This window comes from Vicugna pacos, chromosome 16 (assembly GCF_048564905.1).
Source record: "Vicugna pacos chromosome 16, VicPac4, whole genome shotgun sequence".
Taxonomy (NCBI): domain Eukaryota; kingdom Metazoa; phylum Chordata; class Mammalia; order Artiodactyla; family Camelidae; genus Vicugna; species Vicugna pacos.
Genome location: NC_133002.1, coordinates 35,578,603 through 35,647,947, shown reverse-complemented (window position 1 = coordinate 35,647,947; position 69,345 = coordinate 35,578,603). Strand labels below are relative to the sequence as shown.

General features: G+C 46.5%; 3 protein-coding genes and 1 long non-coding RNA gene across 11 annotated transcripts; 2 read left to right on the top strand and 2 right to left on the bottom strand.

Moving 5' to 3' along the window:
* Nucleotides 1-6,552: 6,552 nt before the first annotated feature.
* On the top strand, nucleotides 6,553-26,089 carry CBX1 (chromobox 1). Its single transcript, XM_006214198.3, has 5 exons — nucleotides 6,553-6,780; nucleotides 20,847-21,023; nucleotides 21,502-21,679; nucleotides 22,268-22,362; nucleotides 24,588-26,089. The coding sequence occupies exons 2-5, from the start codon at nucleotides 20,884-20,886 to the stop codon at nucleotides 24,730-24,732; spliced, it is 558 nt and encodes a 185-aa protein (XP_006214260.1). The 5' UTR covers nucleotides 6,553-6,780; nucleotides 20,847-20,883; the 3' UTR covers nucleotides 24,733-26,089.
* Nucleotides 26,090-31,251: 5,162 nt separating this feature from the next.
* NFE2L1 (NFE2 like bZIP transcription factor 1) lies at nucleotides 31,252-44,213 on the bottom strand. Of its 6 annotated transcripts, none has more exons than XM_072938866.1 (6): nucleotides 44,088-44,213; nucleotides 41,020-42,023; nucleotides 36,038-36,253; nucleotides 35,535-35,624; nucleotides 35,153-35,311; nucleotides 31,252-34,361 (listed from the first exon to the last, which is right to left on the bottom strand). In XM_072938866.1, exons 2-6 carry the CDS (start codon nucleotides 41,527-41,529, stop codon nucleotides 33,009-33,011), a joined length of 2,328 nt encoding a protein of 775 aa, XP_072794967.1. In that variant the 5' UTR covers nucleotides 41,530-42,023; nucleotides 44,088-44,213; the 3' UTR covers nucleotides 31,252-33,008. The 6 variants fall into 6 exon arrangements, with proteins under 6 accessions (XP_072794967.1, XP_015103378.1, XP_072794966.1 ...); XM_015247892.3 differs by lacking the exon at nucleotides 44,088-44,213 and adding an exon at nucleotides 43,514-43,667; XM_072938865.1 differs by lacking the exon at nucleotides 44,088-44,213 and adding an exon at nucleotides 43,507-43,626.
* A 6,211-nt stretch (nucleotides 44,214-50,424) lies between these two features.
* On the bottom strand, nucleotides 50,425-51,634 carry LOC140686111 (uncharacterized). The gene is made up of 2 exons (XR_012059626.1): nucleotides 51,435-51,634; nucleotides 50,425-50,824 (listed from the first exon to the last, which is right to left on the bottom strand). It is a non-coding gene; the product is annotated as an uncharacterized lncRNA (long non-coding RNA).
* On the top strand, nucleotides 51,574-61,280 carry COPZ2 (COPI coat complex subunit zeta 2). 3 transcript variants are annotated; one of them, XM_072938864.1, is made up of 9 exons: nucleotides 51,574-51,642; nucleotides 52,664-52,738; nucleotides 54,246-54,327; nucleotides 54,891-54,982; nucleotides 55,524-55,579; nucleotides 56,224-56,301; nucleotides 58,289-58,340; nucleotides 58,971-59,009; nucleotides 60,934-61,280. In XM_072938864.1, exons 1-9 carry the CDS (start codon nucleotides 51,574-51,576, stop codon nucleotides 60,979-60,981), a joined length of 591 nt encoding a protein of 196 aa, XP_072794965.1. In that variant the 3' UTR covers nucleotides 60,982-61,280. The 3 variants fall into 3 exon arrangements, with proteins under 3 accessions (XP_072794965.1, XP_072794963.1, XP_072794964.1); XM_072938862.1 differs by lacking the exon at nucleotides 51,574-51,642 and adding an exon at nucleotides 51,769-51,946 and having other exon boundaries at nucleotides 59,654-60,991; XM_072938863.1 differs by lacking the exon at nucleotides 51,574-51,642 and adding an exon at nucleotides 51,775-51,946.
* Nucleotides 61,281-69,345: the final 8,065 nt, after the last annotated feature.

Below are 69,345 nucleotides of genomic sequence, written 5' to 3'. Positions count from 1 at the left end.
CTGCAGGGTGCACGCAGGCGGAGGGAGGTGCCTAGAGCCTCTGACGTCCAATCCAGAGCCGCGTCCCGCCCATCGTTGTCAGGTCCAGCCAATCAGCGACCAGGGGCGTCCCTAAAGGTCCGGAAGAGGGCCCAGAGGTGCGAGGGAGAGGTACGAGATCTTGAGCACTGGGGGCTAGCTAAGTCCAGAGAGAGTTCCCATTTGAGCCTCGTAGGTTGCAGCTCCCCAGCGGAATTATCAAGCCGATGCCAAGTCAGATTCGAAAACTAGATGGTCCGAGCGAACTGGGACTGGCGAGCACACACCAGTTTCACTTGGGAAACAAGCCGAAGGAAGGATCGTGCAGCTAGTTAGTAAGAAAGAAAAATCTGTTGATGAAGGCTTTTTTTTTATTTAACGTTATTTAAGTATCTATTAATTACCTGCATAAAGATAATTTGAGTAAACGTAATATCAAGGAAAAAGTTAAGGTAACAGATGCAAGCTCTGGAGTTAGATGACCTGAGTACAATACCTACCCAGTACTACACTGACCATGTTGGCCTTAAACTGGTCTTAAATCTTTGTTTCCTCTTCTGTAAGGTAGAGATCCTCATAAGGTAAGGTGCCCGTACCTCAAAGCAGCTTTTCTCAAACTTGTTGCTCTCAGGATCCCTTCACATTCTTACAAATGATTAAGGAACCCAAAGAGCTTTGGTTTATGTGCTACAGTCACCAGATTAGATATTACAATTAAAATTTCTTAAAATTTTTATTCACCTGAAACAATAATAATAAACCATTACATGTTACTATATTTTATGAAATATAAATACACTTTCCAAAACAAAAATTGCTAAGTAGAGTAGCATTATATTACAATTTTGCAAATATCTTTCATGTTTGGCTTAATAGAAAACAGCTGGGATTCTGATATTTGCTTCCCCATTCTCTCTGTTGTGCTGTTGTTTTGGACTAGGAAATGAAGAAGGTACGTAGTCACACAGATACATAGGTGGAAAAGGGAGGAGTATTTTTATCCTTCTCAGATAGTTGTGGATAATCTTTGATACTAGTAAAACTCAACAAATTAGGTAGTTTCTTAAAGGTTAGTTGCAGTGGGAAATCTGAAACCATTTGGAAAATATTGGTTTCCTGAGTTACACAGATCTTCCAAATGTGGGTGCATTTTATTATTCAATATTTTTAAAATCATATATATTAAAATCATCACTGATATCATCAGTCTTGTGAAGCTGTCAAGCTTACTGGTGGATACATTTTCATGTAGGGGCAGAAAACTTCCCCTTCTTCCCTTCTGGTTCTTTGGCTGATCTACTAATTAAACTGAGACGTAAGACAAACTAACAGGAGAAAAACCAATTTTATACTTAGGGGAGCCCCCTAAAAATGAGACCCATATAAGGCAATTGAGACATACATGCCATCCTGAGCTGAAGAATGGGATAGGGGCCTGGGCTTCAAAGCTGCGAGGGCAGTTCACTGAACGAGAAGAGCAGATGTTTGGTTACTAGAAGTTTGCCCAGCCATGGTGACAGATAACTTTTCTTTCAGATAAAAAAGTTATCTCTGGCAATAGCTTTTTGGTACAGGCCCCCTAACTAAATTCTTTAAGGTAGTTTGGGAGAGGTGAAAATTTGTCCTGAGTCTGTTGGGTGTTATTACCTTTAGCTCAAATAATCCACATGCCAAATCAGCATATTTTGGGGTGGCACATTCTGCTCCCCTTCACAAATTTCAGATTTGTGAAATTTCCCCTTTCCAAAATTATAATTTTTGCCTGAAAGCTCAAATTTTATCATTGGCAGAAATACTTTCCTTCAGTGATTTTCCTTGAAGTGGCAGGCTCATTTCATTCAAATATCCAAGTCTGAATACCCAGTTTTTCTGTCAGTCATTCTTTCAAATAAAAATGGTATTCTATGAAAAAAAGCAGCTAGTTCAGCTCACACATCTCAAACAATTGCACAACCCTGTACTTCAGTAAGCAGCAGAAATGCTTTGTGTACATCTTCCATTTCATCAGATAGAACATTAAAAACACGTATACTCTAGGAGAGAGATTCATAAAATTAATCATTGGTACTGCTTTATCAAGGATAGTCTTAAGTGAATGTGGCTTCTTAATTCTTTTACTGCATAGGTGTGACAATGAAGAATACAAATCTGGTACAAGGTGGTGCCACACTGCCTTGATTCATGCTACGATGCCAGCAGTTTTATCCACTTTTGTACCATCAGTGAAAAGACCAACACAGTGAAAAAGAGCAAATAATGTCTTAGTATTATTATGAAAATAGTCTTGACCATGCAGACTCCCTGAAAGCATCCCAGGCACTCCCAGAGTCTGTGGACTACACTTGGAGAACCATAGGTTATATCTGTAGAATGTATCCTCTCATTCAACAAATATTTACTGAGCCCTGTCTATGGTTTAGGCACTGTTCAAAATGTTAAGAGTAAAGCAGTGAGAAAACCAATAAAATGCACCTAAGCCACCAAAAAAAAAAAAAAAAAGTAAAGCAGTGAGTTAAACAGAAAAATACCCTGAACTGTTGGAGCTTATATCCTAAGAAATATAAGGGCTTAGCCTCACTACCCAACATATTACTCAATAAGTGTTTTTATATAAGTTCATTAAGTAATTTTTAAAATATTTTTGAAGAGTGATTTATTTATATAGGGTTTTTTTTTGAGGGGGGAGGGAATGTAATTAGGTTTATTTATTTCTTTATTTTTAGAGGTACCGGGGATTGAACCCAGGAGCTCCTGCATGCTAAACATGCGCTCTATCACTTGAGCTATACCCTCCCCTCCATTAAATAATTTTAATGTAATACAGGCTTCACAAACAGGCAGTACCCCATCTCTAGCTTATTTTTTCAACAATAATTTCTAACATTTGGTGATGGGGCCAATCCGTACCGTACCTGAAATGCTAGCAAATCACAGCACTCCAAGCAGTGATCTCTTCACTTGAGAAAAAAAACCGATCAACGTCAGGGCTCTGGGTGCATGATTTGAGGGGTATAGGTTTTAATTAGAGTCCAGTTACTACCAGGAAGTCACATGAGAATCAGACTGACCTGGGGAGGTAAGAAAGACAGGTAGCTCTCAAGTATATTTGCCTTTTAAAAGAGAATACTTGTTAACCCCAAATGAATAAAAATCTTTAACAATAGAATTTCAAGTAGTAGTCAAAATGAAACAAAGAATCTCACACCCATTAGGACGACTACTATCAAAAAAAGAAAAAACCCAAAAAACAAAACAAAAACCCAGAAGACAACAAACGTGAAGGTGTGGAGAAACTGGAACCCTTGTGCACTGTTGGTGGGAATGTAAAATGATAGAGCCACTGGAAAACAGTGTGGATTTCCTAAAAAAAAAGAAAAACTAAAAATAGAATTACCATATGATCCAGCAATTCCACTGCTGGGTATATAACCAAAAGAATCGAAAGCAGGGTCTCGAAGAGATTATTTGTACATCCATGTTTTTAGCAGCATTATTCACAATAGCTAAAACGTGAAAGCAACCCAAGTGTCTAACAACAGATGAATGGATAAGCAAATTGTGATATATACAAAAAAAAAGGGATATTCTTCAGCCTTAAAAAGGAAGGAAATTTTGACATATGCTACACCATATGTCCCTATGAACCTTGAGAACATTATGCTAAATGAAATAGGCCACTCGCAAAAAGACAAATACTGTATGATTCCATTTATATGAGTATTTAGAATAGTCAAAATCGTAGAGACAGAAAGTAGAATGGTGATTGCCAGGGCCTGGGGAAAGGAAGGAATAGGGAGCTATTCTTTAACGGGTATAGTTTCAGTTTCACAAGATGAGAAAAGTTATGGAGATGGATGGTGGTGATGGACGTACAACTATGAATGTACACTTAAAATGGTTACAATGGTAAATTTTTTGTTTTATATATTTTACCACAACTTTTTAAATTGGGGGAAATGAAACAAAGAATTTCAGACAGTGCAGAGGAAAATATTTTAAAAGTCCTCTACTTCTGCTGCTTAAATCACGTCTCAGAAGCAGCTATCTACTGTACTTAACATAACTACTGTTTACTGAGTGTCAGCAAGGTGCCATCCCCTTTACACATTACTGTTAGTCCTGTAGAAATGCTGCAAGGTATGTCTTAAATAATATTTTCATCTTTTAGATTTTCATGGAAGCTGAGGCTCAGCAAAGTTAAGCAGCTTGTCCAAAGTTACACAGCAGGCAAATAATAGAGAATTGGATCCAGTTCAGCCTGATACCAAGTCCTTGTTCTTTTTTGCAACGTCACACTTCCTCCTTTCGCCATATTCCTTGTGATTTTGGAAGCTTCGTGTGACAGACACATTTCCTGTTGGGCATGAGGCAGTGTCACTTCAAATGTTGTCTTGAGTAAGATGATTATGATTGAGTTGCCATTACCCTTAGAAAGAAAAGAACCCCTGAAGGTATGAACTACATGAAATGTCATCATTCTTATGGGAAGAGACAAGAACGAAACCCATTTAATCCCAAAAGACTTTCAAAAAAGATGTTGTTAATGCAGCGATTTTAGGCTTGAGAGTTTGACAGCCATCCTGGCAGAATTCCAAAATAGATGATTAACAAGTGAGCTCCTAGTTGATTGCAGATTAGCATAAACCGGTGGTGCTCTGCTACCTAAAAAGAGGTGACTTTTGACTCCCTTAATTCAAGAATGGTGTAAAGCAACAGGGCCGTGTTGGCTCCCTCTGCCTTGAAATATGCACATTAGAGGCAGAATTTAACATGGATGGGCTAGATCTGAAACTTGTGCTCTGATGTACTGTTTAAGAAAATGGTGACATTTAGCTTAGAAAAGAGAGACCTTAGGGAACATGAAGGCTGAATTTCGATACTAGAAGGACGATATGAAAGAGGAATTAGGTTAACAGAAAGAGAACTGTGTGCTGCTGCAGAAGCCATAAGTAGGGGAATAGGTGGCATTTACATGGAGAAGCAGAATCCAGCTCAGTGTGAGGAATTGGGGTGGCAGCATTTTATGCAGGCAGGAATATGGTTCTGGAGTTAGAAATAACATCAGATCTTGATTCCACCACTTTCTTGCCGAATGCCTTTGGACAGGTTATGCAGCCTCTGAGCCTTTTCTGCAAAATGGAAATAGCAATTCTACCTCCCAGAGTTGTAAGGATTAAATAAGATTAATCAAGGACTCAAAATTCCTAGCACTGGGGCAAACAGTAGCTAACATTATGACAACTAATTTTCTCATCATTAAAGTTATAAAAAAACAGAATAGGACACTTCAGGAGGGAGTGAGTGGATAAATTTTTGCTTCTTCATAGACATTCAACCCAATAATGTCTCAGGAAGAACCACCCTCGTCTCTGCTCTCACAGCCTTTTTAGCAAAACTCTATTATGATATTGCTGGGATGGGTTTCTTACATGGCAATTCTCCAGAACCCCTGCACAGTACCTGGCTCAGCAAAACTGCTACGTAAATGCAGACTCCTGCATTCTGGGGTGGAGTGCGGTGGACTAGTTGCCTTTCTCTTTCTCCTCTGACTAGAATATCTGAATTCAAAGTAAGGGCAATAAAGACATCTTCTGGTAGAAATTCTATCTATTTTGTTCCTGGTTGGATAGGGAAAAGAGGAGTAAGGGAGAGATTAAAAAAAAAAAAACCACGAATCTGATGTGAATTAAAGTCACGAAGGAAAGCTTGATCACCCCCATTTTCTGTGAGATAGAACATATTAATTCACTTAATCGTTTATTCAACAAATATTGCTTGACTGTACTGAGCCAAGGTTTCTGCCCTTCCTGGAGTGGAGTTAAGAGTCGACGAGAGCAGACAGACATTAGCTAATGACAGTAAAGTGGGGTAAATATTATGCTGAGAGACCGAATTTCCATGTGAACATTTTTGGGGACAGTTGGAATCAGGAGAACTGGAACATTTATCTCAAAGAATAACAAACATGTGTTTTCCCTATTTCTCTGATTCTTTGGGGAGGCTAGGTGAAGGAGTGGTGCTCATGGAGACTAGAGGATTCGGCACTAAGCCACATATTGGCGCAGCCACGAGAAAGGGGAAGTTCAGGGTGCCAGGATAACACCTACCAGCGGGACCTAACCGAGTCTAAGGGGTCAGGGAAGGACTCGAAGGGGAAGTAACCAACGCTGAGAAGCAGGCGTCTTGTACAGAGATTTGAGGAGGCGTAAATTGAGGATTACACAGATTGGAGATTTGATAAAGCTCCGATGAGAAACCTGTTAGATTCAGATTTTTCGAGGATGTTAACTACTTACTGTCCAGGACTTGATTTGATTTTTCAGACTAGGCATCAAGGGATTCGCTTGTAAAACTACATGTTTTAACTTTCCAGGTTGCAGCCTTCTAAGCTACAGCTCCTTCGACACTAAGAGTTTAAGAACTAAAACTCCCTGAAACCCTCGCAAACTGTGCGTGACGGCGTGGAAGGCGCGCAGCACCTCGGGTCTTGTAGTCTCCAAAGGACTCCAAATCCCATAGTGCTGTGCGGCGGGTCGTCGCGCCTGCGCAGTGCGGTCGGCGGGCAGCGCAGAGTGCGAGGCTCTTTTGTTCGGCTGAGGGGAGGGCCGTTGGCTGGGGCCTGCGGTACGCCGCTTCAGTGAGGGGCTCCACCGCGGTCACCCGGCTTGTTGCTTTCCTGGTCGCCACTCCCCCGGCCGGCCCGACGCGACGCGCCAGTAGCGCGGCACCGATTCTTCTCGGACTCGTGGGCGCTGCTCTGAGGTAAAGAGCCCGCTAGAGGCGGGGAAGCGGTGGGGAAGGCGCGCAGTGGCGGCGGGAGCTTCGTGAGGGGCCGCGCGCTCGCGGCAGCGGTTGGGAGCGGGGAGCGCGCCCGCGTCCCGCGCCTTTCCCGCGCCGAGCCCTCCGCGGGGCGCTGGGGGGTCTGGCGACGCGCGCCAGAAGGATGGAGAGGGCGGGGCGGCGTCTACTGAGCTAGAGATTGAAGCGATTCGCGGTGGGCCAAGCACTTGCGGGTCGCTCTTCGGGCCTGGACAATGCTGCTTTTTTGGGTGGGCGGCTGCGGGATTGAGCTGAAGAGGAAACACTGAGTAAATTGGGAAGGAGACGGACGGGGCGGCCTGGGTGCTTGGACAAGTGTGGGGTGGGTTGACGACTGCGAGACCCGCGGTTTAAAAATTGTAACCTGAGAATATTGGGTCCTGCCGGGGCTGCCAGAGGAATTCCGCTAGCAGGACTAGGGAGCGTAACTTCGAGGAAATTTTTAGAGGGGGCTGGGCAGCCCAGAGTATGCTACCAGGGGAGGAGATCTGTTGAATAAATTGGGGCTAGAAGGAGGAGTAGTATTTGCCTCGCTGGGCTCTAGAAGGGAGGAGCTGCTACAGGGGCAAGTGGGACGGAGGTATCGAGGGTATTTCTGTGAGGTGTGAAGAGAAAAGGGGAAAACCGACCGCCCTTGCTTCCCGATGGGTAGGCTGTAGGAATAATGTGTGGAGAAAGGACGGAACACTTTCTTCCCTTTCCCAGGTGTCCTACTACCTTCACTCTGATTCCTTTAGGAAGTTAAGAAGTCCAAGTGTGGCTCTTGCTTTGACTCATAATTAGTTCAATAAGTTTTTATCTGTGATTTTTACTGATTACAAAGGGCAGCGAATTGTAGAAATGTTAATGAGTTAATATTTAAGGAATGAAGTAAGTTAGTGAGAGATTGTGAGATGATGTGGGAAATTGGGAGACAAAGAGGGAAAGTTTGTGAGATTTTTTCCCCCCTTGGGCTCTTAAAAGTTTTTTTAGCCAGCTTGTCCTTGCTGGAAAATTTGAATACAAAGGGAGCAATACTTTGCCCCTTCTTCAGAACTTCAGGTGAAGATTTTTCTTGGGTTGCTTTTATATTCAAACATGTATTGGTTGGTCTCAACTGAGGTGGTATTTACCAAAAAATCAGTATGCTAGAACCCCTGGCCGGGGTAAGATACCCTCCACAATTGTGTTAAGAATCAGGTCGGTATTTTGGAATAGTTCTGAAAGGCCCAAGGTTTTGGAATAGATACATTAATACAATTGGGAAATTACTGCCTGTGTTCCAAGGTGCTTTCAGACATTTATATGGAAAATGGTAAGATTGAAGAGTACATTGTTGGAACCGGTCACACCTTTAGGGCAGTTCAGGATGTTCAGTCATTTCCAGTTTTCCCTGTGGTACCATTTTTCTTTGGTTGCTGTGTTCTAAATTGTTTTTCACTAAACATGTAACTAGTGTGTAGCTTGGTGCTTCTAGGTTCTTGAGTAAAGGAGACCAAGTAAGGGTACCCTACCCTGCATTTTGACTGCAGGATGCTAATTTTCTAATCATACATCTCAAGAAAAGAAGCAACCATTTTAGAGACTAGGAAAATTTCTTTTTCAGTTCACACCGTTGAGAAAAAGAATTGATGCATTTTTGTCATTTTCTAGTAGTTTATCCCTCGAACTCTCCCTTTTTCATGTACTATCTCTGATGGTATAACAGATTTTGCATTAGATTTGATAAATTTGCATCATTGATTATTTCTCTGAAGAGTTTTTGGAATAAAATGCTAACGGCTAGTTTATGGACTTACATAACATGGGGTCGTGCTTCTTGTTCATTTAAGTGTCTGGCACATAGTTGACCATTCATATTGTTGAATAAATGGATAGGGCTTTTAGATCCTTTCTGAGAGTTCCATGTGTTAGTCAGCAGAATGACTTGATGTACATTTATGTAATCAGTTTACCTGTTTTTACTCTATGACGTTTGGCAGAGTAAAACTGTTGCCCTTGACATGCTTGTCTTAGCCTCCATTTTTAATATACTTACCCTCATATTAAACACAGAAAAGGTGTGCAGGTTGTGCAGGTCACAATTTTAAATACTTTAGACAAGGGACTAGGAGAGGACCGAGGTTCTGGGTTTCAACAGAAAGGTATATAGTACTTACAGCGATGTCTGTTGAGAAATTGAATAGCGTTTCCAAGGTTAACTAGAGAAGTTATTTGAATAAGGACAAAAATTCAGATCCTGTAAGTATTTGAGTTGAGTAACTTGAATAAATCTTTTTGCCTTTAAGCTTTCATGATTTGCTGACCAAAAGGGGGCAACCTAATTTGTCTGTGAAATTGTGTCTTTCTCTTTAATAATAGTTAACACATTGAGGGCTTAACAGAACTATGGTGTTTGAGAGATTAGTGTCAGTAGAATGTTTTTATTTCATTTGAAACTAAGATTTGCTTCAGGTATCACTGTGTCCTACTGATACTTGCAGATCCCTGTGGTCTCCCAACCCAAGCCATATCTATAGTTTCATTTACATCAGCACAGTGAAAAGAAGTTAGCCAAGTTTCTGGACACAGCTCAGACAAAATTTACACACCGGTATTCTAGTCCTAGATCCTGGAATTCAGGGGCAGGCATTCTTTTAAAAATGAAGCTCCTGCTCACTGGGTATGTGGCACAAGTTCTTGTTTTCTGCTCCGTAAAGTTTTCCGTCTGGAAAGCATTTGCCTCACAAACAGCTACAGCTAACAAACTAAAAGCAGTTTAGAAACATGAGTCAGGACTACAAAGTGAATATACTACACATGCCTTCACCTGCCTTTTGATGACTGATATGTAGTTGCTAATGCTCAGCAAAGATACTTCTTTCTTCTGATTTTCCATTTAGGTCTTGTAGATCCGATTTATTTGCTGATCATTTCCTAAAAAGCTGGAGCTTTTTCCCTGGTTATCTGAGTCTGAGCCATCCATCCTTATGACCCATATAAAGTTCAACACCTTACATCAGACCTAGACCTACTTTTAATTGAGTGAGTTGAAAATAGAAACAGAATGCTTTGGGAACCACAAGAAAAAGCGAAATATTTGGCTAAGTTGGATAGGCTTCATGGAAGAAGTAACATTTAAGCTGAGTCTTAAAGGATAGGTAGGATTTTGACTACTGGTCTTGGACAGGAACATACTTTTTAATAATGAGCAAATCCAGGCATGGAAGAAATGTGCAGGATGTGTTCAGGTTATAGTTCTCTGTTTTGACAGGACTGTAGGTTTTGGAGGGAAGTAGGAGTATGGAATGGTTGGAACCAAAGGGTGTTAGATTTTATACTGAGGAGTTTGGCCTTTTAAGGAAGGAGACTTTGTTGAAAAATTTTTAGCAGTTACCTCTCACTTTCCTATTCAGTCTACTCCCACCTAAATTGTTTACACAGTCTACCTCAGCAGTGCCTCATTGCTTTTGTTCACAGTTGTTCCTTGGGCCAAACTGCCTCCCTCTAGTTCACCTTTTCAAATGCTGTTGGAGCCCTGCTGCAATCCCAACTTTTCAGAACCTTTCCTAATCACCCTAGCCATTCCTCCAAATAGTGCTTTTATGGTTACTTGTTACTGCTTATATTTCTTTTACTTATTACCTACTCCTGTCATTTCTCCTGTTGAACTTCAGTTGCATTGTTTACCTTTTTTGTATGTTTTTGTCTTTCAGTCCTGGCTCTGTGTCTTACCCTTGGGAGACTTTGGGAAATTTTCTTTGCTTCAGAAAGCCTTAGTTTCCTCAGTTGTGAAATGGGCTTAAATAGAGTTGTTGTGATGATTCGATTAAGTGCTTTTCTATGCGTTAAGTGTTAAGTATTCAGTGAAAATTATTGTGTTTTTACTTACCCTTATGGGGTTTTCAAAAGCCTGTACTTCTTGTGTGTCAGCATATCCTGCTAGCCTGGCCAGGCAGGTCCATTTGCCTGGGTCTGAGGGGGTTCCTGAGATGTGGAACTTTCAGAAGCTTTCAGTGCTTTAGCTGGGGTGAATTGGTCGCCCTTTATTCCACACAGACTGTTAGCAAATGCTTATTGATTTGATTGTTTAATAGATGGTATTAAAAGCTAGTAGAGCTGTGGGTATAAACTTTTATAGCCGTTAACTGACTTGGTCTTAAACCTAAGCTAGAGGCAAAGGAGGGCTAAAGAAAACAAGGAATGGAAAAAGGAGCTAGAAGAAAGGAGCAAAGTGGGGAATGATATGCACAGTAATTATCATTATCTGCTGCTCCCTCAATTTAACTCTTTCTACTTCTTTTCCCAGATAAAGCAAGCTCTTCTCACCCTAGGATTTTGAACCCACTATTCCCTAAATTTGGTGTGTTTTTGTTATTTTTGCTGACTTATCCCTTTGTTATTTAGGTCTCTGTTACTTAATCTGGAGATATTTTCTTTATAGCATTTATCGCTAATGATTTGTCCTTGTCTGTGCTGTACTCTGCACATATGTACACGCATACACTCCCTCTCATGCTCACTCCTTTGTCCACATTAGAATATAAACTCTGAGGGGGTTGAGTATAGCTCAGTGATAGAGCACATGCTAAGCATGTATGAGGTCCTGGGTTCAATCCCCAGTATCTCCATTTAAAAAAATATATATATATATATATATATAAAAACTCTAAGAGACCAGAGGTTTTGTCTGTCTTGTTCACCCCATTTTTCTAGCACCTCACATAATAGGTGCTCAATAGATAACTGTTAAATGAATGATTACTGTAAGGGCATGTTCATAGGAAGAGTCAAACTTCTGATAGTGACATTTTAGCTAAGGGAATTGGTCAAATGAAGTACAAGGCAAAGGACAAGGTAACTGTGATTGATAGGTTAGGAACAGTGATCTTCAGCTCAAATGTCCACAGATAATGATATGAAGAGGTCTGCATTTTTACGTCAGTGGCTAGTATCGAGAATGAATTGGATTAGGAGTTATCCAGGCAAGAGATGGTGGTTGCTTGGAATAGGATGGTAATAGTGGAACCAGAAAAAAATGTATAAATTGAAAGATACTTAAGATATAAAATCAACAGGATATAGTAAGAGACTGGATATGGAGTATGGGTGGAGAGAAATCAAGGATTGTCATGATTTTGTCTTGAACTCAGTAAAAGCTATATGAATTCTTAGACCATTGTTCATTTAATTGGGGGACTGGCTTTTTTTAAAAGTATATCTGTAAAATCAGACCCTGAAATCACAACTTCTGAAGTTTGTTATAGAACTTCACCATATGAATCTTTAAAACTGGTTTTTGGTATTGATGCAGGTCTTCAGATATCTTAAAATTCTTTTTGTAAATAATTCTATTGAAATTTCCCATTGTTTATATGCAGAATTTGCTTCCTTTTTCTTACTTATCTTTTGCCATTTACTAAAGGGCTTGTTACTTTATTTTCCTGCCTGGGCAAAATAATAGGAAGAACATAAGAAATTCCTACGCTTTGGGTATGTGAAATGTGATTTCTCAGTTTCTGGCAGCTCTTCTGTCTCAGTCTTCCAGAAATGAGATCTTGGTTTCTCTGTTTTGTAGTTACTGGTTCATTCATACCAGCCAGACTTGGGTCCTCCTTGAGTGTATTCTGGAGCTGCTCTGCTGTTTAGAAAAACTGTGCCATGAATTTCAGCCAATATACATAGAACAAAAATGGTATTTTCTCTTTGAGTTCCTAATGCACTGGATTTCAGAGAGTTATCCTTATGCTTAAAGCAGTAAATAATCTAATAATTAGGACATATATGTGAATATATAAATAGATAATGAATGCCAGAAGATCATAAAAGCTTGCCTCAAAGGAGGGTTTTTACACCTATTTTACAGATGAGGGAACTGAATTATGCAGTAAATATTTAACCCCCTGTAGGCATAAAGTTGTTTTGAGAGGTCAGGGCAGGGAAGATATGCTTCTGGTGCTCATACTAGCTTCTGATGAAAGAAACTATGCGGATCTTTCAAGCAATGGTCTTCCAGTTTCATTGTTAATGCAGCAAAGGTCTAGAGTGAATGATGCTGAACATGATATAGAGAAGGTTTTGTTTTCAGGAACATCAGTTATTACTTTATTGTTCCAGCCTTATTCTAAATTTTTGGAGAAAGTAGAATGTTCACCTCCCTTTAACTGTGAGAATTGATTTATGTCTGAAATAGTGTGTGTGGTTTCACCTGAGGAATGTAGTTTCTGCCAGTCCTCTTATAGCAATGGCTTTTATCCAGGGATGTGCGTTAGATCGCCTAAGGAGCTTTTAAAGATGCAAATGCCATGGTCAAAGCAGCATTGTGTTGCAATAATAAAAAACTGGAAACAACCCAAATTTTCATCACTAGGTGAATGGTTGGAGTATGGTGTGTCCATACAATATGAAATACTATGCAGCTTAAGAATGGAGATCTTTATGGAACAATGTCAAAGGTACATTACATTACATAAAAAGGCAGACTGTAGAATTATAATATCTATTTTCACATATGTACATCTGGTCAGTTTATGTATAGAAAAACAAAAACAGGCCTTGACAAGTTTGGGGCTAGGGAACTTCCTACATAAAGTATGTTTGTAATTGAATTTGAATACATGTATTATATGACAATTAGAAAAAATTTTTTAAAAATAATACACATACACCCTGCTTTCTGATTCATTGAATCTGGGCATCTGTATTTATAAACTCCAGAGGTGATTCTGATTCTCATATATGAGAAAGTTCTCTACTCAAGGTCTGTTTTCCTGTGAATTCTTCTGTAGTACAGATGGTTACCTCATCACACCAACATTCTAAATGTTTCACCTTAGCATTTACCTAAAAAGCCCTACTGGTCTGGTTTCAGAGGTCTCTGGATCCTGTCTTGTCCTCACATCTGGAATTTGATCTTTCTTTTTCTTTTTCTTTTTCTTTTTTTTAATTTTATAGGGTATGAAACAATCCCTTTATTTTATTGTATTTTTTGTAGGGGAGAGGTACTTAGGTTTATTTTTATTTATTTTAATGGAAGTACTGGGGATTGAACCCAGGACATTGTGCATACTAAGCACACACTCTGCCACTGAGTTATACCCTCCGCCCTGGAGTTTGATCTTTCAAGCTGGCAGGAAATCATTATGGAAGTTGCTGGGATCTTTATAATTCATGTATATGATGGCAACCAGGAGCTACGCTCACATTGTTTCCTCAGATCTTCCTCATATCCTTTCACTGGAACTAACCACAGTCATACTTTGCTTTATTGCACTTAGCTTTATTGTGCTTCACAAATGTTGCATTTTTTAAAAATGAATTGAAGATTTGTTGACAACTCTGTATCAAGCATGTCCATCAGTGCCATTTTTTGCAGCAGCATTTGCTCATATCTGTCACGTTTTAGTAATACTCGCAATATTTCTAACTTTTTCATTATTACTATGTTTGCTATAGAGATCTGTGATCAGTGATCCTTCAATGTTACTATTGTAATTGTTTTCGGGCATCACAAACCATGCCCATGTAAGATGGCAGAGCTTAATCTGCGAGCTGTTCCCCCATTTCTCCCTCCTCAGACCTCCCTATTCCCTGAGATACAAGGAATATTGAAGTTAAGTCTTAATAACACTACAGTGATCTCTACAGTTCAAGTGAAAGGAAAAGCTGCACATCTCTCACTTTAAATCAGAAGGTAGAAACGATTAAATTTAATGAGAAAGGCACGTTGAAAGCCAAGATGGGCCAAAAGCTGGGCCTCTTGCGCCAGTTAGCCAAGTTTTGAATGCAAAGGAAAAGTTACTGAAGGAAATTAAAAGTGCTACTCCAGTGAGCCTCACATGGTAAGAAAACAAAACCGCCTTCTTGCTCCTATGTAGAAAGTTTGAGTGGTCTGGATAGAAGATCAAATCAGCCACAACATTCCCTTAAGCCAAGGTGTAATCCAGAAAAGGCCGAACTCTCTTGGATTCTGTGGAGGCCTAGAAAGGTGAGTTAGCTGCAGAAGAGTTTGAAGTCAGCAGAGGTTGGTTCATAAGGTTTAAGGAAAGAAACTGTCCCTATAACATAAAAGTGCACCTGAAGTAGCAAGTGCTGATGTAGAAGCTGTAGCAAGTTACCCAGAAGATCTAGCTGAGACAATTAATGGGTTTGGCTATAATATACTAAACAACAGATTTTCAATGTAGATGAAACAGCCTCCCACTGGGAAAAGATTCCAGCTAGGACTTTCATAGCTAGGGAGGAAAAGTCAGTGCCTGTCTTGAAAGGACAGGCTGATTCTCTTGTTAAGGGCTATTGCAACTGGTGGCTTTAAGTTGAAGCCACTGCTCATTTACCATTCTGGAAATCCTGGAGTCCTTACAAATTATGCTCAATCTACTCTTGTGCTCTGTAAATGTAACAACAAAGCCTGGATGACAGCACATGAAGTTTACAGCATGGTTCCCAAAACTGCTTTTTCGGTTTTAGCAACATGTGGTCCTTTCCTCTTATCTTTTTTTCCAGACTATTCTGTCTTCCAGTTTCAGACAAAAACTCTCTTCAGCCTTTTTTGTTGCTTAACAATAGAACAACAATCCTTAACTCTAACTTTATTATTTTAAATCTTAACTTATTTCACATGGAAAAACTAGTACTTGGTGTGAAAAAGGTTGCACACAATAAAGTTATATTGCTGTAAGCCCACTGTTGAGGCCTACTACTCAGAACAAAAGATTTCTTTCAAAATATTACTGTTCATTGGCAACACACTAGGTCACCCAGGAGCCCTGATGGAGATGTACAGCAAGATAAATGTGCTAAATCATGTGCCTGTGAACACATCATTCTGTAGCTCTTGGGTCAAGGAGTCATTTTGACTTTCAGGTCTTATTATTTAAGAAATACATTTTGTAACGCTATAGCTGCCATAGATAGTGATTCCTCTGTTGGATCCAGGCAAAGTAAATTGAAAACCTTCTGGAAAGGATTCACCATTCTAGATGCCATAACATTTGTGATTCATGGGAAGAGGTCAAAATAGCAACAGTAATAAGAGTTTGGAAAAAGTTAATTCCCAGCCTTCACGGATGACTTTGAGAGGTTCAAGACCTCAAGTGAAGGAAGTGCACAGGTGGTGGAAATAGCAAGAGAAGTAGAATTAGAAGTGGAGCCTGAAGAGGTGACTGAATTGCTGCAGCCTCATGATAAAACTTCAGCGGATGAGGAGTTGCTTCTTACTGTTGAGCAAAAAAAAAAAAAAAAAAAAAAAAAAGTGGTTTCTTAAGATGGAGTCTACTCCTGGCAAAGATGTAAAGATTGTTGAAATGACAACAAAGGATTTAGAATCTTACATAAACTAATTTGATAAAGCAGCAGCGGATTTGAGGACTGACTCCAATTTTGAAAGAAGTTCTGTGGGTAAAATGCTATCAAACAGCACTGAATGCTACAGAGAAATCATTCGTGAAAGGAAGAGTCAGTTGATACGGCAGAACTTCATTGTCTTATTTTTAAAAACTGCCACAGCCACCCCAAACTTTCAGAGACCATGACCCTAATCAATCAGCAGCCATCAATATCAATGCAAGACCAGTCATTAGCAAAAAGATGATGACTTGCTGAAGGTTCAGATGATGGTTAGCATTTTTAGCAGTATTTTTTTAAATGTTTTTTAACTTACTTTTTTGGGGGGTGGGGTGGGAATTAGGTTTACTTATTTGTTTTTTTAGTGGAGGTACTGGGGATTGAACCCAGGACCTCCTGCATGCTAGGCATGCAGTCTACCACTGAGCTATATCCTCCCTCTGGAAGTATTTTTTCATTAAGGTATGTATACTGTTTTTTTCAGACATAATGCTATTGCACACTTAATAGACTACAGTATAGTGTAAACTTTTATTTGCCCTGGGAAACCAAAAAATTGTGAGACTTGCTTTATCAAAGTGGTCTGGAAGTATGCCTGTATTTAGAAACGCAATGCCTAATCTTGTGTCTAATACTTCACTACCTTCTGCCTGCAAAGTAGCACTATTCCTCTTTTTCATTTTCAGGCTCCTAACTGCAGGAGTGGAGGTGTCCAGGAGAATCGCAACTGCTTTTTTTTTTTTTTTTCTCTTAAAAGAGCTATGAGTTCATGATTCTTGCTCTTCATGACACTGACACTGTAGAAGAATTTGAGGTTCTTAAAATTGGCATTTTCTCAGTAGTTTTTCTGGCCTACTTGCTAGGTGCTTAACTTAAAAAATTCCACAGTATCTAGCACTTGTCAATTTAAAAGACTCAGAAGACTGCTGGGACCCTAAAAACCAAAGCTTTGTTACTGCCTGCTGATTTAATTAGCAAAGAAAACCTTCACGTTCCAGTAACAAATGAAAAGTCAGTAGTTTTTTTTTTTAACCGGTAGTTTTTAAATATACTTTCCAAGGCCTTTTCTGAAAGAAATTATCAGTCACTTGTCATTTACTGATAACAAATTGTAGGGAGAAGCCAAGTTAAGAGACCCCTCTGTCCTTTCCTTGTACAGGCTGGAGGGAAATTTCCCTGTAAGTGTGTAGCTCGCTCCTAGTTCTGTGTATGCAGCAGGGCCATTAGCCCGGCCCTGCCAGGAGATGTCCATACTGAAGTGCTGTACTTTTTGTTGATTGTGTGACCTTAGAAGAGTTATTTCATCTACATCTGAGGTGTCAGTAACATCTGAATGGTTTGTTTTACAGGATGGTTTTGAGGATCAAATGAGATAACACGGTAGTAAACTGAAAATGCAATACAAATGTAAAGTATTATTTTTCTAGGCGTCTTAAAATGTGGCAGACTCAGTATTTAGATAAAAAGTGTAGTAGCTCAACTAACCAGGTTTTTTGTCTGCATCATCATGATGAGCCTTAAGAAGAAGGATGTAGGATGTCTGAGCTAATCTAGAACTGTTTGCCTTTTTGTACACCTTGTGATGTCCTAGCATATATCCCAACCCTTTATTCAATGATCATGGCACTTTTATGCCATAATTTGGCAAGGATGCTTAGGGGGAGTGGCAAATAGCATTGACTAAAGGCATTTCTCCATTATGCTAGTGTGCTGATCTGAGTTACTTTGAAATATCCATGCCAAACAATTCCAATTGAGAGCCCTCCTTCCAGATGTCCCTGCTGATATCTGGAGATTGTCATATTTGGGGAGAGGGAGTTTCTCTTGAAATAATCCATTTGGAAACTATATGCAAATAATTGGCCTGTCATAATATTTAAGGGGGCTCTTGGCTCATTTGAAGGTGCTAGATTCTATAGGAAGAATGGGGTTTGTATTTAATCCCATTCTCTACTGAGTTTGACAAATGGTTTATTTAGGACCCCAAAGAAGTACCTATGAATATGGAAAAAACTCACATTGATTTCGGAATATCCAATATAAAGAATCCAACCTCTGGAGACAGGTGCTTGACCAGTTAAGAAAACTCAGAGAAGTTGGAGTCTGTTTTCTGCATTCTTCACTTCTCATTTGAGTTTCCCTTAAGACAATAAGTTTAAGTGAGTAAAGATGAAAATCAAGAGGCCTTACTTTAGATTTCCCTTATTTGGGGGTTTTCTTTGCCTAAACTAGAGGATTAAGTCATATTCTTACTCTTTTCTGTGACTCTTCCTCCTTAATAAGGGGAGGAGAGGCCTGCAGTAGATAGAGATAAGCTGGGAGCTGTCCTGACCTTTTAGGTCCAACAGTAGCAGGATCCGATGGGCAGTATTCAATGTGGTTTCTTTTTGTAAGATAAATATAGCTATTAATGTAGACAACACAGAGCCTTAAATAGGTCTCAGTTCTGAAGCCAGAGTGATAGAATGCCTTTCCTTTACTTTCTTAAATATAATTACTTGGAAAAGGGGTTACTAGGGGACAGTTGTTGGTTTAGGATTGTCTGTAACCCATTGTTTCCCTCTGGCTGTTGAGAAAGGGAGTATCTTCAAATTTCCAAGTCCAAGCTAATGTGGGGAGTTGTGGTACCCTTTGTTATCTAAAGGTGTCAGTTTATTTTTCTTTGCACTGTAACCAGACCCTTGATGAATCTTGCTACCCCTTCAACTGACAGTGAAAGAAGCAAGCGGGGAGTAGCGCTTGTTCTTGGGAGCAGGCACTACTGCATTTATCCAAAAGGAAAATTAGATTTTTTTTTTCTTCTCATTAAATAACACTTGTCATGGCAATCAGAATTCTGAAAATCTGAAAGCATCTCCCTCCAGGAAGAACAACGGCCTCTGAGTCAGAGAACAGTGAAGCTGGCCAATAATTAGCCAGAGTTACCATTCAATCCACTGATTAGTCTGTTCAGTAACAGAAGGGAGGAAAACTCATGGGGCACTTTCTCTAAAAGACAGAGGGGCTGGGGAGGAAGGAAAGCAGTCTTTAGTATGCAAATGGAGAGAAAGAATCTTAGCACAGAATTGGTTTTGAAGTGTGTGGGGCCTTGGGTGTTGCCTTAGGCCACACTAAAATCACCTCAGAAAACATCTGTTTGTGCCACTCAGCAAAAGTTTGGAATACCTTTAGTGGAAGCGGTATCTACGTTTTTTCTTACCAATTTTTCTTTTTTTTAGGAAGGCAGGGACCATTGCTTATTCTCTTGAATCTCCAGTGTTCAGCAATATCTAGGATTTTTTAGTAGCCAAACAAATGTTTGTTTCTGTAAGTCAGTATTGCTTATATATGCAGATGTAAGAAAAATCTCAAGAATATAAACCTAAGCATCTGTAGATACTGTTATCTGTAGATAACAGTGAGCCTGACTTTTATGAAAGATTTGTTATATTTCGTATAGTCTATAGATGAACTCTTTCTAAAATACATTGTGTCTACACATGTCAGTTTAAAAATATTTAGAATGAGTTTCTACTTTCACTAAGTAAGATTTCTTTTCTTAAGGATGCTAGGGATAACCAGTTTAATCCCAAATTGGCATTGCCTTAAATTCAGACATGAAACATAATAGTAACTACTTTTTTGTCTTGGATCATCTGCCTTACTCTTGATTCTTTGTATTTCATTCTTGGGAACTGATTCATCAATTTGTAGATTTCAGCCAGTTTTTTTAGATCAATTTTGTTGTATTGATATCTTATGGCGCCACCTATCGACACATTTGTAATCATAAGGCTTTAAGCCTCCCAGCAGTCAAAATAGTTGTATGAAGGACTAAAGAAAATAGATTTATAGGAGACTGGAATTTTAGCACTGGAAAAACCCTTGAAGGTTGAAAGTTCCCAGCCTGATGATGTATTTTACAGATGAATAAATTCAGGTTCTGTTATCTGTGGTAACTACCTTTTTTTCTCCCTACTTATTTCCAAATTCTTTTGGTGCTCTAGTTTAGAGAATTTCATGGTCATTCTGGCATTTTTATGGATCTTTCTCAGTCTTAGAAGTAAAAAGTAGGGTAAAAAGTTAACAAGAAACTAGCAAATTATAAATTAATGGTGGCATTCAGGAAGACTGCATACAGAACCTTAAAGGGACTCAAAAGAGATGATGTTTTAACAATGCAGAAGACTGGATTATATTATATGTGCATATACAAAAGAGAAAATTAAACTAGATGTTTAATAAATAGGATGTGCCATTTCACATAGTAAAAAAACAAATCCAAAAAAAAAAAAAACAAATCCAATATTATGATGAAACTGGAAAACATTCAGAGAACAGGAGAACATATGGATCTGAGGTTATATGTATATAGGTTTGATGTATGTACCTACCTGATTTTTAGGAGGATTGCTTTTCTTTTGAATTAATGTAACATTTTAGATACCATAAGTAAAGGCATTGTGAGATTTTATAACTTAGAATGGGTGTAAAAGTTTCAAGTGGATATGCAGGAATAAAGTTTTGCTGTCAGATTAGTTGGAGCTGTTGTAGGAAACTTCCTAGCTGAACATATCAAAATTATTGTGTATTGAAGATGAATAGCCATAACATAGCAGCATGCACTATTAAAGTCATCTCTGGTATCCTTGCTTTTCTTACCATCCAAATATTCACCTAAGAAAAGTGTGCCTTAGTGTCCTTTTTATTTCCTTTTATCATTTTAGCAGCGTCACCCTTTATACCAGAAAGCTGGCGGGCACTATGGGGAAAAAACAAAACAAGAAGAAAGTGGAGGAGGTGCTAGAAGAGGAGGAAGAAGAATATGTGGTGGAAAAAGTTCTTGACCGTCGAGTGGTGAAGGGCAAAGTGGAGTACCTCCTAAAGTGGAAGGGATTCTCAGAGTGAGTTTCATTGCCCCAGGAAAAGCCATTCATTTGGTCACCCAACTATTTCTCAGGAGACTGGTAACGTGTAAGAGCTTGGGTGCTCTGATGGGTATAGTGTGACTCAGGCCTGGCCTTCACGGCTTCTAGTCTAATTAGGAAAATGACCTACATATACAAAGTGCTATTTACACAAGACGGTGATTTCTGAGAAGCAGTTTTGTTTGTGGCTTTAGACTGATCCAAGTTTGCAAAGAGAAAATAACTTTCTTTTGAAGGAGGCAAGATTCTAAGATTTCAATTTGTACTAAAATGTCCCTACCATCTCCCAAGAAATTTCAGCTTTGTCAGGTTCTTGGTCTTGGACAGGATCTAGTTATTTGTTATCATTAGCTCCTCTATTCCAAGGACACCAGCTCTTGCCCTCCTGTGCTTACCCTTACTCTGAATGTGTAACTTTGAGCGGAAAGTGTGACTCGTGTGCCTCTGGTTTCAGTGAGGACAACACATGGGAGCCAGAAGAGAATCTGGATTGCCCTGACCTCATTGCGGAGTTTCTGCAGTCACAGAAAACAGCACACGAGACAGATAAATCAGAGGCAGGCAAGCGCAAAGCCGATTCTGATTCTGAAGATAAGGGGGAGGAGAGCAAACCAAAGAAGAAGAAAGAAGAGGTAAGGCTAGAAGTAAGAATTCTTACTACCCCAAAATTCATGCTGCTGTCAAAGAAACTGAGAGCCAGATAGTTTAAGCACTTTTGTTCTGCTGCTTTTTGGATCTCAGCAGCCATCTTAGTTCTTTTGGATTCTTGGATAGGCTAATGCTTAAAATGTGTTTGGGAGCTCACTCTCATGAAGCCACATAATCTACTTTTATTTTATCCGAGGTTTAAGAACAATTAGTGCAAGGAAATTCATTCCTGAGTAGATCGCTTTCAATGTTTTAATCATTACAGGTTTGGGGTTGCTGTTTTAATCAATTCAATACCTTAAAGTAAGTTATCTTTTGAAGGTGAAGAAACAGTGATGAACATACATTTTGCTTGAGATGTATGTCCCTTTTTACATATGAGGAAACCTCAAGTACTTCAGACCTTGATGGCATAATCACTCAGGATTCTAAAAGACCTGTGACTTAGAGCCAAAAGAATGGTGAAATATTGGCAAAAGGGTTTGATTACACTATCAGAGAAACAGGAGTGGCTCCAGTCTGGGGAACAGTCCCATATAGTTAAAATTATTCCATCTGTTTGGTTTTTACAGTCTGAAAAGCCACGAGGCTTTGCCCGGGGTTTGGAGCCGGAGCGGATTATTGGAGCTACAGACTCCAGTGGAGAACTCATGTTCCTGATGAAATGGTGAGTGGCTGCCAGTGGCTCTGTGTGGTTGTCTTTTTCTTCTCCCCATCTGTTCCATGCCAGAGGAAAAGGGCTGGACGTTTAAAATTCCAGTTGCCCAGGTGTGGAATCTTTAAGATGGCATAGTCCTTCGATAGTGACCCTTGGCCTATCTGCCAGCCTGGACTCATGAGTTATAGGTAGGGGCCCTTAGGATTCTCAGATCTTTGCCCATTATTTTAGGAGGTGGGAGAAAATCTAGAGTGTAAATGGTATGGGGAAGAATCACATTTCCCTTCTGTAAATGAAGAAATGTGATTGAACTACCCTTCCCTTCTATCACCTCCTTAATAAAGATCTGGCTGGCCCCAGGATCAAAAATTCTGTCAACTTCTCAGGGTTAGGAAAGAATTTCTGTAGCTCTTCCTTTGTCCTTGACTGTTACATCCTTTCCAGTTTGTGCAGATTCTACAGTTGCAGGATCTGCCAGCAGGGGTCAGCAAGGCCCCTTTACTCTAATGAGCATAGAGAAGCCTACTTTTTTCCATTTAAGTGTAGATACCAATGGTAGTAATACTTCATGAAACCTCATAATCAAACCTGTTGTCTTGAGAATCTTAAGAACTCTAATTAACCCCAAATTCTCTGTCTATCCAAAAGGAGGGCTTCCCTTTTTCTTGCTTGTTGGAAATGCCTGTGTTCCCCCCACCCCTGCCCCAAAGTGGAGCTCAATCATTATCCTTAAAATATAAATTAGGAGTGAATAATTCTAAGCCTTTGCTAAGGAAGGCAGCATTCTGAGGGCTTCATCCTTCGTCAGTCTAGGACCTCCTCTGAAACGCTGTACTAATTCTTCTCCTCTCTAGCGGGAGAGACCTAACTTGAACACTTAAGTCCTATGTCACAACCAGCTAAACCTCTGTTTTCTTCCCATACATTCCCTAGGTGTTTACTGAATCTGACTTTCTTTTAGCTGATTTATTGCTAGCCTGTACGAGAAAAGTTCATTTTTAAGGAGCTGCATTTGGGGGAAAAGAATTAATACCAGGAGTTAATTCATTCCAACTAGAATACACTTTTTCTGTGTTTGTGACTAGTCTGAACAACAGTAGTATCTCCACATTGCATAAGATTACACTCCTTTGGTTGACTGACTAGTGTGTGTGAAGGTTATAGATGAATGTAATTCTGCAAGTTAAGATTGGATGTTGATTATAAAACCAAGTTCATTTTTAAAGTGATTTTCTTGGAGAGTGGAGATACTTGTTCATTTCCCAGAGTAACTAATATTTCTCTGTAGTGAAATGACTGAATGACCTCAGAAGGGTGTTGCTGAATTGTCAGCAAGGGGCAGCCTGCTTCAGGTTCCCATACTATTATACTCCTTTCCCTCCCATTCTGTTGAATCCATTGTTCAAAAACATACCTTACTGGCTTATTCTTCTCTGGTTCCATGGGGCTGTGTGGCTTTGGGTTACCTGTTGCTGGGGTTCCAAGTTTGGGGTAGTGCCTCGTCAGAGATCCCATCGTGCATGTCTGCTGCCTGCCCTACGCTACTGCTTCTGGCTAGGGTATTTCCAATGATCTGAAGATAGATCTTACTCCTAAATCCTTGTAGTATGTATGTGGTTTTCAATTTTTGAGAGGATTTTAAAATTCAGAAAAATAAGAGAATTATGTGACAATCCCTTTATTTCTGCCTCCCGTGTTGAGGCACCATTTCAAAGCACCTGGGAGTGGTAGCATATCTGTATGAGCATGGCATTTGGTGATGTTAAACAGTATGATTATGAGTCAGCAAGAAAGTGTCCACCTGCATTGGCTCTGGTCAATGCCTGATTGGTAATAAATCTTATTATCTAACATGATATTAAATCCTATTACAAAGCCAGCATCTCTCAGGGGCTTTTAGCAGCTGGGATATGGCTTTGAAAAGAGCATTGTAGCCTCTCTTATTCTCTCAGAGAACCTGAGAGTCATGCTTTGCTTTGTTTTTGTTTTTGCCTTTCCTAGAGGTTCCAGATGTTATAGATAGAGTTAACTTTTAAAAAAACAAAGATATCCAGAGGGCATTTTCAATGGGAGCTCTGAGGATGCCACTTGACTAAATGCTGCTTGGGCTATGTTGTTGTCCTTCCCTGGCCTGCTCTTCTGGAATAAATTTTTTTAAAGTCTAATCCCTTGGGTGATCCAAGTTAGGAGACCACCAGCACCTGCTCTCAAAGTCTCTCTGCTTTGTTCTACAGGAAAAACTCTGATGAGGCTGACCTGGTCCCTGCCAAGGAAGCCAATGTCAAGTGCCCACAGGTTGTCATATCCTTCTATGAGGAAAGGCTGACGTGGCATTCCTACCCCTCAGAGGATGATGACAAAAAAGATGACAAGAATTAACTCTCCTCAGTACCAGCCCCTGTCACATCTGACTGTGGGTTTCAAGTGGGGAAAGAAGGAGTTCTACTTGTCTTGACACCATAGAGGTGGCTTGAGAAGATGTCCTTTGAAGAGCCAGTATAGTTTCTGTGCCCTACAGCAGCCCAAGTGCTTTAAGCCGTTCCATGCTGTATAGTTTGCACACCCATCCCGGTGGAGGGGAAGGAGGGTCAGTGTTTTAAGGCAACCCATTCTGCACTTTGCTGAGAAAAGCAGAGGGCCTTCTATGAAGGACAAAACTTGCAGAATGAGGTGTGGGAGAGCAAAAGATAACTGTAGATCTTCAAAGAGCATCTCCACAACCCACAGCCTTCTTCCCAATAGTGTTAACTGCATTTTTACAGCGTAGCATGTGTGTAGTTTTTGGCTATTACTGGTGTATTATTTGGGGGTGGGAGGGCTGGGGGGGAAAGGAAGGGAGATGAGTAGGATCATTTTTGTTAAAATTTGGGGCTTGATTGGGGAAATGGTGAAACGAAGGAAAGAAGGAGCAACTAACAATGATTCGGTTCTGTGTCCCAAATATTTTATCTTTTCCAAAAATGTCATTGGCAACCTAAATGAGGACTGTGAGAGACTATTTAAAAGCTGTGAATGCTTGAAACCTATAAGCCAAGGTGTTCCCTGCCTGAGCTTAATGCTATTCCCAGCAAAAGACTAAGCCAGTTAAGTTACCAAAGCTGCCATTTAGGGGATGGAAACTGTTTGAGGAGGAAATGTCCTATTGGAGCGTATACACAGATCATTCTGTCTTAGAGGTGCTAATTCTTGAAATTGACAAGAAGATCCTTTATTTTCCAGTTACGAAGTTGCAAATACTAGCTTGTCCATCCAAGCCACTGGCTGAGGTATTTGGGGAGGAGCAGAGGGTAGTAAGGAGGTGGGAGAGTAGGAAAAAGACAAGGCCCATGCTCTTAGGGTGAAAAACTATTAGACCCTCTGTTTTTTGAACTTTGAACTCTGAAACCATTGGTTGCAGAGTTTAGTCACTGACAGCACAAGTTCACTGAATCACACTTCAAGAGTTGAATGATTTCAAAAGCCCTAGTCTCAGGAGGAGATTAAACTTTCATACTGGGGCAGTGGTTCACTTTAAAACAAAACAAAAAAAAAATTTTTAATCCTAAGAATTAATACCCAAAATGCTGTCTCATTATGAGATCCATCAGTTCTTGACCTCATCTAGACCTGCATTTAGAACTCCGTTTTAAATCTTTTTAGGCATGTGTTAGGTTTCTGTGAAAACTTTGTTTAAATGTAAACTTCATACCAACACTGTCAGTTTTTGTCTTAATAAAACTATAGATTTATAATCCTTGATTTTGTCTTGTCTTGCCAGAAATCCTCCTCGCCTTTTATTACCTTATAGATTTGGTCTGTTTGGGAACAACGTCGACACTTGGGATGGTCTTATTTCTTAAATGCTATAGGCTTGAAAATCTGGTGCCTGGTGTGAATCTTTGAGTGGTCTACCATATTAATTTAGTAAATGCTCATTGGGCATTTATAGTTGCTACAGAGATTTATAAAGATTGTCATATCATTGTGTCCATATTGTTCAAAGTTTGTTTTGCACTCTGTGACCTGACAGCACTTCCAAACTGTGATGTTTGGAAACATGTCATTTTGAGTTAGGTTTAGATCCTGGTTCTTGTATTGCATAGATTTGTGTGGCCTTAGGGAACGTCTACTTCTCCAAATTTTTCAGAAATTGGTCCCATGTTTGATCAATGAATTGAAATATCATCCATTTTCTTAACATTGTTTTCTGCCTTTAATTCTAGAGCCAAAATGGGACTAGATTGTTGTCACTTATAAAAGGGGAAATGGGATTTCCATTGAGATTAGTTCAGCTCTGCTCACTAGTGCAAAGCATTTGTTCCATATAAACTGATGTGTAGATACATAGGTTTTTTCAAAAAGCCTGCTAGGAGTTTTGGGAGACATAAGTAAAGTGGAGCTGGGGAGACCTTTTTATGTAGAGGTCTGAGTGTGTCCAGCGGCAGAGCAGTCTATAGCCAGTTTAGAGAGTTGGGGTGGACAGATATGTTCTGGTTCTGTTCTGCATCAGATAGACTGAAATCAGCCTTCATTCAGCCTTAGTGTATGTCCAGAATGGGCTGCTATTCAGCCTTAGCCTTAACCCTTGGAACCAACTTCACCATCACTGCTGGCATTCTGGAGCCCTTGTAAAACCATATCATTCTTCCCCAGGGAAGACACCGAATTTGAATGCATGCAATGAAAATGGAAGTGAAGATAATACACAATTTTGTTATCTTTAAAAGCTGATATTCACATTTCTAGATTCAAAGTTTAAGGACAAATTTTTCTTGAGTGATTGTTGAAGCCACAAGTGCATGCAAAAATAATTCTCTCTCTATATATATATAATAGGCACAACACATCTGCTTTAGAAAGTATTTGGAGAGCATTTCTTCAGGCAGTGCAAAAATGTTTGTTGGACAGCTTCAATGAAATTGCATTATTGTAGACCAGGAGCTGAAGAGGAGATGGGTTATCTTTGTTACCATTACAAAAGAACAAGAGTTTACTAATTTGGTGACAGAATCATTATCAGAAGTGGCAAAGCCAAAGAAAATACCTTGCTCCTTCACTGCCTTCAGTTGAGTTTCAAGTCAGTAAATGGACACTGTATAATGACCACAGAAATACTGTCAACTGACAATGCTCAGGAATAACTTTCTTTTCAATGGCATTTGGAAGTTTTGACTCTCAATTCTGAATTTTTAATAGTTAAGTTTTTAAGTACTTACTTTCAAATAAAATCTGACATTCTAGAACTGATTAAGGCTCAGCTCAATTTGATTTTAACCCATAGCCACTGGGACCACGTGTACACAGCACATCTTTATGGCCTGTGGCACTGGGAATCTGCGTTATAAAGTGATTATTTTCCCTCTAGAGAAAGAGAAATTATAGAAGAAATTGCTACTCCAAAATAATTTGGTGGAATTGAAACTCCGAAATCCTAATTTCTGCAGTGGCTTCCAAATCCTGAACTATGTATGGAGCTGGGTTCTGTTTGAGATCAAATTTATCTGATCAAGTCATCTGATTGGTATTCATATTAATCTGATGTGCAAGTTGGATCATCTCATGAGGACAGTCTCATTTAAAACTTAGAAATGATAGGGCTGAACTAAGTCCAGGCTCAGTGTTTTCCCTTCGCTAGAATTTGATTGAAATAACAAATACTGCTACCAGGCCAGCATTCAGCTTAGTAGAGGAAGGAGTCTTGGCTTCACCTTGCCTTTTAGCAGTAGATAGAGACGTCCTCGTGTTCTGGTGGGTAGTTAAGGACGTCTGATAGGGGAGCTTAAGATCCTCAGACAACTGTTAGTCTCTGATCTGCACAGTTGTGGCTTGACTGTCCAGCAATGAGGTTTTCTCCCAAAGTTACTGCTTTCCTGGCCAGTGTGTTCAGAGTTGCTCAGAACGTTTAATCGACCTTGGCCTTCAGAGCTTCCCATTGAAAACTGCTGAATACTGAAAGTAAATCTGAAATAAAATCATCCTGGGATGAAAAGCATAGTTAGCCCTGCTCTGTGGGGCAAGTAGAGTAAGGAGTCTGTTTCTAAGACTTTTGCTTAGGCCATGACGTGGCAGGACTCTTGAGGCATGGCTGAAACGCGAAGTTTATAATATGTGCTGACCAGTTTTTGCTTACATTAAATAACTTGTGTTAATTCACCAGCAGGTCTGAGTCTGCATTGTGACCTTGTTGGTTTACATGGTGGTTTGTGATAGTACCAGAGTCACTGTTTACCCCACGTGGATTTTTAAATCCTAGTTGACTTTGACCACTCCTGCCCTGTTTACTGCCACAGGTCAGGCTGGGCAACTTTGGGGCCTGGCTCTGGGACATGGGCCCAGTTTCCGTTACTGCGTCAGCCCCTAGTGAGGGCTGGAAGGCTGAAGGCAACTCAATTAGCCTCATTACATTTGTGTTTAAAACAAAAGGCAGAACACTAACTCTTGATCTTTTCTTCACCTCTCCCCAAGTGATTTAGAAGTTTTCTTGGTAGAAATAGCATCTGGAATTAAGTAAATACTATGCAACCTACTGCACTCTGCAGTTAGATTAGAAAGGAACCAGCTTTAAGACTCTCTTTGGTGTTTCTGCACACTCAAAAAAGAAGACAAGGGTTTCTGTCCAACTGATGCCACCTGTTCAGCAAGGTCCCCTACTCTCCCTCCACTGGAGTCAACTTGTACACTAGATTCTGTTTCTCAGCTAATTCAGGCAGACATGAACTTTCAGATATGTCCTGGACAGAAAAAGGACTAGAACCCAAATAAGGTGTTAAGTTTCACATGTATCCCAGAGTCCCTACATGCTTATTCTCTACTACAAAGTTCAGAACTAGAGGCAAGGAGGATGCCCAACCTGTGTGTGAGAAATAAAAGTGGAAGAAGGGTTTTTTTCTGCAAGGCACTTGTTTCCCCAGTTATTTGCCAAACAAACCTGAAGAGCAGCAAGGTCTGGTAATTGCTGCGGGTAGTAAAAGCAGGGATGAAGGCAGCCTGACGAAGGCGGGACTCATGGAAAGTACCTCCCCGTTCACTGGCTTTTTTGCTGTTCAGCTTTTCCTAGTAAGGGTGAGGAGTCAGCTGTGGAGGCCAGGTCTTGATAACACTGAGCATGTCTCTAGATTACTATTCCCCCCCACCCCCAGTTCTAGATTCTAATTTTGATACTGAAATAGGCCTGGCTTCATTAGTGAGATGTGTGCAGGGCAGAGCTTGAAACAAATGGGTCTGTTTCCATTGCCTTACATGATTTAAGATGTGTAGGGAAATCAGTTTGTCTTGACTAAAGTCAAGACAAAACAAGCCTTCAACCCCCACACAAGCAGGTCAGGTTACCCTGAAGTTTGGTTCTTACTTAAACCTGAGGCCTGCTCATCTCCTTGTGATAAGCATCGCCCTCCCTCACTTCCTGTTCCAGGTGCAGCAGCTTTCACAGACCTTACTTGAGTCCTCATATCTTACTGCCAGAAAAAGCCTTGAGCTAGAACACCCACTCCACCTGCCAACAGCAAAAAGAGGTCAGTCCCACGACAGTGTTGACCAACTTGGCCCCAAGCCCCAGCTAATCAGCATGCTCCCAGACACAACTGTACATCCCTCCATAAGGGGACATGGGGGAAGTGGGGGGTGAACAAAATAGACTCTCAGATCAGAGGCAACACTAGCAAAGAGGGGTAAGAGGAATTTTTCTTTTAAAATCTTTAAAATCTGTTTTAAAAGTTGCAAGAGAAAAGTTATAGCCTAATTGTGTAGTAAACAAAAATACATATACACATTTCTAGAAGGGATACAAAAACATTACTCTGGATTTTACTTGTCAGTTTACTCTTCTATAAATATTTCTTAACAGCATGAATTAAGTTTTTGCAACTTAACTTTTAGCCATTTTTCCCCCTCCTTTAAGAATCTTAGTTTTATTTGGCTTGCAGTCGTAAGTTAAGTACTAATTAGGAAAGATCTCGTTTGACAGGACCAACCCCTTCTAACTAGATGGAGGGAGGGAAGCCAGTATAAACTGAAACAAGTTAAGAGCTTGGTATTATTCCTAGAATTCTATTCCAGCCCTTAGGATAAACTCTAGTAGCATCATTAAAGGACTAGGCTGAGCCAGGTCACACAGTGGTACATGGGAGTTCAAGATCATAGGTTCCATGATAGGGATTCACAGCTTCTGGTCCTGAACTTCGTCCAATCTCAGAGACCGTCAGGTGAGTGTTCAGTACTTGGGCGTTTGTTAAGCATCTACCCCTAGGTGGGCATGTGGCGGGTTCCAGAAACCACCCAGTACCTTAAAACATTCAGCTTTTCACAGGCTTTTCATTTTTTGAGGGAGAACAGATTCTGGTCAGCTCAGCTAGGGTAACTTTCCACTGCCTTAAACCCTGAGGTCTGGCTTTCTGCTTCTCTAGTTCATGGTCTTGCTGTTACTATGAAGTGGTTGTCATATGCTGGTTCCGTAGATATCTCAGGTTTTCACCATCACAGTTGTTCAGTGTGACTACACTCCAATGCTATGCACCCCCTTGGGAGGTGCGGCCACCAGAGAAATAACCGCACAATGAATATTAAAAATGCAGTGTGCCGCGGGTGGACAAGTAAGGAACTGGGCTGGGTGATAACACCCACCTCACCTAGTCCTATCAGAAAGAGAGGCCAAAAAGATTCTGAATCCTTCCTCTAAAAGGATTCAGCTGGCAAACCCTGCAAAAAGATAACTAACACCTGATTGGAAGGTTTGACACTATTTAAACCTTTTCTTCTGCCTTTCTAAATTCTTCATTGCCAACCTCCCCTGCTCTCTACCCACTTTCCCAAGAGAGCTCTGCCTTAGCCACACAATGACCAGTCCTGTCCCTCATGGGGCCTGTTTCCATTACTCTCAACTTAAATTCAAAGTAGGGAAAAATTGCACTTGAGAATGAATCATCCATTTTATTTTATTTTATTTTGTCATGTGCTCACAGCATCTCTCTCTCTCCTCTCCCTGGCAGGTCACAGAGATAAATTAAAAATAAAATCTACAAGGAAAATAATTTATAAAAGCACTTTCCAGGCTCATGCCTTCTATTCCTACTGCTCATTTAGAATTTCCCCCACCCCCACAGTGGGGAGAAGAATCGGTGCTTCCCCCACTTCAGCTCACTCCTGCTGATCTGGGCAGACAATGCTCCAAAGCCAGGCACGAGTAGGGGCAGCAGTGGCAACAGAAATAAAGACACTGTGGTCCTGGAACCACCTGACCACTTTGGCACTCCCCTCTCTGCCTCCCCTAGGCAGTCCTCCAGGAGCCCTTACTAAGCTGGGGGTGCCAAGAAACTGCCTGTGGCCAAAAGCCTAGGGGAGGGGTACCCTCAGCCCCCATTACATGCACTTCTCATTTTCCTAGAAAGAAACCCAAAAAAGAAAGCAGACGGAGACCTCGGGACAGAGGAGAAAAATCCCAAGTGTTCACATGGTTACACGGAGTCTTTATGGCAAAGAGAACATTTAGCAGCTTTGAATATTGGGGTATCTCCTTTTTACTCAACACAAGCATTCTAGACCCTATAAGTGAAACAGGGCTCAAGCCCTAAAAAAAATCAAAGCGCAAGAAACTCTAAGAGAATTAGTTCTTGTTGTTGCTGCTGGGTTTCATAGTTTCTTTTTTCCAGTGACAAGCCCAGTTGTTGGTAGGGGAGGCCTGAAGGCAGGGTCACTCCCCAGTGTTGTGCTGAATACTGCCTGGCTTCTCCACATCCCCCTGCCTCAGAGCAGCCCCCAAGAGGCTGCAGGCCCAGCACTAGGGGCTCTGCCAGCACCCCAGCTGCAGAAGAGCTCCAAGGCAGCCAGTGAGGAGTGGGGGGCACGCGGGCGGGAAGGAACAGCGTTCGCATGCAGGCTCTGATGGAGATGCGGGAGCCTCAGCTCAGGGCTGACTGGGCACATAAGACGGACGGCAGGGCAGTGAGTGACATGCTTGGTGTTGGGGCTGCTGCAACACGGGGCCTCATGACCCTTTCCTGTTCACTCTAACCTTTGACCCTAACCCTCCAAGCCAGTGTTGGGTCCCAGTGGCTCCCCTATGACTGTAACCTCACAGGAGATATCCAAGAACTCCCTTTAGGTTTACCAAAGTGCAGGAACAGAAAGAGTTCACAGCCCCGCCACCCCCCAGAACCCACCCTGTGTTCCACCCTCTGCTGGGGTGAAGTGGGGTTTACTCACACCAATGACTTAGTCCCACTTAAAACCTGCAGCCTGGAATCCTGGCGAGAGCCAACCTTAACCTGCCCTGTGATTTTCTTCCCGCTTTGATTTTTTGGGTTTTTTTTTTTTATTCCTTTCTTCCTTCCTTCCAGGAATGAGACTTTCTACTACTTTCCTCTCCTCTCCCAAGTCCCTTCCTTCCCCTTTGTTGGCCTCCAGCAATGCCAGCACCACCCTTCCCTCAAAGGAAAGGGGTAGGGGGCAAGGACCCTGTCCACCCAAATGGTCTGGCCACTTCCACCCCCTCCCACAGTGGGGGAAGCTGAGCCAGACAGCGCCTGCGCCTGCCTCTTCCTGTCCGCTGACCCGCAGTCATCCCATCTGAGAAGATCTATTGGATAAGAAGGCATTAAAGTCCCCGCTGTAGGTCCAGGTCCAGGCCCAGCCCTTCTCCAGTTTCCATCTCGGTGAGCGTCAACCCCCCTTCCTCTCCAGGCTCACTTTCTCCGGTCCTTTGGCTTCCTCTCCTGCCGCCGGGCCTGCTGGTCGGCCAAGGTGCGGGGAATGAGGAGGACGCTGCCGTCCCCGGCGTACTGGAGCGCGTACTGGCTGGGCGAGTAGGGCCGCCCGTTCTCATCCCGCAGCCGCCCAAACACCTCCTGGTACAGGCTCTGGACCTTCTGCTTCATCTGCCGCAGGGAGCGGAGGAACTCCACCTTCTCCCGCAGCAGTCGGGCTTTGTCGCGCTGCAGGTCCTCCACGTCGCGCTCCAGGTTCAGGATGGTGTCCAGCTTGCGCTTGCGGCAGTTCTGCGCCGCCATCTTGTTCTTGCCGCGGCGCCGGATGTCACGGATGAGGCTCAGCTGGGCCTCGCTCAACTGGTATTTGGACAGCAACTCGTTGAATTCCTCCACCGGCAGGTTGATGATCTTGTCATTGGTGAAGGGGATCTTCATGGCTCGGGCTCGGTGCTCATCCCGGCTCATCTGCTTGTCCAGGAAGTCAGCCTGCTTCTCCTTGCTGCCTTTCTTGAGGGCACTGGGTGGTGGCAGGTCAGCAGAGTCGAGGGCACTGGGCGCCATGTTGTATGTGTGATTGTGGCCCACGTGCTCCAAGTAGGGCAGGCAGGAGAGCTGAGACGGATCCTGATAGCTCATGCGGCAGAACTTGGAATACTCGGGCTGGTAGCCCACAGCGCCCTCGGCCTCTTCCAGATCCAAGGTTTCAGAGTCAGAGCTGTAGCCAACGGCACCCTCCTCAGAAAAGGAGGAAGAGGCTGAGGAAGAAGTAGAGGAGGAGGAGGAGGAGGAAGAGGAGGAGGAGGAGGAGGAAGAGCTGCCTTCAGAGCTGCTCAGGGAGGAAGGGCTATGGCTGGAGTCCAAGGAAAGGCCTGAGTCAGAGTCAAATTCTTCTTCAAGCTGGGAGGCCTGCACGGGGTTAAAGCCTTCTTCAATGGCCAGGTCCATCAGGCTGATCTCATCCAGCATGGCTTCATCTAAAAGACCCCCCAGCGGGTCAGGCAGCTCAGGGCCTGCTGTGTCATTGGCTGTGCTGTTGAGCTGGGCCGGAAAGAAGAGCCCTGCCAGGTTGGTGGAGCCAAAGGTGGAGTTGAGGCTGGTGGAATTGCTGGGGACCAGCGGGAGCAGTGTGGAGCTGCTGGCCACAGGCAGGCTCTCCACCTCGGGGCTGAAGAGTGAGAAGTCCTGGCTGCAGCCCCCCAGGGATGCCTGATGCAGGCTGACATTCTGATTGATGGGAGTGTTGGGGGCAAGGCTGTAGTTGGTGCTCAGTGGGTCTCCAGGAGGGGCATTATACAGGATTTCACTTGTTGATGTGTTCACTTCCATGGCCTGGGAGGGGAGAAGAGCATCACCATTCACTCAGCTGTGGCTGGGGGCTCACACTAGCAGGCACCCAACACTGGCATGGCTGCATGGGAGTAAAGGCAGGAGAATGGAAACCAGAGCCCATGGCATCAGCTCCTGGCCCCACTTGATCCATCAGGCCTGGCAGAGTCGGGTTCCTCCCTGCAGACCCTACCCTAACACACGACTGATCAGTTCCAGGTCATGTTTGGCCAGATTCCCCCATAACGGAGGGAGAAGAAAACACCTAATACTGACTACCTCTTTACTACAAAATCAGCACAGTGAAAGGAACACGCAGCCTTGGAGTGAGAAAGCCTAGCTACACCACTTGCTGTGTGACCAGGAGCATTTCACTCAACCTCTCTTTGAAATTCAATTTCCTCACCTTTAAAATAATAAAGGGCTGACTAGATGATTGTGAGGGTCAAGTGAGATGACAAGGGCTGTACTGTAAGGCACTGCTGGCATGTCAGCTCTTATTAATGCTAAACCTTGGAAGCACCTGGCCAAGTGATACTCTGCCTGAAGGGAAAGGAAGAAGGTGAACCTAGGAGGTGGGCCTGCTTTAGAAGCTCAGCCCCGGGGCTTTAACCCAGACCCCAATCCTGACCCCAGGCCCTACTGCCCCAAGGAGACGCCTGGACAGTTACCACTCAGAGTCCCTACTTTCCTATGCATCAGAGAGGCTCCTCTTTTTACAAAAGTGAAAAAGCAACTGAGTATAAAGATACCCCACATGGAGTTAGATTTGTGCCCAGTCCTGATAGTCCTACCTGCATTTCCATGATGGACATGAGATCTTGCCACTGCTGTTCCAAATCAAACGGCGACTCAGTCTCAGTCAGGAGAGGAGACAAAAGGTTGTTCTGAAGACCTGGGGGCTCACTCTCACTAGGCACTGCTTCTGTTATGCTGGAAATGTCTGCTGGAAACTAAGGCAAAACACAGAGGGTTTAACAGAGGAGAAGGAAAGACCACTTTCTGCTCACCTCCCAGAGACTACTTAAGGTCCTGATCCTTCCTTCCTCTGAACTCACCCCCAGCAGCCAGGAGGCGGCCAGCACCAAGAGCTGGCCCCTCAGACAGTCACAGAGAGACACACCATGTGCAGGCTGCCCTGCTGGCTCAGTGGGCTCTCCCTGGAGTCCTGCTCACCTCAGCATTCTCCCCAAAGGGGCAGGTGGCCTCCAGCAGCCTAAGGCACTCTTTCAGGGACAGGGCTGTCTGGTCCTCCCCACCAGGCACCTGTGGCAACAGCAACTGTAAGTCTGACTGACCTGGGCCTTGACTGCCTGTGGGCTGAAGCCTCTTTCCCAGCCTTTCCAAGGGGAAGCTTAAAGGAGGACCTGTGTGGTCGCAGGCCTACACTCTCTCTCTATTCCTAGGCTATCAGCTAGCCCTGAGTCCCAAACTTCAGGGGAGAACAGAGAGAAAGGAAGAGTCCTGACGCAAGCAGAAAGCTGCTAGGCGCTCTGCCTCCAGCGTGCAGTTCATTACGAGGCGTGGCCCCTCTGCTTCTGCTGCTCTTCCCCGCCCGATTCCTCAGTCCACTCACTGTGATTCAGAGACCCCAACCCAACGTATACATTCACACCCATCTCACAGACACAACTTTTCTCTAAAAAGAAGTTTCTAGAAGTGAGCAGAGCTCGGAGTACCTGTGCAGGGAAGCTCTCCCCAGTCTCTCCATCCACTAGCAGATTTCGTGCCAGAGCTTCTGCACCCTCGCTTGGCCAAGTGTCCTCCTGCTCTGCTCCATCTTGCAGTTCCTTATCCACATCTTGCTCCTTCTGGCGATGACTGTAGTCAAAAATCTCACGCCCAGCCCCCAGGTCAATATCCTGCCGCCAAAGGATGTCAATCAGATCTATGTCCTGAAAGACAGATGACCGCGACTTTAGCTCTGGGGTCTACGGACTCCTCCCTGTCCTTTCCCTCAGAGGTCCCTCCTAGCATCACTCCAATTACTCTGGGGTGAGGCCCCTCCCATTCTATACCTGCCAGCCTCTAGCCCCTGGCCCCTCCATACTAGCAAGGCTTCATTCATCCATTTCCAGAGACCAGCCTCCAAAAAAGAAAAAAAAGAGCTAGCAAAACCACTAGTATGACCACCACTATACAGGTCTGTGGGCTTAGGATCTGGACCAGAGACACAGCCAGGCCAAAAGGCAGGGCCATCTCACCACTGCTCAAGAAGGAAGGGAGAATCAGGAGACACTTCTCATTTCAGGAACGGGAATCCCTTAAAACTTAATTTGTAGGAAGCTGGCCATGGCGAGCAAGGGGGAACTGTCACGCAGAATTGCTTCCTGGTGGCCAGGCTTGCATCAGCCTATGGTGCCATTTCATTTGCATAAAGGGGTGGGGTGGACTGGAGAGGAAAATCCCTGCATTTGCAACCACCTGATGCAACCAATGACAACCACAGGCTGTCTCCAGCCCTTCCTACAGCCATTCCCTACTCCCTGGCTGAGGCAGGAGTAAGGCTGAACACCCACAACTACTAAAGCCCAGGCTCACCTCAAGATCCATCCCTGCCAGAATGCCCACTCTCAGCTGATGCCAGCAAGCTGCCTCAATCCCAGGAGAGCCTCAGGCAGTCATATGATCCTCACTGGGCACCCCACCCCTGCCAAGGCCAGCCCCACAATGTCCCCTCACACCAGTGCTCACTCCCTTACCACACCCCAGGACTCACTGACTCCCATCAGTCAACCCACTCAAGGACATAGCCCCCATCACCGCCCAGCCACAACTGCCACCATGGGCACCAAAATGCCTTCCTCCTACTCTACCCTGGCAGCTCCTGATCAGTTCCTGCTCTAACTGCCACCCCCACTGCCACCAGCATAGAACCCCAATAAATAAGAGACATTTGGGCTTCCTATACATGCTGCCCGCTGTGGCTGAAGAAACCCTAAACTGCTGCCTTCCATTCAGAGGTTAAAAGACATACTTTCCAGAAAGCAAAATCCTTAGCTTAGCCCCACCTCCCTAGCCCTGCCCAGGTATCCCTTTCCCACCATAACCCTCCCTGATCCTGAGACCTCCCAGATGTACCTCTCCCTGTAGTCTCCCCACATACACCAACCTGAACAGAAGCCCTGGACCCAGGAGCAGAGGGGGGCTGGGCCACCCGGTGACCAGCCACCAAAGAGTTAAGGGGCCGGCTCCCTTTGGCATGGTCCCCACCACTGTGAGAGCTTCGGTCCAGGCGGGTCATGGTCTGCGAGGTGAGCCCCAGGGCAGCCGGTGCCGGGCAGCCGAACAGGGGGCTGCAAGTAGCTCTTGGCTTGCAGGGAGCGCACCAGGCTGGAAGGGTGGCCCCTTGCTAGCTCCGAGGGGCCTGAGGAGGGTGCCCCACCCGTGCTGCTGCCTGGGCGGCCCAGCCCAGCCCCCTTCCTCCATCCTGAAGCAGCCCCCTCCCACCTCACAACCCCAGTTCCACTCAGGCGCCCGGCAGCCCCCACCCTGAGCTCACCGCAGAGGCTGCAGTGAGATGGGACTCCCACCCCATGCTCCGTGCTCAAGCTGCAGAGGAAAGCAAGCTCCCTCCTGGGCCTATCCTCCCGCTCCTCCCTCTCTCCCCCTCCCCACGCCCCCCAAACTTGTTACCTAGGCTGCAGCAAGGAGCCAATCCCCTCCCCCTCCCACCCCGCAGGTCACTGCTGAGGCTGCAGAGAGCCAATCCCCTCCCCCAGGTCAGCAGCTGGGCTGCGGAAAGAGCCAATCCCCTCCCACTGTCGTTACCTAGGCTGCGACGAGAGCCAATCTCCTCCCCCAAGCCTCCGCTGGAGATGCGGAAGGAGCCAATCCCCTCCCACCGCCTGTTACCTAGCTGCCGTCGGGAGCCAATCTCTGCACCAGGGCAGCTGGAGAAGCTGCCGCAAGGAACCAGCCCATCCCCGGGCCGCCTCCGTCTCCTCAAGGAGACGCACCCAGGGGCGGGTAGCCCCACCCAGCCCAGTCAGCCAGCCGGGGTGGCGCAGTGAGAGAGCCCTGGGGGGAAGGGGTGCCACTCTCCCTCCTGTCGCATCCTGCTTACCCAGCCCACTCAGGACTGGGCAGACACTCCTCCCCACAGCTCCTCCGGGAATCTAAGTTCTTCTCTGGAAGTGGAAGTACTTTTCCCAGTCCTCAGGAGGGCTGTGGCCAGTTGTCCTCAAGCCCAAGGATCAAAGCTAAGCTGGGCAGGAACCCAGTGCACCCAGATCCACTAGGACCCAGGGCATTTGTCACCCTACAACAGGCCAGAAGAGAAGAAGGGGGAAAGCCATCTTTCCACATGCAGCGATGTGACAGATGTGACAGGGCCGGCCAGGTCTAGCCCCAGGCAAGAGGAAGGCGACACAGGCCTGAAGGCCAGCACTGAAGGAGACAGGTGCTCCACAACGTCCTGGACACAAATGTGTCCCCCACTCTCCTTACCCCACGCTTTGTTCATGAGCACTCTCTACCTGAGCCCTGGCTCACACCTCTAAAGCAGGAAAGAAGCCCCTGACAGATGTAAGGTCACAATTCCAGCTCCCATCCTCACTGCTGCTCCCCTTGAGCCTAAGGTCAGGTCAGGGACAGTATGTTCTCGGTCGCAGAGCGCTCCCCCTCGCCTGCAAAGAGCTGTACACAGGCCACCCCCCTGCTCTGGGCAGAGTGCCAACCTCAAGGGGAATCCTATCCCTGACAAGGGCCTGGGCTATAGCTGTCCATCGAACAGGCCTGGCAGCAGGGGAGAGCTGCCACCCTGGGGATAATACCAGCTCCAGCAGTGCCTGTCACATGCTCTGGACCTGGGTATTTTTATCCCTGAGTTGCTGAGGAAATGTTGTTCCAGACACATAATAATCCTCCCTTCCCCCATACCTAGCCTGGGCCCCTAATGCTGACCTACCTCCAGCCCTCACAGGGAGCAATGAAGACTTGGGGTCAGTCAAAGCACAACCTTCAAAAAGGCCAAGAAACAGAGGGAAGCAAGGTCGAAGTACCATCCCATCCGACTCCACCCCAAACAATTATATTCACAACATACCATCCTATCCCAGGAGAGGTCCCTGCAGGAAGAGGAATGAAGCTCCACAAGTAGGATTCCCAAGCCCAGTCATACCTGCCCCTCAAGGAGCTACCATGGGGCAGGAGGATGGAAGAGGAGGCTGGAAGGCATACTTCTTCAGATCACTGTACCAAGACTGGGGCCCATTTGAAGGAAAAAGAACAGAGGAAGCAGAAGAGAGGTAAAGTTCCCAGGGGCACTGTTAGAATCTCAGAATAGACACACTGAAAGGTAAGGATTGTTAATGGCTCCCATACTCAGTTGATTCTAGTCTCTCTCAAAGTAGATCCAGTATAAGCCAGCTGAGCATAAAGCAACCCTGGCACTACTGACACTTGGGGCCAGATCAGTCTCTCATCTGGGGGCTGTCCTATGCTTTTTAGGAAATTTAGTGGCATCCCATGCCTCTCCCCACTAGATGCCAACAGCACCTTCTCCAGTTGTGACAACCAAAACCGTCTCTAGATACTGCCACATGTCCCATAAGGGGCAAAAGTCACCTCCAGTTAAGGACCACTGGCCCAGAGAAGTCACACACTGACAGTCACTAACATTCTGAGAACTGAGCTCAGGAATGGGCTCGAACACAGGATGAGGAGCAAAATCTGGTCTGACTGGTAGGCAGAAAAAGCCAAGTTCTACAGCATCTGTAAAACTTTTTAAAATACCTCCACATTCCCTCTTCCCAAACATCTACCCTATCCCCACACAAGACTCAGCTTTGGAAAACCCAGCCCAGTGCAATCCAGCCTCCTCTTTCCCTAACAGACGGGCAAGAACAGTGGACCTTTTTTGAGCTTTCTTAAGACTGAGTAGCAAGCCAAGGCCAAACACAGAGCTCACAGCAGTCTTATCACATTGGTGGGGCAGGGAAAGCAGAGGCCATTTAACATCATTAAAGACAAATGCATCACCTTCTGCCCAGAACAGTATGCCAGCCACATGTAAGGAGTTAAGATGTCTAACAGCTCAAAGCAAGCTGACTTCAGCAGCAGAATGCAGCTTCTCTTCTAGCTCCCATCCCTATGCCCTGCAGTGAGCCTTTAGCAAAAAAAGGGAGCTTTGGCCCTCTCCTGGCCAAGAATAACTATCTAAATCTACCCCTTGGCTCAGGCCCAGGAGAGCCGACTTATCAGGACCTTACAACAACAGGCCTGACCACAAAGGAGGAGAACGTCAGGATACATATGTGTGTTTTGATATGGGGGGAGGTACAAGGCAACAGTCCACAAAATATTTGTGTCTTAGCAACAGATACACACTGCATCAAAGCCCATCACAACATGACTCCCTCCCCCACCCCAGGCCTCCAGGAGTCATGTTGAAATCTAAGCAGTAAACACACAGGCATGTTCTAGGAACCTCCTACTGCCCTGACAGTACATTTAGAGGTAGGTCAATGGTTCAACACAAGGAAAATGCTCCCAGCCCCCAATCCGTCAGACAATTCAGCCCATTCTTATTCAAGAACAAAGCCTGAAATCCCCCTGCAACCTCTCTGGTTCTTTATATTATTGTGACCACATTCCTTCAGGACCAGCCCATCCCCCCAACCCAGATCCTTCCCACCCATCCCTCCATGTAGCCACTAACCTCTTTGGTTAAGTCTCCACTGACTGGAGGGGCCACAGCCCCCAAATCCTCCAAATCTTCACTGAATCCGGGCTCCGTTTCGCTTTCTCGCACCCCGTTGTCTGGGCCGGTCACATCTTGGAGACCACTGGAACTCTCGAGGGTGAGGCCTGAGCTAGGCTGGCTGCCAGAGACAGACCCCTCCGGATCTCGGTGGACCAGCCAGGCGTTAACCTCAGTGGTCGGCACCTGGAACCTGTCCAGGGCCCTCACCTGACTGAGGAGCCGCCGGGCAGTGAAGTAATTGTCCAGGTCTATGCTCTTGGGGTGGATACCATAGCCATCCAAGGTATTCCTCAGGTTGTGGAACTGGGTCTGAGTATAGGCAGAACTGGGCCCCAGGATGATCTCCCGGAGTGGGGGGAGCTGTGAGGTCAGGTAAGTATCCACGTCCACCCGCACCCCAATCAAACTGAGCAGAATGGTGAACTGGAGGAGTCCTTCCGTTAAGTATTTCTTCAGAGAAAGCATTGCTGAAGGACCAGAATGTTTATGCTTTTTGGTTTTTAAATCTTCCAAAAGATAAATCAAGGCCACTGCTCTGCTGCTCCAGCCAGCAAGTTACCCGCCTCAGTGCCAAACCCTGTACCCCACCCTGGCAACTCCTTGATGGCCTCAGATGAAAGCACACCCCTTGGATCCAAGGCCACACTCCAGACCACATTCACTTTTCCCTTCTTGATACCTCACCTCTGAAAGTGCAACTGTTCCTAACCCAGTCCAGGCCCTCAGGGCCCACGTGACTCACTGTCTCCACAGTCCACATACAGTCACTTCCTCACTCACGTTAGCTGGCCTCTCTCTGTAGATTCCAATGCAGGCTGTTCTCAGGAACAGCTGATGGATTTTTTTTTTTTCCTTCTCCTTCCTAAGGTTTATTTTCTTTGGCTGGAGCTACAGGCCTTTTGTCTTGGGTCAGAGTGTCCCGCCTCCTCCACACTTACCAGGGGGGTTTCCAGAGAAACCTGCAATAGGAATCAAAAAAGCAAGAGAATAAGATTCCATAATTTTCATGCCATGATCAGGGCAAAAGGTAGAAAACACATTAAAAGGCCACTTTTATTTTTTATTAAAAAATAAGTCAATTATTATACTCCCAGAGAAACAAAAACAAAAACCTGTTACAGACAACAACTATGAAAGGAAGATATTGCTCACAAAGGGTCTTAGTTTCTAGATATTAATCTTGCAACATCTTAAAAGGTAGCTCATTTTGGATAAGCTGATAATGCCCAGAGCATCCAAAATATTTTACATGTCTGATTTACTAACCCTCCCCCAACCCCATACACACACTACCCACTTCTATTTTTAGCTTGAGAAGTCCATTTCCTATCTTGAAAGAAAGTTTCCCATCTCTCGCGAGAAAACTGCCTGCAATTCTTGTCAAAGGGGAGGGAGATTATTAATGGGTGAGAGTGTAAAAGGACAAGAGGACAACCACCACATCACAGTAACCCTTTTTGTTTTCCCAACTTTGAAATCTGATTTCCCTTTCCTATCACTCACATTAAAAAAAAAAAAATGAGGGGTACTAACAGGGATGAGGGGGCCCTGAGGCAGGATTAATTGGTCCTGAATTTGAATAGACAAATTTTATTTTTATTCACTTGACCTTCTGAGCCAAAGCAGAAGGATATGACCCAGTCCCCAACCCAGATAGCCAAGTGGGGAGAGAGTAAATCTGCCTTTCAGTTTCTAGCCTCTACTTTTGAGCTTCCATTACCCTCAGAAACCAAGACATAGCTCTCTCCTCTTCACTGTTGTGACCCATGTACCAACTTAATCCTAAAGGGAAAAGAGGGATCTACCCACACACATACACACACACACGCCCCCTTAAAGTGGGATCCACACACACACACACCCTTATCTGGTTAGAGTAAACACAACTGCGACCCAGAATTCCTCCTTACGCTACCCTCCAGTTCTCACACAATTTATTACTAAAACCTCCCAAGAGCCAATTAAGTACAAGAAACCGGACAAGGTCTCTTAAAGACCGAGTAAGGCCAGGTCTGAGCCCAGTCCCACCCTGCCCCGGATACCCGAGTCCGGCTGGGACCAAGTCGCCATGCCGCTCCTGGCGCCTCGGCTTCTAGCCTTCTGGAACAGCAGCGAACAAGTGCTACTTTCCTGGCCTTGACCCTCCCTTACAGCCAAACCCCACCCCGCCCTCCGCCCCTGTGGCCCCACCCCACTCCCAAGCCCGGGCCTAACACCACGCCTTCTCAGGCCCTCAGCCCTCCCCAGTCCAACCCACGCCGCAGCCGGCTTTCTCCGCGGCCTCTCGGCCCCTCCCCGCCAGGGCCAGGGCCTGGCCTCGACGCGAACTCGGTTCGGCCGCCCGCTCCCGCCTCCTGCCCCTCAGCTCCACCCCGCCGCCCTTCACCCCATAAGCCTCGGCCCCACGGTGCTGCGCCCCTCCCGTCAGGGAAAACAATGTGCCTGATACCCGCTGCTGAGCTCGGCTTCCGCCGCTGCCGCCACAGCAGGCCCTCAACCCGAGTCCAGGCCTTGCCGCCGCCACAGCCGGCCGGCCTAGAGCTCGCCAGCCTCTGCTTCCCTCCCGCCCCCTCTTTCCACCTCACTCGGAAGCCCGCCCTCCGCGTCCCAGGAACACGTTCCTCCAATCGACGAGGCGAGACCGCAGCCATCGCCGGATGTCGCTTTGATTGACAGCAGAGAGAGCCCAATGGGCTGAGTGTGCCTCCTCCTCCCTATAACAATTTCCCAAGACTGACATGGTCCACGGCCCAATGGGCATATAGGTCCACCCCGCGGCGTAGGCCGGCCAATAAAAGGGGCGAAGGGCCGGTCTCCCGGCGTTCTGGACCTCCTCCGTGCGCCGGCCGCAGGAGGTGTTACAGGCTGGGCGCGTAGTAAAAGAAACAGGCTGAGCGCTTCCAGTGCATCGTTTGGCGGGGGTATAAGGTCTCACGGCCAGTAATAGGAGGTGGTATCGCCGTCGGAGCGCGGAATCCCCCCCTTGAGGGTTCCCACGATGACTTGCAAAAGTCCTGTGAGACCTGAGCGGCTGTGGTGGGGCACAGAGCATGTGTTTCGCATGTGGGGACGCTCGTGCCGCCATCTTGGGTGCTGGCAGCGGAACCCGCTCCCCCAGCTTCCGCTCCGTGCGGGCCTGGCATATCGTCCCTCGCCAGCCAGGGACTGTTGCACTGTTTGTCCGGAGCAAGGGTCGCATCGTGGCAGCAGCCCTGTGGACAGGTTGCCACGACAGTAGTGGGACATTGGGAGTGTAAGAGATACGGCATAATCTGTTTTTTGTCACGATAGAAACACCCGGAAGAGCTCTTCCTCTCTCTAGTCTTCCCTGCCAAGCTCCCATGGAGCTTAGTTTTGCTTTTCAGGAAATTTCCTCAGTTTCTAGTGTTCTCCAGTTTCACCTCGGCAACATCTTTTGTGATTTTTCAAGCATTATTTTACCCCCAACATCACTTGGGGAAGCTGGCAAATTTTGAGGCACTGCTCCAGAGGTTCTGATACCCTTATTTTGGGGTGGCAGCATGATAAACTTGACTGTTTATTAAACCACTCGGGTAGTTTTAATGCTGCTGGTGTGGAGATCACTTTTAGGCAGCCACTGAGTTTAGTATGTTGAATCTGCTATGTTGTTCCCAGCTGTGGGAGGCATTGGCTCAAATTCTTGACTCCTAATCTAGTGGGCAAGTCATTGGTCCTTGTACAACCAAGGACAAGGCCAGCTGGTCACTCATTTGATGAGAACATCGAGTCCATCACGTGTCTGGAGAGTTAGGCAGCTTCATTTGGGTTAGTTCACAGACTAAGGACTTTCACCATGTAGAAGTATACAGCAGCATTCATTAATTGAATCTTCAGAAAACTGAGCCAGTTACCCTTTCAGAGAGAATGTGCTTTATTTTTTTCATTTTACTGTTTGTCTCCCAGGGAGTGCTAAAATATAAACTCCTTAAGGACTAGAGTTTTGTGCATCAGCTGTTTAGTTTTCAACACCTAGAACAGTGCCTGCAACTTAGTAGACACTCAATAAATACTTGCTGACTAATTGAAGGGGAACTCAAGCAGGTAGGCCTGCGATTTAAATTTCCTGTTATATTACCATATATAAAATAAACAACAAGGACCTACTGTATAGCACAGGGAACTATATTCAATTTCTTATAATAACATAATGGAAAAGAATCTGGAAAAAAGTATGTATAACTGAATCACTTTGCTGCACACCTGAAGCTAACACTGTAACTCAGCTACACTACAATAAAAGTAAACTTTTAAAAAATTAAGTTCCTGTTAAAATCAGAAACTAATACTTGGAGGAAGTGTGATTTTGAAGAATATGGCATGTTATCAAGAAAATGGTTGATCGTTCAACCCCTGAATAAGACCACAAAGGTAAATACTACCATTGGATAAGAAAGGAGAAGTTAAGGTGTGATCGGTAACTCTAAAAATGTATCAACGGGATTGAAAAGGAAATATTTTAAAACCACAGCACTAAAAGATATCAAGAGTAGACTGAAGTTACCAGGCTTAAATACAAGACTATTTTAAGAAGACAGAAGGAAAAATTGCATACTAAAAGTGGCCACCTGTTTGACACAGCAAATACAGAACAATTTTAAACCCTGTCATAGTTTTGAAAAAGCAACAACTGGGCAATCCTATATGGGGAGTCAGGGAACCTTAGCACCAACAGTGGACAGTCCATTTGTATTTTTCAAGTTTCTTTTGCGCTACATAGCTGGGTACCAGCTGCCTGGGATAAGAAACAAAGTCATGTAGTGTATATAAGACTAACAAGAATCAAGATAAATATTCACTGAAATGGCATTTGTGGGTGGGACTGCCACACTGGGGCGATAACATGTGATACTCTCATGACACTTTGAAAGCCTAAATTCATTTGGTCACTTTTTAATGGCTTATAGCTTTGTTGAGATAGCACTCTTGTCCATCCTCTCCTTTCTGGGGTCCTGGCTGTGGAGAGAGCAGCAGGCTCTGAGAATAGGAGGGGCTCCATGTTAATCCTTAGAGAAAGGGGTGGGAGAGGTGTAGTGTCTTTTGTTTTTGCCCACACTATCCTGTTCCTTTTCTTTTGCCTCCCAGCTTCAAGGACTGTGTTTAAATGTGTATAATAAGTGAGTGTAAAGTTGGAGAGAGATGGATGAGGAACTGTATTATTGGATTAAAGAACGACAGGGTAGTTTGAAAAAATTTCCTGCTCAGCAGTTACAGAAAGATGGGAAGAAAAAGGGGAGAACAATTTCTGGCCCATTGCAAGGGCTGAGGAGAATGTAGGTGCAAATAAAGTCTCAGCAGCAGGTGGTTAGGCCTGGCACGGTGTGGGCGTCCAGGATATTTAATATTTTCCTTGTAGGGTGGAGATTGAAATACTGTCTTCTACTCTGTCTAGAGTTCCAGGTCAAGTCTGAGCAGGTGCAAACCTCCTTCGCAGAACCCACTGATTAACCTTGTAAAATCCAGGGTGTATCCATCTTCACCGGGGAAGCTACCCGCCTCCCTCCCCCACAACACTCCTCCTCCCCCTCTTTGCCTGGGACAGCTGTTAATAGGACAATTACCCAAGAAGCAAAAGAAAGATCCCGTGCTGATGTGTCATCAGTCCTGGTTTATCCATTAAGTCAGAGGGAGAAGACCACTGGAAAAAGTGAGCGCATGCACTTGCTCCCTAAGGGAGAGGCTGAGAGCCATCAGTAGAACCAGGCCTTGCCGGGGAGACTCCAGGCTGCTCAGGAGAGGAGAGATGGCAGTGGGAAGCCAGAAAGAGGGTTAGTTCTAATACACAGGGATTTAGGGTCATAAAAAGAGCCAGTTAACTACACTGAAATCTGATATGTTGACCCACCTTCCTCCTCAGGAAAAGCTTTTGCTGCCACCAGCAGGCACATCCATCCTCCAGTCATCCTGAGAGAATGACACCTGCCAGGAAACCCTCAGAGGGAACGTGGGAAGGCAGGCTGGCTGCGGCTCAGAGTTCTTGTGGAATGGCAGAAATTGCTTTTTCCCCAAGGGGAAACCCAATCTTTCTATTCTGGTTGCCCATTAGTTTTCCTTTCTTTAAAATTATTTTTATTTTTTTTAAGATGAAAGTAGATCTATTCAGGGAGATTGCACACTCCATAGAGTGCAGGCCATCTCAGACGGCATAAACATGTTTTTAAATGTCCCTAGTCTATATAAATACTTCTCACTCTCCAATTTGCAAGTATTCCAACAGAATGGATGAAATGGCTGCCTGAGATTTCCTTACCGCCCTTCTGAGAGATTCTAGGATTACATCCTGTCAATACTAAATGTTACCCTGTTTTGCAAGGAAATCAATTAGTTTTCCAACTAATTCAGACATCTGGCCCCCTTTCTTACATGGTAAACATCATTAGCAAGCTTGTTACCATTAAACCATCAAAAGAGGTAAAGCTCTTCTGCAAGCTAGCCTCTTCCCTGTACACCCTTCCCATGGCTGTCTTAGAAGATTGCTTCTCAACCCTGGCTGCACATTAGAATCACCTGGGGGGCTTGTAAAAGATATCAGTGCCCAGGTCCCACCCCCAACCAATTAAATCACAGTCTCTCAGAGCAGCCTGGGGCGTCAGGATTTTGTAAAAGCTCCTCAGGTGATTCTTATGTGCAGCCAGAGTAGAGAATCACTAGCTTGGAGCAGGAATCCAAGTTGGGTAAAAAAGAACAGCAGCGATAACGCACGAGCACAGACTAGAATCACCACTGGACTTTAGGATGTCCTCCTTCTCAGTCGTAACATGTTGTCTTCCTGGACCTATCCAATGAAAATGCCTCATTGGTCACTCATGCCTTGGTGTAACATTTCATGAAGCTGGGTTCGGCCATCCCGTACGTCTCACCACACTGTCCCAAACAATGTTGGGTAATTTGCTTTGTATAGCTCTCAGTGCAGCATGTCATAATCAGCAAGGTACTACTGTGAGGGGGGGGAGTGGATATTTTGGATTCGGAGCTGCGTTCAAAAGTCTGGCTCTGCCACGTACTATTTGGGCCCTCCTGAACTAAAATGGAGATGACAATGTACATATTCACATTTAAAAATCAGATCCTGTGCATAAAGCCATTCATGCATGGGTAGAGCTAAGTGTGAGGTCCCTTTCTCACTCAACTCTCTACAACATTATCCCAGAGAAAGCCAAACATGTTGCAGAAATGAGAGCTGTCCTTAGAATGGTCAACTGGAAACATCCTGCCGACAGAGCAGGGAAGCTTTTGTTTTCTCTCTGGAGGATGCCACAAGCACACACCTCACACTACACACACACCTCCCCCACTTGACATTATAGCAGGAAGGATAGAGAGAGGCTGTTACCCGAGGGAGCTGTTTCTTCTTCTCACACAAGAACAGATGCTGAAATCCTAGGACAGACAGCACAGAATACGGCAGCAGGAGGTTGAGTCAGAGGAAATGGGATGGTCTCACCTCCAAGATACACCAAGGCCCAGAGGGGACACTTCTGAATCACTAGGCTCCTAGAGACGCCAAAGGGCAGAGACATATGTGTATGTGTTTTTACTACCAATTCTTGTAATAAAGGAGAACAAATCTGACTCTATATTGGGTCTGTTCCTTTAGTTTAACCACTGTGCCCTGCTTTCTAGGCTTAGTTTTGCTAGCTGTGCACCTTTTGTAAAACAATGTTGCCTTTAGCCTGAAATATACAGGAGAGCCTATTCTCGGGGCTCTGACCTTTTAAGGATGTTAGCACTTCTGCATTTATGTAGAGATGGTAAGTTGCAAAATAGAGAATAACCTTTGTTGGAGGTTTACAGGGACACCATGGCCTGACCCACAGGGACACCTACAAGAACAAAGAATTCCGGCAGCAAGAAGTTTGCAACAACGAACCACACCTCCTCCCCAGTTTTTGTTTGTATAAAAGGAGCCTGTATTCTGACTGGAGTCGGATGGTTCTCCATGACATTCATCTGCCATCCTCTCGGTCTTCTGGCTTTCCGAATAAAGTCATTATTCCTTGCCCCAACACCTTGTCTCCCGATTTATTGGCCTGGCATGCAGCGAGCAGAACAAGTTTGGACTTGGCAACATTCTGAGTCCAGCTCCTCCATAGACTCCAGCTGGTAGAGTTGCACACAGCACCTCCCCCCTGGGCTCCCCCACCCCAACCCAAGGAAGCTGAGAGCCTGGAAACAGCAAGGAAACTGCTTTTGAACCCAGCTCTGGCTTCCTCATTCCGGGAGGCTCTCCAGGGGCTTCTCTTCTGCTGCATTTACACGCTACTCAAGGGCTGCCAGGCTTACACTTAAGTCCTTTTGGGGTGATGCTCCATGGGAGACACTCTCCTGACACTACACACGGACCGTGTACTTTTACACAGAATCCCATCAAAGTGGGGCCCGGAGGAGGGAAAGGAGTTCTGGGGTCTCTGTTGAGGGAGTCTGGGGAGGAGCCATCATTGGGGAAAAATCTCTTCCTTGAAAAGTTCTACTTGAGCACACTAAATTTACTTAGTCACCACTGCACTTAAGCTGTAAAGAGATCCTGGTGACTTTAACAATAGCAACCCAGGTGGTGGAGGTGGTGGTGCTGAGGATTTGTGGGTCCTCAACTTCCTTCCCAGCCTTCTCTCACCCCCCCCCACCCCTCTACCTCTCTCCAGTGTCTTGTCAACCACTCTCCTGTAACTAACTACCCACCTACCTCTCCCTGCAGAGCACACCAGCTCTCTAGGTCCCCTGTCTTCCTCCTCCCTTCTTCTACAAGCTGACCCTCTCCCACTGTGGGTACCATATGCCACACAGAGGCTAGGAAATGCCACTGGAAGCTTTCTGGTGCTGTCTTTGTAAATATGAGCTAATAATGGACTAGCTCACAGAAATATTAAAGCATCAAAATAATCAAATCAGTATTTTTAATAACATATTGAGCTGACATGACCACTGACATCACTTCTGATGATCTGGAATCCAAACAAATAAAGTACTGTGTCTTTCTCCCCTCATTATACCAAGTAGCACTGATTAATGTTCATTATTATAGCTCTGGTAGCCTGCAGGGAAGATTCAGATGCCTTCTAAGTCATCACAAAAGGAGGTGCGATAGATGTTTCCTCAGATGTCTGTGTGGCTCGCTCCCTCACCTCCTTCGGCTCTTTGTTCAAATGTCACCTTCTTGAAGGCTTTCTCAAATGACCCTCATGAAATTGGCATACTGCCCAGCCTGTCCCCACCCCTTACATTCCTGATACCCATTTCTGCTCTATTTTTCTTCATAGCACTTATCACCAGCTCACATATCTATTTTATTCATTTACCTGTGTATTTTCTGTCTTGCACAGAAATTCGTGCACACACAAACACTTGAATAAGCTCCATGCGAGCAAAGATCTTGTTTATGTTGGCTACTGTTCCATCACAGTGGCTAAAAAAGTACCTGCTACACAGCACTCAGACTTTGTCCAGCATATAAAATATGGTTTCATCGGACCTATCACGTGCCAGGCTCTGTCTGGGGCAAATTAGTAAAAATGATAATTAGAGATTAAGAAAAGTACAATAAAAGAAATATGTAGGGTGCTGAGCTAGAAACTGGGACAGCAGAGACCTACGAAGTTAGATTCGGTGCTTGTCAGAGAGGGCCTTTTAGAGATGACACTGAAGTTGAGATGAAGAATGAGAAGACTTGGTACTAGTCAGCAGAGGAAAACCCCATCCCCCAGCCATCTGGGATGAAGGAGTGTGGCACCCAGCATAAGAGGACCTGAAGAGAAGAAGAGGGAAGAAATTTTTAGTCTGAAACCTGGGTTCCACCTCCATGCAACTATTTATTAGCTAAACAGTCTTGAAAAGGTCACATAAACCTGGAGCCTCCCTTTCCTTAAAATGGGGGTGAGACCACCTACTTCACAGGTGTGAGCCCTCTTAGATAATGTATGGGATAGTGTTGAAGTGTAAAATGCACGCCTGGTGTTGTGATGGGTAAATGGGTAAGTACTGTGAACTCCGTACCCTTCAAGTGTGAATCTGCCACTGGCCTCGAGGATCCTGAAGGGAAAGCTTGTCCTCTGGTATACTACTCAGACCAAAGGCACCCAAACATGGCAAAGCCTGACGCCATTCACTGGTGGAGCATTTGTGCTGCTAGGCATCTGTCTCGTTTCAGATTGTGTCCTGTCGTGCCTGTGTCTTGGGAGAATTCTGCTGAGGTGTCCGGGCACCATGGCTCCCTTGCCCAGGTCGTGTGAGAGGAGTGGGAGAACTTCTTCTGCACAGAGGGGTTCCTCTAGAACTGTCCTCATCGGCTCCCACTGCTAGAAGCTGTCTCTGAGACCCAAAGGATGACCTGATATATCTGTCCCCACGGTACCTACCAGGAGTCAAAAGACAGACTGGACTTCGCCCGTGTTTTCTGCTGGCCTCACGACAGCCTGCGGACGTCGATGCAAACCAAACCCACAAGCCAGAGAGAAGTTAGGAGGGGAAAGAGGGGCCTGTCCTGGGACACTGAGGATGCCGAGAGCTCTGGGCTTTGAGGGGCGGAGGGCGAGGGAAAGGAGAGGTGGGGGAAGGAGGGCTGGGGTGTGGGCGCAGGCGGAGAGGGCGGGAAGGGGGGGCGAGGAGGAAAAGGCCGCGGGGAAAGGAAGCACCCGCGCGGAGGGGCAGAGGGGGGCGGGCGCGAGGCCGGCGGCCGCCGGGGAGGGAGCGGGCGGCGGCCTCGGGGGGCGGCGGGCGCGGGGCGGGGCGGCGCTGTCAGCGCGAGGCGGCGAGCGGAATGCAGCGGCCGGAGGCCTGGCCACGTCCGCACCCGGGGGAGGGGGCCGCGGCTGCCCGGGCCGGGGGCCCGGCGCCGCCCGCCCGAGCCGGGGAGCCCGCGGGGCTGCGGGTACGGAGCGGGCGGCGGGAGCCGGGGAGGCTGGGGGCGGGGGGGCGGGGGGGCGCCAGCTCGCGAGCCGCGCGCCGGACGCCGGGGAACTTGGTGCCGCCAGGACGGGCCGGGGAGGGGCGGCGCCCGCACAGGCAGAAAAGTTCTCGAGGAGGCCGGTCTGCGTCCGCGCGGGCGAAGTTCTGCCGCAGTCGGAGCGGGCTGGGGCACGGCTCGGCCGAGCTGGATTGCGCTTCTCCCGGAGGCCCCGGGAGCAGAGGGGCCGTCCCGGGCCGTGGGCTGTCGGGCGTGCTTCTGGAGTCCACCCGGGCCGGGGGGCTGGGGGCGCGCGGAGAGCGCGGGTCCAGCTTCGGCCAAGGGCCGCTGGAGGAGGAGGAGGCTCGGCGCCGCTGTCCCCCCCGGCCCAGGTTCTGTGATACACTCCGACTCGGGCTCTGGAGCAGTCAGTGCATGACAGAACTTGGGCCCGGAAGGACCTTCTGCACCCCATGGGCACAGCGCCCAATCCGGGCCTGCAGTGGAACATCTGCCTGGGAGAGGAGCAGGGCACCCAAGTGGCCCACGTGGCACAGGGTTGGGCCGGAACCAGCTGTGGACCTTTGGGGCTGGGGTTGCTGGTGCCTGAGGATGGACTCCTGGTGCCAGCAGATCTCATAGAGCCAATGACAGGGAGTCTGCCTTGAGTCAGGGGCCAACGGAGCTCTTCCCCCATGTCAGTTGCAGGAACCTTCCCTCTACACCATCAAGGCTGTTTTCATCCTAGATAATGACGGACACCGCCTGCTGGCCAAGGTAACCTCCCGCCCTCACCGGAGGGCCCCTGAAGACCCTGTGCCACAGCCCCAAGCACAGAAGGGACTCTTCTGTCTCCTGTCACAGAGACCCCACTGTGGACTCTTGTGACTCAGAGCATCTCATCTGAGACCCTTCCAAAGGTCATCCTGTCCATCCTCCTGCCTTGTCAGACTGCTGGCCCCTGAAGGGGAAGCCTGTCTAGTCTCTTTCTACTCATGTTCCCTACCATGTCTTCTCCCCATCCTTTCCGCTGGCCTGGGACCCGGGAGTTCTAGTCCCCAAATTCTAAACAGGCAACCTCCGCTTTTCTTCTACAGCTCGGTAACCACTAAACCTTTAGAACCAGACAGGATTTTAGAGACTATATAATCCAACTTTCATTTCACAAATGAGGAAAATGCGGTGTAGGGAAGCTCAGTGAGTTGCCTGAGGTGGTCACAGATACTAATATCAGAACAGAGGTCCAAACTCAGGTATTTTGACTTGAGGCTCAGTAGGGCGGTTTTTCACTGCAGTTCACTGCACAGTTATCTTGCTTCTATCCTAGTGAACATGGCCAGGATAAACCAAACTAGAATAATCCAAGAATAAATGTTTACCATCAACACAATTAACTAGAGTAGGGCTGTAGTACCTAAACTCGTTATGAAATGCATTAAAGATTTTTCATTTGTTTGAGGCTGAAACTTTTTGTCTTCATGGCATTCAAATGAGCTTGTTCACCACAGCAGTGGCCAGCAGGGACTACTATTTTGCGGATGGGGTCCTAAGTGGCAAAATCCACAGGCAGGAGATTGAAAGCTGAGCTGAGCATCCCTTGCCCCAGCAGATGGTCCGAGGTAGCTCAGCAGTACCAATACCAGGGCCTCCCAGCAGCTCACATCTATGTTCAGATGCAGAAGCTGAGTCAGAGAGTCAGCAAACCCAAACAAAACGGCATTGATTAACTTAGGCGGTGTGTGCCGGGAACTTTTCCTTAGACATTTAATCTTCACCATAACCCTGTCTGATGTCAGACCATCATTGCTGTTGAAACCCAGCTCTGCCCCTTACAGCTGTGAGATGTCAGGGGAGCTACCTGACTTCTTCACATCTGAGTTTCCCCATCTCTATAATGTGGATAATAAAGTTGCTGTTGTGATTGTTACTGTGTTAAAGGGCCCCTGGCTCTGCCATCTTTCCTGCAAACTCCGGTTAGTGTAGAAACTGTGACCAAGTGACCATGCCAGTCTTTAGCTCACTGCACATCAGCTGAATGTTCAGAGACCTCCAAGAAATCAGGAGAGAACTCCAAAAGCAGGCCTCAGAATTCTTTTCCTTTCTATGACTTTCTTTGCTCAGAATTTGTATTTATGGGGAAACAATGAGCAGATGGACCAAGAGGGCAGTAAAGAGGAGACGGGGAACGGCAACAGAGTCCCGCTTGGCTAGCACCCACCACTTCCTGCCATCCATCCAGGCCCTGTGGAACAGCTGTCACCTTTTCTCCTTCCCTTTCTCATAGTATTATGATGACACATTCCCCTCCATGAAGGAGCAGATGGCCTTCGAGAAAAATGTCTTCAACAAGACCAGCCGGACTGACAGTAAGTGTCCGCCTCTTCCTCGCCCAGAACTCTCAGATGCACAGCGTCATCTTCTCCATCTGGACACATCTGTCCCCATCGGCCTCACACACCCATAGGGCATTCTTTCTTCTTCAGAGGTGCTTTTTCTCTCCTTCCCAGCTGTTCTTTTCTCCCTTCCTCCAGTGTGCCTTCACTCCCCTTCTTCTCAAACCAACCCCCACCACCTTCCAGCACACCTGGACCTCTCCCTCAGTGGAAGAGGACAACTGTGTTGTGGGTCCCCCACCAGCCTGGGGCTGGTGCAAGGCATTGCATATGGGGCTGGAAGGTTGACCTTGAACTGGGTTTGTTGACTCCTCAGAATGAGGCAGTCAGTTGCTAGAAAAGGAGTGGAGTCTTGGGGGAAGGGACACAGAGTAGCCTAATGGTGGTGTCCCTAGTGCTCATCTTTCCAAAGGTTCTAGGCTTTCTAAAGTTTCTTTGGAAAGGGAAGAAAGAAATAGAGGGAGAGGTGCAGAGCTGGAGATGGGGACAAGGGATCAGGCAGAGGTGACCAGACTGAAAGTTCCCTTCACTTCCAGGTGAGATTGCGTTTTTGGGGGGCATGACCATCGTCTACAAGAGCAGCATTGACCTCTTCCTGTATGTGGTGGGCTCATCCTCCGAGAATGAGGTGAATTCAGGAGGTTGGGGTGACGAGGGTCTGTCTGTGGGGGAATGGCTTAGAGTCTGGGGTAGAAGCTGGGCTCTGAAGGCTCACTGTTGGTACCTCTCCTTCTAGGCTTTGGGGGACTGGGAGCAGCCAGAATGGTTCTTTTTGGAACAATTCATACCCATGATGCCCCTTAGATTCCTTGGGTACCAGAAATGAAGTCCTCTGTAGGGAACCTTCGTTTCTGTCTTTTTATTTTTCTTTCTTCTTTTTTTTTTTTTTAATGGAGGTACTGGGGACTGAACCCAGGACCTCACTTTGTTTCTTAAACATCACTGGAGAAGGATGTACTCAGTTTCCCACAGTGGGCACTCCAGTGCTTCCCAACCCAAACACGGGGAGGCGCCCTCTCAGGTCAGGCTGCATTCAGGCTCCAGCCCTGTCCTATGGGAAAAGGGACAGCTGCCCACCACTGCCCACACAGATAGGCTCTGAGGTTCCCTTTCGGCCTTCTCAAACTCAAGTCTCTTGTTTTCCTCCTCCCGTGTCGGCCCACCCCCAGCTGATGCTCATGTCTGTGCTCACTTGCCTGTTTGAGTCCCTGAACCATGTGTTAAGGTGAGTGATGTAAGTGATGTCCTCTGTCCTCCAAGGCCCCCATCCCCTTAGGCCTTGATACATCACAGAGGCAGGGCCCTTCCTACCTGGTTTTCTCCTGAGGTCCCCACAAGACTAAGGCTGGAGCCAGAGCATCCTACTGCAAGGCCCCTACCTTTTACCTGATCACACGTGGCTATAGCCAGAAAATGAGACCTAAAGAAGCTAAGTGATTTGCCTGAGGTTACAAGCTATTTATGTCAGAGCAGAGATTCAAACTCAGGAGGGTGGTTTTCCCTCCACCCCGATTCAGTGATCTAGCCTGGGCATGCCGAACTCGGATAACCCAACGATAAATGTCCACAGTCGACACAATTAACTATGGTAGAGCTGAACTGAACTGCTATGAAATACTTAAGGGTGGGCATAGGGTCAGTGACCAAAGTGTGGGAGGTTGGACAGGGGGAGCTTAACAGAAGCAGAGCCTCTGTGCTGGAATCCCTTGCACAGGTGCTGCCTTCACTGCCCTTGACATTCTCCTTCCTGTGCTTGTTGTGGCAGGGTGGGAAATGAGGCAATCTTTGGAGAGAGAGGGTCTGCCCCCCTAGGCGGGGACCCGGCTCCTCCTGGCTGCAGGGAGATTCTGAAGCTGTGTCTGCCTTCAGGAAGAACGTGGAGAAGCGCTGGTTGCTGGAGAACATGGACGGAGCCTTCCTGGTGCTGGATGAGATCGTGGATGGCGGGTGAGGAGTGGGGAGAGAGGGGCTGGTCAGGGACACTCAAAGCAGGAGGTGCCTTTGGGGGTCATCAGCTCTCGATTGCACCCAGCACATTGTTGGCTCTCTGGCCAACTTCTCCCTCCCTTCCTGCAGCATATTCCCAGTGACCCCATCCGCCCATGCCACTCATGAGTTTGGAGACTGACTTCAGTGTAAGCCAAAGTCAAGCACAAGAAAGTAATCTGATGTCAAACTATGGCTGGCTGTTGACTAGGCAGGGTCTGGGGGGAACGGTTTGCTCTCCAGTGCCCAGGAAAAGCAGGCAGCACAGAAACTTGCCCCTCCCTGGAAAGACTTCACTCAGGCAGAGCCTTGCTACCACCACACCTCCCGCTCTTAGATGACCTTTCCAACACTGGCTAGATGCATGACCTAGCCCAGCTCCTTATTTTCCGTATTTTCTCCATCTTTCAAATGGTGATGATAAAGGAACCACCTCAAAGGGTGTGGGGTTAAATGAGGTGATGCAGGTGAAGCTCATGGTTCTCTTTCTATAAACGTTTCCTCCTGTTGGTATACAATTATATCCTTAGGAAGCTGGGAGCTCTTATGAGAAGGGTTGGTTAGTGAATTTCCTTGGGGGGCAATATTCAGGGAGAAAAAGAAGTTCTGGCTCTGGGGCAAAGGATAATGGAAACTGCTCACCTTGAAGACATCCACATGCCTCTTATCATTATATCCATTTTATTGATGAGGATACAGGCTCAGAGATTCAAGTGACTTGCCCAAGGTTACGTGGTGAGGGAGTGGCAGGGCCTAGATCTAAAGCCATGTACGTGTTTTGAGAGACTGCTCTTTCTGTGGCCCTGTACCACACTGCCGGGGGGCAGGGGCTCTGGGGCTGGGGTACTGTGGAATCCTCCCTCCTTCGCTCTGTAGCTGTTGACCCCCTGCTACTGCAAGGCCTTGTGCTAACTGCTAGGACCGAACAGTGAGGGGAATAAGACCAGGTCTTGTGGAATATACGATTTGTGAATACAGTTTGGTGGAACCTCTTTAAGTAAAACTCACATACACACAATTACAGATATAAAATGAGGTGCAGGCCTTAAAAGGGGCCCTTCCTGCAAGAGAGGTTGTAAACTTTATCAGCTTCTGGTCTGTAACCCTAGTAGGCCCAGTCTCTGCCTGCTGAGGGACTCACAGTTTCCCTCCAGTGAAAATCAGGAGCTATACTTCAATAAAAATGTGTATGTGTATATGTATACACACACACACACACACATATATATATATATATATACATATATATATATATATACCTGAACTGGAGCCTTGGCCTGGGATGTCTGTGTAAAGGACCTCTGGTGAGGGACCTGGGGCTGCAAGTGCCCCTGTGAGGAGCCTGGAAGAGGCTCTCAAGAAGTGTTTGTTCACTTCCTTCTGCCCTGGAGGAGACTCACTCAGTCCCCATGGGCCCTACTCCACAGTGACCAGCCCTCACCCCTGCACATACCCACACATGGCCCCAGAGCACCCCCAGGGCATGAGAGAGTTGCCAACTAGCTGAGAAAAGCCTCCATGTTTGGGTCTATCAAAAGGGAAGCTAGGTTCTGATTTTGGGAGTTCCATGGTATAAAATAATAGTGAAACAAGATAGAGACCTCAGAGGGGCCTCCCTCCCTTCACTGCATCTGAATCCATCCCTAGACACAGAGATGAAGTGAACTTTCTAGAGCTCTTGAGTTTTTGAACCCCTGCTTTTGACAACCTGATCGTTCTAGACTGCACTGCCCTCACCTAACCTCTAAGGGTTTGCTCAAGTGTGTAAGAATCTGGGCTGAAGGCTTTCCGTGGTGAGGGAGTTCTAACTTGAGCAATATCAGCAGTAAGGTACCTTGGGGTGAGGATGTTGCAGGATATGGCAAGGGAGGGAAGGGTTTAGCAAGGAAAGGAAGCAGAGGGGCGAAGCATGTGGTTAATTTTCCTCCTGGTTTCTCTCATCTTGTAGTGTGATTCTGGAGAGTGACCCCCAGCAAGTGATCCAGAAAGTGAATTTTAGGGTAAGAGTCACCCTGTATCCCCCCTCACTCCCACGTCCCCCAGGCGGCCCTTCCCATCCTCCCCACCTCCTGTCTTCCCTGTGTCTGGGCTGCAGGACCCGGATGGTGGGAGTACAAGCTCCTCCAGCAGAAGAAACCAGTAAGCAGATGCATTTGTAGGGGGAGTGGCTGTCTGGGGGTTATTGGTTAGTAAAAGAGATCTCTGTCCTCTCCCCCTGTAGAGAGAGACAAACACCTCACCATCCTCCCTGGTGGAAAGCACCGACTGGGGAAATAAATCAGTCCTCAGAGAGACACCAGGTGGCTGCCTTGGGCTTGGAGCTGGAGTTGGGGTGTAGATGGAATCTCCCTGCCTAGTTTGGCTTCTCATGTTTGGATGAAACCTTTCCTCTCATCTTTATTCCCCCATCAATCTCTTGCCCACCTTACACCATAGACGGCCTTGGGGGTCCTGGCTTCTAAATGACAGGCCCTAGGACTTCCACTAAGTGTGATACACATCCAGTTCGTGATCCCCTAATCACTGCGTCCCCTCACCGCTGCCCCCCCCAAGCCTCTTACCTTCTCCTCTCTTTCTTCATCCAATACCCTTGCCCTGGCTTGACCACCTTTGACTCTGCTTCCCTGCAGGCAGATGACAGCGGCTTGACTGAACACAGCGTGGCCCAGGTAGGTCCCCTCTGTCTGCCTTGGTCAGAAATGGGTTAGAGAGAGGAGAGCAGAGCATCCCAGAGGGGACCCAGGGGGCTGTCAAAGCTGAGAAATCAGGGGTGCAGGAGGGAAGGGATGAGGCAGTGACAGGCCACCTCTTAGAGACAGTCATTGGAGGCTTCTAGGGTCCCCGAGGTGATGTGGAGCTGGGTATTAATAAATGATGGATGACTTCCTGGCAGCTCACCTCATCTCTGGCTTGATGTAGTTGGATTGAAACCCAGGATGAGCCCACCCCGGAGAGAGCTGGGTCACTTGTTCCTCAAGGCAGTCTGGGAGCTCAGGCCTCTGATGCTTCCCCCAGACCAGAGAAGATACCAAAGAGAGTTTTCCTCCAAACCCTCACCCCTAGCTGTTTAAGGTCAACACTGAGATTGTTAAGAGACCCTTAGACCCATGACAGGGTCTAATCCTCACCACTTGCCACCTTGTCCCGAGTGACCTGACTGTGGAAAAGTCTACCCCTGCCAGTCCCCGCCGTGGTCCTGTCTGAGGGGTGCATGTGGGGCAGGGGGGAGGTTTCCAGATCTGTGGCCTGACTGGTTTCCCAGTGTGCAGACTTCCTGCTTGTCAGGCTTGGCCTCCATTCTGTCTGCCCGCAGGTCTCTCTGCCCAGACTAACCCTGCTTTTATGGAGCTTCCTGCCCTGGCACTAACTTCCTCCTGCTGTGGTGGCCCAAGCCGAGATGGGCCTTTGCCGTCCCATGTGGAGCCCCAGGAGTGGTGCCCACTGTCCGGTGACTGCCCTTTGTGCTTACTCTGCCTCTCCCCTTCCCGGTTCCTCGTGCCTCCTCCTACCCCACTGAGGTGAATGCAGCCCTGTGGCAATTCTCAGGCCAAGGAGGTTAAGGAGCAAAGAGCAGGGCAGGTAAGAACAGGGCTGCTGGTGTGAGTCATCCCAGGATATATGTTCGACCTTATCACCTACAAGCTGGGTCACTGAGGGCAAGTTCCTCGACCTCTCTGGGCCTCACATAATCACACGACATTCCTCACAGAGTTATTATGAGAATTAGATGAGCTAATACATGGAAAGCTCTTAGCACAGATCCTATTTTCCAAAGGGAGAAAGAATGAAGACATAGCACTTTAAATGAAATTCTTGAGTAAAAACCAAGGAAGTTGCAGGTAGTGAATGGGAGATGGAAAGAAGAGAAAGTTAGATTCCAGCTGGGAGAAGGAGAATCCCAGGGCCAAGCTGTCCCTAAGAGAGGGCAGGAGGAAGGGACACACAGTGTGGGATGGGCCTTCTTCAGAAAGGAAAGAGCCTTGATGGCTGGAGGAGCCATCTGAGGGACATACCTGGGGTCCCCACCATGTTGTGATGGATTTGTATAAACATGGGACTGAGGCCATTTCCTCATCAGGATGAGAGTGAACACATTTGAGTGCAGGTGTCCCCTGGCAGACTGGCCAGGAACCCTTTGCCAGCTGTGCCACATCAGCAGCAGATTGGGTGGGGTGTTGAGGATACACTGCCAGCCCAGGCCAGAGCTAGGGGTTTGCTGAGGTGTCTGGGCTCAGGAAGTGTCAGGCCAGGGCGTCTCTGCCTGGACGTGGCACTGTGGGCGGGAGCTCGCATGGCCTGGTGCGGGGGAGACAGGGCTGCTGCCACACCCTGGCTGCAGATGCAGGAACTGGAGGGCTGGGCAGGTTTTGGCCTGGACTGGTGGTTGGCTGCAGCCAGTTTGAGCTGCTCTTTCAGTCTTGATGGCCTGGCCCTACTGAAACCAGGCAGAGGTGAGCTGCTGCCACCTAGTGACCGGGGATTGCAGGGACACTTAGAGAAGGTGGCTGTAGACCTCCCCCTCACTGCAGTTGTTAACATACTTGACATTTCCCCTAGTAATTCTGTCAACCTTCCACACCCCGCCCCACCCAGGTTCTTCAGTCTGCCAAGGAACAAATTAAATGGTCGTTACTGAAATGAAGGCTGTGCATTCAAGGCTCCCTACCCCTAGATCATTCCCCCCCAAATCCTGGCAAAAGCACAAAGACCCCAGGGGACACTGGAGACCCCTCTATATCCCCGGGCCCTCCCAGAATTGACTCCCAGAGGTCTCTGGCCAAGGACTCTGAGATGCAAAGATTTGGCTTCAGCACTGAGTCACCCCTTCTCACTGCCCTGGCCTGCCCTTTCTGCCGTGAGAACCAGCTGAGCTGCCTTTACTCAGACCTTAGGCATCTGTGGCCCCAGAGCACAAATAAACCTGCTTTTATCTCCTGCCAGTGGTCTCCTTCTCTCTTGGCCTGGGAAGAGTGTGTGTGCGTGTTCGGATAAGGGCTTCTGCACTCTGCGTGGCTTGTCTTCAAAATGCCCAGCACCATGTATCCTTGTGGTTGTGTGACTGGGGAGAGGGGTGGGTCAATGAAAAGGGAACAATTTAACATAGTGAGGGGGTATGACACTGATACTCGGACCCAATATGTGGTGGGGAGGGCTGGGTATGATTGTGTGACATGATGAAAGAGTTATGGTGGGAGGAATGTGTATTTGGGAGGAAAAGGAGAACAGAAGATGGTACAGACATGGTGGCCACGCTAGGGATTCTTTGAGTCACTTTTTCCATTATCAGCCTCCAGAAGGGAAGGGCGGAAGGCTTCCTCCAGACAAACTGAGGAACAGCACGCCTGTTTTTCTTGGCATTCTCGGGACCGCGGAATTCCTATGCTGGCAATTACCCTGGGCACTAGAGCCCTGCAAGCTCGCCATGGCTAGGCCCGGATGCTAGGGGCGAGGAAGCCAGTGGCCAGGTCCACCGTGCATTTGTGTCCAGAGCACCCGGTGCGCCTGAGGGTGTGAAGAATTGCAGGTTCAGAGGGAGAGACGGGCGGAGGAGGATCCTAGGGGCAAATGCGAATGGAGTGACTATCGGGGCGACACGACTCCCCTTCTCTCTCCATCCCAGAACCTCTCCCTTTCTCCCTTTCTCTGACACGTACACTTTCTGCATCCTGTACGGAAGTCCGCAAGAGTGTCTAACGTTCCGCCCCAGCCAGCTCGGTTCCCTCCATCTCTGCAGCCGAGGGTCCACGTCCCGCCCCGGCTCCGCCCCTCGATGTTGCCCACCGCCAAGGGGAGCGCCGTCCCAGGACCGTATCTGCGATCCTATAGCGCCACCTAGAGGGAAAAGCGCTCCCGCAGGGCCCGCTCCCCCTATTAACTCCGCCCCCAGGGCGGGGCCGACCCTTGCTCCAGCGAGTTAATCGCTGGCCTCCCACCCGTGTGGCAGGGCGTTGTCCCAGCAACCAGCACGCTGAGCCCGCCCTGCTAGCTCCCAGCCAGCTTGGGCTCACGAATTTCCGCCAGTGGTTGCAGAAAAAAGTCGGCGAACCCTGGGTGTTAATAGAGGCAGTCACTGCGGGTTATCACATCCTGCATTATAAAACTCTCCAGGATTGGATATTTATAATGGGCATGACTACTTCTGTAATTGGAGAAAATGAAAAAGATATAGTTACGTAAACAAATAGATTGTAAATACTGCGTACATAACCATTCCAGTAAATAATGTAAAAAGGCAACTCCAAAAGGGGGGAAAAAAAGAGTATGCAATTAAATGCTGTAGAGTTCAGGAGCCAGTGTAGCGACGGGAAATGAGAAATTTTCCAGAAATACTTTGGCAAAAGTGCGGCCTCATCCGGTGCCCGGCTCCATCCACCTCCTGTAAACAACCGCGAGAACCGGAGGGGCAAATTTGCTTCCTAGGAACCCGGCCGCGCCCACCCGGGTTCTGCAATTCCAATTGTGCAGGGACTGGACTGGAAAGGCCTGGCGCTTTGCACAAAATGGTTCACCGAATCCTATGGACTATGCGATGCTATCCCCATTTTATGGAGGGGCACACGAGGCTCTGAAAGGTTAAAGTATTTCCAACAGTTTTCTCAGAGCCGGGCTCGGGAGGGGGAATTGCTGAGAAGGGTGGATTTCCCGCACTTTCTGCCCTAGGGCTGTCCGAACCCCTCGCCCACACAGGGATTGTACCGGCTTAAGAGGAATGAGCCGAGGGGGCATGGCAGTGGGGAGAGGCGACCAGAGAGCTGTCCCCGCCAGCTGTGGCCAAGGACTTCGGGGAAGGTGGCCGCAGCGAAGCAGCCAACCCACGCCGGGAGGCGGGGAGAGGGCAGCGCAGAGGGCTGCGCAGAATCGCGGGGAGACCCAGAGAGCCTGGAAGGGCAGGGGCGCCGCCCCTTCCCGGGGATGCCAAGTTTACAGGCCCGGCTTTCCCGGGGCTGAGGCGAAGGGCCCACGCGCCCCTGGCCCCTCCTCGGCGCCCGCAGCCCAGCAGAGCCGCCAGAAAGGAGGGCCTGGCAGTCTGCCTCGAGCTCTGTCCGCTGGTCCCGGCCATCCCCTCGCCCCTCCGACGTCTAATGAGCGCGGCCTCGGGCGCGAGCCTGCGGGCGCGGAGGGTAGCGTGGAGCTGGCGCCGGCGGGGGCGCCGTCTGCCCGCGACCGGTTTTCGGGAAGGGCAGTTGGCGGTTCCGGGCTGGAGAGGCCCCCGGGGCCTGCCTTCCCGTCTGCTCTCAACCCCGGGGCCCCTCCCCGCCTTTCTGCTCTCGTGGACTACTCAGTGGGTCTCGAGTATCTGTGGGGAATAGGGCTTAAGGGCGCTCCCTTTCCTCCTGCTGAATTGGCATCAGGGAACTTCAGAAAGAGCCCCAGGGGCTCAGGCCCAGACAGAGGGCGTACACCGAAGCACTGGCCGGGGCTCGGGTGCAGGGGGAACGCCAGCCACACCTAGACCGGGCTGGGGACACAGAGGTAGTAACGTCAAGCCCTCGAACCCCCTCTTTACCACCCTGAGCCCTTGGCCCCCTCTTTGACGCCACACGCCCCCTGCTTTCCGGCCATTGGCTGGCAGGAAGGCAGAGCTGGTCGGATTGGCCTGCATCCGGACAGTGATGGATGGCTCCGTGATGGATGGCTCCCCGCTGAATGGACCGCGACCGAGAGGGTGTCTGCTTTGGCTAAAGCGGGACCAACCAGGCCTGAGAGCGGGGTGGGGGATGAGCTGGAGGCTGGCCTAAGGCTCAAACTTCTGTGCTCTCAATCTCCCTTTGAACGCTACTGAGAAAAAAATCTTACCCCTGATGCCTAATAGACATCCTTCAACTCCGGAACCTGATGTAGGCAAAGGTGAATAATTTACCCAAAGTAGTTTGGGCACAACCCTATGGACCTCCCTTTCCCTCTTAACTGGATCTCATTCATGTAACAATATTCATGTGCTCCGTTCGTTCATTCATTCATTCATTCATTTATTCAAATATTTGAGTTTTTGCCAGGAGCCAGGCATTAGGGAAAGAAAGGGAGGGAGATGGATTAGCAAGTGACTGGGCCCAAATGTGGCAGTGGGGTAGGGGTAGAAGGTTGAAAGGAGAGAGATTCAAGGACTATTTCAAGGTAGAAATACCTTCTGAAAATCAAATGGTGTTCTTTGTCTTGCTCTAAGTGGTGGTAAAAATTCACAGAGCTTACACTTAAGACATGTTCTTTCCTGTAGGTAAGTCATTACTTCAATTAAAAAAAAAGAAAAAAGTAATCAAATTGCCACCAATTTTACTCTACGGTCAACATTTGTATGGTCTTCATCTGTTTCCTAATCTCTTCTTTATCTCTATCAACTAAAACCAGAAAATATCAGATGAGGATCTGAAGAAATGAGTGATTATGAAATACATGTAGACTTTATACTGTACATACAGACGAATGCTGCCCCTCAAAATGGACTCTCTGGTAAAGAAAAGCAGTGTTGATAAAAACAATAATAGTAGTAGTAAAATAAAGTTTCTTTTGGAATAAATTATTTCAATAGACATTTACTAACTGGCTGTTCTGAGCCAGACACCTTGCTGGGGGTTGGTGGGAGCTTCTAAGGTAAATTGGAAGACACAGTTCCTGACCCAACAAGGTCACAACTTGACTGGGAACAAAGTTGTATATGCAGAAATTATAAGCATTGACAGAGGAGATGGTGTGTTACGTAGTATTTGATAGAAGGAAGTTGGGGAAAGAGACGCTACAAAGGGAGAGATAGTATAAGCAAAGCAAAGAGGCAGAGAGTCTCCGTCAGGAACTGCAGGCAGGCACAGGCAGCCCAAATGGAGGATGGGTGTCTCTGTGGGAGGCTGGGGTGTGTTGAGACATAAAGCTTCTCCCTCAACAAGTAGTGACTGGATCAATGTGAGCACTGAATGCCATGCTAAAGAATCTGCTCTTTACTGAGTTGACTACTCTGTGCACCTTAGAAATACTGTTGTCTTCAAAACAACCTAACTAAATGGACTCTGTTAGCCCTGTTTTTACAATTGAGGGCCCAAGAATTTGGATAATTTGCCTCAGGGCCCAGGTGAGATTTTTAAACCCAAACTGGTCTGTCTTCATTGCCTACTGCTCTTTGCCCCAACCACAAGAGCTTGGTTTGTATTCTGGAGGTGATAGGGAGCATTAAAGATTTTCAAGCAGTTACATGATATCGATTCTGCGTTTTGCAAGGAACTCTGCCAGCAACGTGGAATGTGGATTGAAGAAGGAAATAAGAATTTAGGGTCAGGGCAAGACACACAGAAGACAATCATTTTCATTATAATCACTTCTCACTCTTTATCTAAACAGTGCCATCCAGCTTGTTTGTGCATCTTGTCACCAAACAGCTTGCAAAAATCAAGTCCACTCAGAGTTTGAAGAGTTAGTGCTTTTGAATTCATTCAGATAATTTCAGGCAATCATTCCACAACAGGGCTTCCAAAGGGACCATTTTGGGGGGAGGGCATAGCTCAGTGGTAGAGCACATACTTAGCATGCATGAGGTCCTGGGTTCAATCCCCAGTACCTCCACAGACAAATAAACAAATAAATCTAATTATTGCTCCCCCCCCCAAAAAACAGCAACAACAAAAAAAGAGACCACTTTGTTATGGATGATGATTTGACATTTACATTCTGAAAGTATGTTAAAAAGTAATAAATCAGTAACATACCAGTGGGGAAAGGGAAAGGGAAGGGGGAGGGGCAAAATAGGGGTAGAGGATTAAGAAGTACAAACTACTACGTGTAAAATAAATAAACTACAAGGATATATTGTACCGCACAGGGAATATAGCCAACATTTTATAACTATAATGGAGCATAACCTTTAAAAATTGTGAATCACTATGTTGTACACCTGAAACTCCTATAATATTATACATCACCTACACCTCAATAAAAATATTTTAAGTAATAAATCCACTTTACAGTTTATGTATTTGGTGACCTCTTATCACCCTCACTTATGCTCATTCTAAAAATAGACAAAGACACACACACACAGATCAAATAAAGGAAAAAGAAATAACAAGAGAGATCTGATTCCATTTGACCAGAGCCCCAATTTCTCTTTATCAAGACACCTGATTTTTAAGGCATTGAAAATATGTATCTTATTCTCATGGCTGCAATGGGCCCTCACCCAGGAAAACTTGGGGATGGAAGAAAGCTCTGAAAGTCATGGAGGCTATGCCCCTGCTTCCAGGCAACAGCTTCTTAGTGATTGACAGGGGTTCCTGGGGTGGGTATGTTGGGGACATATGGGGACATATGTGGAGACATGGGTTCACTGATGGAATGACTGAAAGAGACTGGCCCCAGCTGCTCCTAGGTCTCCATGGATTAGGGATCATCCCTACCACGCGGGAGGGTCCAGCCCTGTGGACGGTTAGAGGGCACCTGGAACATTCTCTCCTAAGAAATGGCTGGGAAAGTCCATAATTCAGAACTCTTGGTTATGGGGAAGCAAATGAGATTCAAAACAAAACAAAACTTCCAAAACCAAGAAATATCAGCATTCTTTGATTGATTGTAAATAGAATTGGCTCTCACAGGTCTGCCCAGAAGATGGCGCCAGAAGACAAGCCCACTTCCTTCCTGGCCAAGCTGGGATCAGGATGGGGCTGTGGAAGGGCGTGCAAGAACCCGCTCTAGCAGGCATCTCTACCACCTACGGGAGGCAGTTATTCCCACAGGGCTGAGTATTGGAGTCCATTCCTAGAGATCCCCTAGACCACAGAGCAGAACCTTGCCAGGGAACTGGGGGATGGTGGTGTTGGGGGGAGGGTTTGGAGAGATGTGGAGCACCTTGGCCGGGTAGGAGCAGGGGAGAGACTAGGATCTGGGCACGGGCAATTGTGCTGAGAACACAGGGCCTCCGATGAGTACACTGTCAAGAAAGCCAGACCCCACCCCCACCCTTTTGAACACTTCAGATTTGGAAGTTGGGTGATCCTGGGAGAACAAGCAAAAGACCCTCAGACAAGGAAAGTGAAGCTTAAAGGATGACTTACCAGGTGTCACACAGCTAACAAGTGACAGAGCTGGGACAGCAATGAGGGTTCCTGAAACTCTGCTCACCTCCGTATGCCCCACTGCCCCCATGCTCTCTGCAGAGCATCAGAACCTAACATTTATACATAGAATTCTCAGGACAAGGAGTACCTTCTTGGGCAATTTTTTAAAAGTGGGGCTTACTCATTCAAAACCCCAATTCACATTTTCTTTTCATGTTTTCAATCAGATTTATTGAGGTACAATTTACATACATTAAAATCCATGTATTTTAAATCTACATTTCAGTGAGTATTAACACCTGTCTATAGGTTCATACAGTTTCAAGGCACACCAACTCAATTGTGTTTTTTTTTAAATAATGAAATTAATAAATGAATGTCATCGACTGCATTTATTTTCAAACAAAGAAAGGAGAACTTATACACAAAAGGCAGAATATGCACAGGTTTCTTTAAATAGGATTAATATAAATAACTCACACTTGTCAAGTTCTGTAAAAGAATTGTTTCCTCCACATTTGTAATTGTATTTAAACTCCCTACTGCTGTGAGGTAGGCTGGTATGTCATCCCCACTTGACAGGTGGGAAAACTGAAGCTGCTTTCTGGTCCTGGGAGCAAAAGCAGTGAGGTCTGAAGTCCCACGGGCTTTACTTTGAAGAAATCTCTTTGTTCTGTTAGGGCACTGCCCTGGACCCAGCGGGCCTGCCTTCCTGTTTGTTCCCAGTGAGCCCAGAATGTTTGCTGGAACCAGCAAGATGGAGCACCATGACTGACAAAATGGCTGGGATTAGGCTAACGGGTATGTGAGCGGAGGAAAGAGATGGAGAATCAGATCACACTTCCCTAGATTCCAGTAGAAGCTTTGGGTGCAGTACTGAAATGAATCAGAGAAGGTAAGAATCCTGGAAAGCCTTGGAGAACACTGTGCCAACCCCCCTTCCCACCTTTCCTCTCAATGAGAATTAGGATGCAGGGCATCTGTCTCCAAGCAACAAGGATGAAACAAGTGTTTACGGAGGCTGCAGAAGCATGCCAGGATGCTAATCAAGGCACAGAATGAATTTTTGGACCTGAGATTAATACTACTCCATCCTGAAAAGCTGGGGGGGAAAGAAGTGTATGTCTCTAGCTCTGTATCTCCTTTGTCCTAGGGTTGCATTTGGAGTCTCCTTTAAGTTCTAGCTGAATAAATTGAGAGGAGATAAGATGCAGCTGGTAGGAAAGAGACAAAGAGGGGCTAGGAAGGCAAGGAGGAAGTGGCAGGGGAGAGATGGGGTGGGAGGCTAGAGACAGCCCAGGGCTTGGGAAGCCTCTTGCCTGCCCTGCTGCGTGCACGCACAAACATCCCCTCCAACATCCCCGCCAGAGGACGCTTAGATTAAAGCTCAGACCCTGGGCAGCAGCAGGGAGGGGGGAATTGGGGTGTCCCAGGGCAGATCAGCTCATTGGAACTATTTGTAGAGTCAGAGGCTCAGAGGCTCCTGTGTACAAGCTGCTTAGATCTCTGGCTGGCAAGAGAAATAAGGAGCCTCCCTGATGACAATCTTTCTCCTCCTCTTTCTGACTCTTCTTCCTTCCACTCTTCTTAAACCTACTGAATCCCTTAGGCAGCTGGGATCAACATAAGCTAGAGGCTGATCCGTGTACAAGGGAAATAGGGGAGCCTGGAAACAGCAGAACCTGGGAGAGGAATCCGTGTACAGGGCAAATGAGGGAAGCCTGAAAACGGCTGAATCTAGGGAGATGGAACTGCCTAGTGAGAGAGCAAGGGGGTTCTGGAAACTGCCGGACCCAGGGAGGCCAATTTGTGTACCGGGGAAACATGGGGGAACCTGGAAACAGCAGGATCTGGGGAGACAGTTCATGTACAGGAGGGCAGAGAGAGAAGCCTGAAAACAGTCGAATCTGGGGAGACAGATTCGTGTGCAGGGGGAACAAGGGAAGCCTGGAAACCGCACAATCTGGGG

Coding starts and splice junctions, on each gene's coding strand:
- CBX1 (XM_006214198.3), top strand. CDS start 20,884: ATGGGGAAAAAACAAAACAAGAAGAAAGTGGAGGAGGTGCTAGAAGAG. Junction 21,680..22,267: donor CAAAGAAGAAGAAAGAAGAG/GTAAGGCTAGAA, acceptor TGGTTTTTACAG/TCTGAAAAGCCACGAGGCTT. Junction 22,363..24,587: donor CTCATGTTCCTGATGAAATG/GTGAGTGGCTGC, acceptor TTTGTTCTACAG/GAAAAACTCTGATGAGGCTG.
- NFE2L1 (XM_072938866.1), bottom strand. CDS start 41,529: ATGCTTTCTCTGAAGAAATACTTAACGGAAGGACTCCTCCAGTTCACC. Junction 35,625..36,037: donor GGGAGAGCTTCCCTGCACAG/GTACTCCGAGCT, acceptor CTGTTGCCACAG/GTGCCTGGTGGGGAGGACCA. Junction 35,312..35,534: donor CCTTTGGGGAGAATGCTGAG/GTGAGCAGGACT, acceptor GTTTTGCCTTAG/TTTCCAGCAGACATTTCCAG.
- COPZ2 (XM_072938862.1), top strand. CDS start 51,836: ATGCAGCGGCCGGAGGCCTGGCCACGTCCGCACCCGGGGGAGGGGGCC. Junction 51,947..52,663: donor GGGAGCCCGCGGGGCTGCGG/GTACGGAGCGGG, acceptor CCCCCATGTCAG/TTGCAGGAACCTTCCCTCTA. Junction 54,328..54,890: donor CAAGACCAGCCGGACTGACA/GTAAGTGTCCGC, acceptor CTTCACTTCCAG/GTGAGATTGCGTTTTTGGGG.